Source organism: Pongo pygmaeus, chromosome 5 (assembly GCF_028885625.2).
Source record: "Pongo pygmaeus isolate AG05252 chromosome 5, NHGRI_mPonPyg2-v2.0_pri, whole genome shotgun sequence".
Classification (NCBI taxonomy): Eukaryota; Metazoa; Chordata; class Mammalia; order Primates; family Hominidae; genus Pongo; species Pongo pygmaeus.
The window spans coordinates 66,427,515-66,499,603 of record NC_072378.2 but is presented as its reverse complement, the minus strand read 5'-3'; the positions used below and the strand labels follow the sequence as shown (position 1 = coordinate 66,499,603).

General features: G+C 33.4%; 1 non-coding gene across 1 annotated transcript; it reads left to right on the top strand.

Moving 5' to 3' along the window:
- Positions 1–36,787: 36,787 nt before the first annotated feature.
- On the top strand, positions 36,788–36,860 carry LOC129039782 (small nucleolar RNA SNORD65). The gene has a single exon (XR_008503480.1). It is a non-coding gene; the product is annotated as a small nucleolar RNA SNORD65 (small nucleolar RNA).
- The last annotated feature ends 35,229 nt before the right edge of the window (positions 36,861–72,089 follow it).

The following is a 72,089-nucleotide window of genomic DNA, read 5'->3' as shown; positions in this document are numbered from 1 at the left end:
GTCTCTTCCCTTTGTTATTTCTTTTGCTGTGCAGAAGCATTTTAGTTTGACATTTGTCTATTATTGCTTTTGTTGACTGTGGTTTTCAGGTCTTATTCAGAAAATCCATGCCCAGATCAATGTCATGAAGCATTTTCCATGTTTTCTTCTAGTAATTTCAACGTGTAACACTTAAGTATTTACTCCACTTTAAGTTGATTTTTGTAAGTGATGAAAGAATGGTGTCTTGTTTCATTCTTCTGCATATGAATATTCAGTTTTCCTATCACCATTTAATGACGGGACTGTCTTTCTCCACAATGTGAATTATGGAAACCTTTGTCAAAAGTTAGTTGGCTGTACATGTGTAGATTTATTTCTGGGTTCTCTATTGTGTTCAATTTGTCTATGTGTCTGTTTCCATGCCAGTACCATGTTGTTTTGTTCAATATTGTTTTGTAGTATATCTTAAGTCGGTAATGTGATTCCTCCAGCTTTGTCCTTTTTGCTTAAGTTTGATTCCACTACTTGGGGCTTTTTGTAGCTCCATACAAATTTTAGGCTTGTTTCCATTTCTCTGAAAAATATCTTTGCTATTTTTACAGGAATTGCACCTAATCTTTATATTGCTTTGGATAGTGTTGACATTTTAGCAATATTAGTTCTTCCCATGTATGAACACAAGCTACCTGTCCGCTTATTAACATCCTCTTCAATTTTCTGTAATCAGTATTGTATACTTTTCCTTGCAGAGATATTGTACATCTTTTCTTAAATTTATTTCTAGTTTTTTTGTGTAAATTTAAATGGAATTGATTTCCTTGCTGTTTTTTTTTTCAGATAGTTCACTGTTGATATCTAGAAATGCTGCTGATTATTGTATGTTGAATCTTAAAAGCACCAATCTTAAAAGAAAAAAAAAACAGAAAACTAATGTGGGCTTAATTAAAATTAGTGAAGTCAAAAGGAAGAATTAAGAAAGGGAAAGATGCAAGTGATAGAATAATATAAGTTTTTTTCAATACACACACCAAAGTCTGTAAAACTACAGAGCAGCCATAATTTTTCCCCTCTTTTTTAATGCACACTTCTTTGCAATTTGACTTTGCGGTGTCTTCAATCAAGAGGTGAGGGTCTATTTCTCTTCCTTAAATCTTGCATTGACCAAGTGAACTGTCTTAACTAATGGAGCATTAAGCAAAGATCAGACAAGCAGAAGTTCAAAAACTGCCTAACATTGAATTTTGCCCTCTTCCTGCTTTTTGGAACACTGCTACTTGCTATCATGTGAGGAAGCCTAGCATAAGCGATTGGAAACATGGCCCTGTCCTCTTCATCATACCTGCAACAAGCAGTACCTAACAAGGCCTAGCACCAACTTCCAGGCATAAGAATGAGGCTATCCTTAGCCGGTCACCTTTACCCAAAGAATGAGATGACTAGAGCTTCATTAGTAAGCCCAGGAAAGATCAGCAAAATTCTTAAGTTAAACCAGTTCAAATTCACTTTTCAGAAAATAAAATTGCTAAATATGATAAATCTTTAGGGTATTTATTGGTGAATGTCTCAAATAGTTAACATAAAAATAAAGTCTATTTGAAAATATGTACACAATAGTTTGAAGTATATCAAATAATAAGCATAAACGTAAACTCTGACAGGATCTCAGTGTGGTAATATTATAGATAGGGTTTTTGCATTGGTATGTGCTTGTATTTTCCCTTCTTCCCTTCCTTCTTTCCTTCCTTCCTTCCTTCCTTCCTTTCTTTCTCTCTTCCTCTCTTCCTCTTTCTCTCTTTTTCTTTCTTTTTTTTTTTTTTTTTTTTTTTGTTGTTGTTCTTGAGAAAGGGTCTTGCTCTATCACCCAGACTGGAGTGCAGTGGCACCATCACAGCACACTGCAGCCTCAACTTCCTGGGCTCAAGGGATCCTCCCACTTCAGTTTCCTGAGTAGCTGGGACTACAGGCACGCGCCGTCAAGCTCAGCTAATTTTGTATTTTTTGTAGACAGAGGATTTCACCATTTTGTGCAGGCTGGTCTCGAACTCCTGGGCTATACAGCAATTTACCCTCCTCTGCGGCCCAAAGTGCTGGGATTTTAGGCGTGAGCCACTGTGCCTGGTCACTATTTTCCTATTTTAATTATGTTTATTAATTACTATTAAATTTGAAATCATTTTATTTTATTAAAACAGAAGAAAAATTGATGTTTTGCTTCTGTAAAATATTTAATAATACTAGCTGAGTAGTTTTCAATATATAAACAAAAGAAAGCTAACATTTAAATAAGGAATATGTGTGTAAAACTTGTACAGCATTGTTGAATAAATTTTCTGTTATGATCATTTCAGCTTTCTGAATGCTTCTCAAATGCTCAAATGAAAATGTTATTTATCTTCTTGTTGAGCGTTTTACTTAATACTCTTTTATCAAAACTATCCTTATAAAGTTGAATTTTCCTGTTGCTTATTACCCAGTAAATTTTCATTAAGAAATTAAATGCAGGTATATTTATTTCTATATTTACTTTTATATCAACTCATATACTAGTGTCTATTATTTAAGTTAGTTACTGACAGATCTAAACTTTGGCTATTTTGTGATATATATGTTAAGTAGTAATTTCATTTATAATTTTAGCTCAAGGTTAGTTAAGTTCAGTGCCCTATAAAAGCAAATTAAAACACTTATACATCAATTGATGTAACATTTTTCTATATTTTTTCCATGACACCACAGGTTGTTCACATATTTCAAAATGGATTATAATATATTTGTATGTAATTCAAAACATTAAAATGTCAGTGTTACTGGATGTAAAAGAATTTCTAAATTTATATTTTATTTTTGATCTTTAAAACATTTTATATGAAACATCACATTTAAATATAAATTCCACATATTTCAAAATGCACTTATTTTTGTTTTATAAACAGTTTCCTTAAATTGTCCATTGGACTTTCTAGTTTTAAAAATATGGCTTAGTCACATAGGCCAAAGGGTATAATTGTCTAAATTATTCTACAAACCACTTATGGTTTTCGTTAACATAGTTCAATGATATATAACTCATTTAGTTACAAGTATTTTATGAGTGTTAGAACTTGCAGACCTTTAATAGATTTTCCAAACTGTTTTATTACTTGTCAGCAGCAAAGCATATTTTTATTGTCTTCTATGCTGCCTTTAATATATTTATATATCTACCAAGTAAAGAGATGAGAATGTGAGTATTTACATTTCATAGTTTATCATGGAAGGATAAGTTAAATTATGTTTTATCCAGTGATATTCTGTTGACTCTGTGATTGCATCTTCAGTTCAAAACAGTATACATATGTTCACTGAACCAATAAATAACTTATTTCAATGCTTGTGTCATGTGTTTCTTCTCTGGAAAACAAAATGGTTCACAAAATTAGTGGTTACTACAGGTAAAGCAAACCTGATAGAACATAAAGAACATGAAAAAGTTTCAGAAAAAGGCAAGGAAAACTACCCCATACTAGTAAATTATAGATGAGATTGTTTTCCCTTCAAAAATTTGCATATAATTTCAGGGGAGAAAACTCCTATAAACAAACGTTTGGTTTTGATTTGTTTTCTTGTTTTACAAAAAGACCTTAGGATAAAATGAGACTAAGTCCAAAATTAACATAGATTAAATACAGTAGCCACCCCTTACTCAGAGAAAATATGTTCCAAGTCTCCCCTGTGGATTCCTGAAACTAGGGATAGTGCCGAATTCTATATACCGTTTTTCTCTTACACATACATACCTTTAATAAACTTTGATTCATAAATCAGGTATTTTTTCACTTTGGGGCTGTTATTAATTAAAATAAGGGTTACTTGAACACAAGCACTGCAATACACAGTCGATCTGATAACCAAGATGGCTCCTAAGTGACTAATGGGCAGGTAGCTTTCGCAGCATGGATAGCTGGACAAAGGAATGTTTCATATCCTGGGTGGGACAGAACAGGAGGGCACAAGATTTCATCATGCTATTCAAAACAACATGCATTTAAAACTTTTGCCTTGTTTATTTTTGGATTTTCCATTTAATATTTTCAGACTATAGTTTACCATGGGTTACTGAAACCACAGAAAGGAAAACCAGGGATAAGATGGGGCTACTGTAAAATTTCATACAATTTTGATTACAATTTGCATTATAATATTATATTATAATTATTGGGCCTTGGGTATATATAAAGGAAGTGAACAGAGTACTCTGGAAATACAAATTACAATGAGTTACTTGGCAAGCAGATTTTATAATTCACAGTTATATACGATTTATCTTACTGTATTTTTCAACAAAATTGAACATAAATACACGGAAATTGAGTTTTTAAAATACATAGACATTAGAGAGGAGGGGAGTTCACTCTTGACTGCAAAATGTGTCATTCTACATGGAAGAGTTTGAATTATGAAAGTACTTTATTTCGTATTATCAATGTTCAATTTCTCTATTATGTCTACCCTTCGATCCGTAAATCTGTTTATCAATTTAACATTTATCTAATGTGTTAAAAACTGTATAATCATTGGACTTTAAGGGTATAATCACTTCTCCAGTTTCTCTATCTATATATGTATATCTCATCTGGAAAATAATTGAATTTCTTACAACTGACTTAACTAGATTTAAATAGAATGTTTCACACTAAATCCTTTCTTCTTTCTTCTCTGAATTGTCACTTCTGTTTTAAGAATAGGTCTTAGTATGTTAAATATTTCTAATTAAGGCTGTAATGTAATTGATTGTAGTGAAACATACAGACTGAAAAATTTAAGTATTTTTGTGGCAGGCTTATAACATCCATAGTTGAAAAGGAAGAAAAATAAACTGGAACTAATCTACAGAGACAGTTTGGAATATGATTGTAAAGTTTTTTTTTTCTCTTTTTTTAGGCCTACAAGAATTTAGTCTCTCAACAAAGAGGAAACCAATTTAACTTATCTAAAAGTGAGAAGTAACCTCATCTTTTCCATTAGCTAACCCTATTGATTCAACTCTCTTGCCTTACTCAAATCAAATGTATTGCCCCATGACTCTAAAACAGTCAAAGGAACAACCTAAAAGCCCAATGAGTTCTTATGCTACTATGTAACAGGAAGATTTCAAGACTATTGTATAGAGAGTATATGCTTATACTCTTAATATGTGGTTTAGTACTTGACATCGCCCTCCAACTGTCTTTTTACTTTTCATTTTTCTTCTTCATTCAGTATTTCCAGAATTGGGTACCCAGTTCCCTAGGGAAATATGATAAAGTGAGAAATCATTTACCCCTTTGATATTATGCTAAGGAATCCAGAAAGAAATATGATACCCTGCCAAGGCACTCATATAATATAGTTGTATGTCAAAAACATCCTACAGAAAAAGTATAGGAAGAGTCCCTAAGTCCCTTCTGAGCTATTTGCTCATCTTTCTTGATGAAAAGTTTCTCTCCTGCATTTTCAAATGTTAATTTCCTTAACGTACGGAGTAGGCTATCAATAAGGCTCACCAAAAGACCATTTTATTCTCTTTGTTGATATGACAGCATGCATGCATGCACAAACACACACACAACTGGTATAACTATTCTGACTATATTTCATAGTTTAAAAAGTCTAATCACCCAGGCGCGGTGGCTCACGTCTGTAATCCCAGCACTTTGGGAGACTGAGGCTGGCAGATCACAAGCTCAGGAGTTGGAGAACAGCCTGACCAACATGGTGAAGCCCCGTCTCTACTAAAAATACAAAAATTAGCCGGGCAGCGGTGGCGCGCACCTGTAATCTCAGCTACACAGGAGGTTGAGGCAGGAGAATCACTTGAACCTGAGAGGCAGAGGTTGCAGTGAGCGAGATCATGCCAATGCACTTCAGCCTGGGCAACAGAGTGAGTCTCTGTCTCAATAAAATAAAATAAAGTAAAATAAAATGTCTAATCAATTTGAGCTAGATTTGGTTAGTTGATGAAAGTGGAAAACCTGTTTTCATCTCTCTGAATTAATGTTATAAAAAAACAAAACATAGAACTGAAGACAGACCAAATGGCATGACAGCATGAGATTTTCTGACACTCTCACTAGTGAAACTAATCAAAAGTATTTTAAAAATCAAGCATTAACATCTCTGGAATTGTTTCTAAAAGCAAACGGCAAATGAATAAATGCGTCTTAAAGAAAATCTATGGAAAATCAGAACTGACTCCATTTGCAACAGAGCCTGAAGATGTTCAAAACTAAGGACACAGTGGAGAAACATGGGGGTTGGGATGAAAAATACTTTGGAAGGAGATTTTTGGATTTAATGAAGATAAGGCCTAAACAGAAGCAGAGAAAAGAATGAGAGAAATTAAGAAAAAAAAAAAAAAAACCTAAGAACCCTGGGTGAGAGCAAAGATCAAGCATGGATTTGTTGGGCCATTAGATAACACTATGTCTAATAACTTGAGGAACAGTTAGAACGTTTACCAAAGTAGCTACAGCATTTTACATTCTCTTCAACAGTGTATGAGGATACTGACTTCTATATATTAATGCAAAAACTAGTTATTATTGACTTTTTTATTTTAGTTGGTGGGAAGAGGTATCTCATTGTGGTTGTGATTCAAATTCATCTGATGACTAATGATACACATGTTTTTATTTGCTTGTGTGCTATTAGTATATCTTTCTTAGAGAAATACCTATTCAGATTATTTGCCGAATTTTAATTGGATTGTCTTTTAGTTACATATGAATGTTGTTTACATATTCTATATATCAACATTTTATCAGATACATTAATATAATTTTGGCAATATGGCACACACATCTTCAAAAATATATAGTACAATAGGCACATTCAAATCTCTTTCACTATGAACACCTTGGAGTTATGAATATTATACGAGTAAAATCCTTGTGATTTCTCAGGACATTAAAAAACTTTGATATAAAGCATTTTTCTAAGAAATTTTCTCCTGATATATTTATGGGAGAATTCCAATTTTTCACTTCAGTATAATAGTAGCTAACAGATCTATAACTTAGTTAGATTAATATACATTTGCTAACATTTGGGAGAAGATTCAGTTTAACATTCCTGTCCTGGGTGGCTTCCCAGACACATTTAATCAATTAATTTAAACATCTTCTTGATAAAACTGGAAATTAGTACACAAGTAGAGGAAATAATAAAATGATGTCTTTATGTACCCATCACACACCTTCAAAAATTATTCACTAATGGAAAATCTTGTATCATCTAAAAACCCTGCCCTTACGCCCCTTAATCACTTTATTTTAAAGCAAATTTCAGACATTACTAATTTCACTTCTAAGTATTTCAACATTTGCTTCTGAAAGTTAGGGTTTCTTTTTTCCCTAAGTTTATCCACAATACTATCATTTTACCACAAAAATTAACAGTAATTTCTTAATATAATAAAATATCCAAGAATGGTTCATATTTTCTCATGATATACAAATGTGTTTGTTGTTTACTGTTTATATTTAATAAGGTTTCACATAAGGGTTATACATTGCAACTCATTTATAAACTTTTAAAGTCTGTTAACAATTTTCATCTTACTCTTTCTCTCTCTTAGTTTATACTCCACCCTTCCAGAGTATAAAACAGATTTTCCATTTTCATTGGCCTGATCTAGCTTAAATAGCTCATAAGGGACTTAGGGACTCTTCCCATACTTTTCTGTGGGTTTTTTTTGTTTTTACAAATGGATATATTATATGAGTGCCTTGGCAAAGTATCATATTCCTTTCTGGATTCCTTAGCATAATATGAAAGAGGTAAATGATTCCCTATTTTACCATATTTCCCTAGGCTTCCAGTATATCCACATCCTAATTCCCAGAACTTGTTAATTCCTCTACCTACTTAAATCACAGCCACATGTGATTGTTTACTTAAAGACTAAATTAATTTTAATATCAGACATCAACAAAACATAAACACAAATCTCAGTAAAGGAAAGAGAAAGGGAGATTATTGTTAAGTGTAGATATACTTATAGTGGTGAAACTTCACTTATGGATTTCAAATTCAGCTTATTTTCAGCTTTGTATATGCTATTTTTATACATCTTTCATCAATTTTAATATTCTACTCTATAAAGCAGCTATTCTAAACCCAAAGTGGCAGATTGCATGAAAATTTCTCACAAATTTTGGGGTAGGGAAGAGAATGGCTTTGACTATTTTTACGGTTAATGAGGATTGCTGAAATTTCAGTTCTTCCATAACAGTTGGTATCAATTGTACAGAATACAATAATATCTGAATCAGTGAAAGTGTACGGAAATACAATGAATGTTTTTATATTCTGATCACTGGTTTATTAGCCCTTTATATTGCAGTTCATATTTTTATTTGTTAGCATTTTGAATTACATAATAAATAATTTTTTTGCATTTTCATGGCTTACTGCTATACTTGTGTGGTGCATGTTCCCTCATTTGAGATTGGTTATACTGCAGCAGACACAAGTGCAGAAGAATTGTATGATTCTCAGAGTAGAATCAGTTAGCTTCTTTTTGGCAAAGAAAGGTCAGAGAATAGTTGCCAAATTAATAAGCATTCTACAATAAATTAGGAAAGAAAATATGGTTTTCTTCAGAGAAAAACAAAATTAATGTTTTATATTCCAAACAGTATTTATTTTGTATCTACAATTCTTTCATTATTCACCTCTCTTTATTAATCCTACAGTATGCAGGGGAGTAGATGGCTTTGAAAAACTTCTATTAACTCATTGCTTTGTAGTTTTGAATTCATACTACAATTCAATAAAGCAGAACTTATGTCTTTCATTAATATTTCTTCTCAGTGCCAGACACTGTTAGTAAAACAGAGCTTCAGATGATTGATAATATATTAGATAGATGGATAGACAGACAGATAGATAAATTCTTTAGAAATACTACTGAGAAATGGAACGAACTATTGAATGTTTTTTCTTCCAATACCTCATTTTAATCAATGCGATTAATTAATATTTTTATAAGAAATTTTTGTGCCTTAATTTCTCTGCAGTATTTTTATTGCCCTGTACCTAATCTCAGGGACATGTTGTATGGGTGTTGTATTGTAACACTCTTGGATAACTTTTAAATGTCAATGTATTAATTTTATATTATTGTATATCAAATTATCACAACCATAACTATTAAAACAAAATAATTTTATTATATTGCAGTTTCAGTGCTTTAAGAGTCCAGGCATAGATTAGACAGTTGTAATCAGTTTCACCAAACTAATATCTAGGTGTTGGAAGGTCTGTGATCTAACTTGAAATTCAGGTTTCTCTTCTAAGTTCACTGGTTGTTATCAGAATTTAGTTTCTTGTAGCTGTGTGAATGATGCTCTAAGCTCCTCAGGAAATCTGCTATTCTATGCCATGTAATCCTCTCCACAACATGGCATTTTGATTCTTTAAGACAAGAAAGGAAGTTTCCCTCCTCCTTTGAATTTTTTCTGACTTTTTCTTTTTGACTTCTAGACTACATTTTAAAGGGCTCAGATTATTAATCACAGCCCACCGAGAATAATTTCCCTTTTGATTAATGTAAAATCAACTGATTAGGAAACTTAATCACACCTCCATGATCACTTAACCTTTGCCATATAATGTAATCTAATCATGGAATGATATTCCATCATAATCACTTGTCCCACTAATACTAAAGGTGAGAGGATTATATAGGCATACACACAGGGGATAGACATCTTGTGTGCTCTCCTAAAATGAGACAAACCAGAAACAGACATTTTATTTCTTTCAAAGATACTTTATGTTATTATTCCTGTGTCCTCAGAGCATTTTCCTTGTCATTATGTCAGCCAAGTAAGATTGAGGGACAAGTTAAGAGAATTAATAATGTTACAGTTTCAGAAAGCTTTCTGTCTAAAGAACCCAAAGCACTGCCAAATCACCTTATATCAAAATACATGATGTAATTCAAAAAGTCATGTTCTCAATGTGATAGCAAGGAACTTTTAGAACATTTCAAAAGCTGACTGATAAAATGTGAAATTAAAACATTGACTTGTTGATGAACACATTCACTCTTGCTATATATTTCCAACTGATACCGCACAGCAAGTGTTCCATAGTCCAAGAAGTAGAATGTTAAATCAAATATCATGAAATTATGTATAAAATATGTCTTTATAAATGTTGTTAGTTATATTATTTAAATTCTTTACCTATATTCAATATTTGCCACTTGACTATTGTGTGTGTGATTATTGTGTGACTATTAAGTGTGTTTATGCAATATATCTCTATTTAAAAAACATATGGTGAGACAGGGTTGGCATCAGCACCAGCAGAGTGGGCTTGGATGGGCACAGCTTGGAGGGAAGCATTTAAGCCAGGGTCTTGTGAGGACAGCCTCATCTACAAGAAACAAATCAGGGACAAGGATGCAAGATATCTCACAGACTTCCCATAACCCCCAGGGTCCCCAAGAAAACAGCAGCTGAAACCCATGGTCCACAGAAAGAAACAGCTTCAAGAGCTTTATTTTGAATAGAACAAATACCCAACCTACCAGAAGGGAAAGCACTGGGCTGGCAGGCTCAGTTGGGCCAAAAGGCTCCACCTGAAGGAGCATCAAATACGGGTGTGGCATGAGTAAAACCAGGCCAGATACTCTAGGCAGCAGCTACAGCATCAGCTCCAGTGATAGGGCAGTGAGGTGAGGGAGGCGAGGGTGCCTGGCACATACCGGGGGAGCCCCGCCCCTGTGGGTTACATGTTAGAAGAGAGAGGCAAGTTTTTCAATACTTTTGTCATTCCTTTGGCCCAGCCACTTGGGAATCTTTAAAGCAGCAGGACCCGCTGTTCCAAGCCATAGCCAAGCCTGAGGGCCCTAGGCCTGGTGCCCAGTAGGGCTCTACGGCTGACACAACACTAGCCTGGCCTTAGGACCCCTGTACCTCCCATTGTTGGCCAGACCCTGCATTATGCTTTGACTCCACAGGGCTCCTCTAATGCCCAAAGAAAGAGATGGTTTGTGAACCAGAAAGACTCTGGTTCCAAGACCTTACTGAATTTATAAGGGAATCTGTCCTTGAACAGTCCTGCAGATTCCAGGGGACTCAGAGGGGACAGGGGCACTGTCCACCTGCTCGCTGCATGAGTGAGGGTGTCCACAGTGGTGGCTGGTTGGTTTTCACTGCTGGTTACTCTTTCGCACCACGGCCACACCGCCATTTCTGTATCCGACCTGCTAGTGTTGGGCCTTTACATATTTTTACCGTGCTACCATTACAAGTTGGGCTCCACTTCCTATTATTTTGAGTGGCCTCTAAGCATTTCCGTCAGTTACTATGACTAAGATTGGAATTGCTCCTCATGGAATATGTTTAGCTTTAGTGAATGCCACCCATGAGCAGCTACCTTGCTCATTTTCCTTTCCTTTCCCTTCACCCCCTTCCTCCCTCCCTTCCTCCCTCCCATCTTCCCCTCCCTTCCCCTTCCCCTCTCCCTTCCCTTCCCTTCCCTCCCCTCCCCTTCCCCTCCCTTCCCTTAGCCCTCCCCTCCCTTCCCTTCCCTTCCCTTCCTTTATTTCTTCTTCCCTCCCTCCCTTTCTTCCTTCCTTCCTTCTTTTCTTCTCCCCTTCTTTCTTGTTTCATGTATATATGATGTAAATCATGACATTTTTATATAAATATACCCAGCGAATTGATTACTACAGTGAAGCAAATTAACATATACATCATCTCACACTTTTGTGTATATGTATGAGTGTATGGTAAAAGCAACTAAAGTCTACTTTTCCAGCAAATTTCCAGTATATGACACAGTAGTATTAACTCTAATTCTCCTGCTTTACATTAGATCTCCAGACATAGTCATCATACTTAATTGCGACTTGGTGCCCTTTGGCAACATCTCCCCATTCTCAACAACTGTTCTGCTCTCTGTGTCTATGTACTCAAGTTTTTCTTTTTATTTTAGATGCTACACATGAGATCATATGCAATATTTTTATTTCTGTGTGTGGCTTTTTACACTTAGCATAATATTTTCATATGTCATTCCCATTTATAGCCATAAATACCCATAAGATTTCTAAAGGGAATTGAAGTCTTGTTTGTCCAGTGCTTCTACTGGTCGGCAACCTTGCTGACATTTAAAATTGTGAGACTTTTAAACATTTGATGATCTGCTGATATCATAATTTTAACATTCATTTTCCTGAGGATCATAAAGTTGAGCAATTCTCATGTGTTATCAGACATTAAGGAATCCTCATAAACTGTTTGTTTATGTTTGTTTTTCTGAAGATTGTTTTTGCCTGTTTTTCTAGTTGATTTGATTATTTACAATGATTAAGAATTTCTCAACACTAAACTCTCTTGGCAATTAATATGCTGCATATCTCCCATTCCTTGAATTGTGTTTTTAATCTTAGAATGTCTTTCACTGAATAGATTTTTTAAAAATTTTAATGTTCATTTTACCACTTCTCTCATTATATAGTGTTAAAAAAATTACTGTCTTTAGTTTGCTGACACTTGAGTAAACATATGTGTGTGTATATATATAATAGAAAATGCATATATATGTATAAATATATAATAGAAAACAAAGATATTCCAAATACAAATACAATTTAAGAATTAGATTTAATATACATAAAATTGCACTGTCAAACTGTTACAAACATATTTAAATATTATCTGCTGGTCACAAAAGAATTGCTGACTATAACAATTATAATGAGAACATTAGTGCATTGGTCTAGTTTTTCATTTTCTTTTTTTCTTTTATCCCCTAGTGTTGTTGCTTTCTTGCTTAAGAAATCCCTTATGATCCCAAGTTTGTGAAGATATTCTGTTATATTTCATATAAGACTTGCTTTTAAAAGCCTTACCTTAACTTTTCATATTTAAGCATTTAATACATATGATTATTCAATAAGGTGTGTGTTAGGGGTTCAATTAGGCATTCTCTTTCTCATAAATATTCAATTGTCCTTTGTCAATTGAAAAGATCTTCCTTTCTCCAGTGCTTGTTAACGCCATCTCTGTCACATATGAAGGATTTATCTATATTATATACTATGTTATTGAAGTTTATATTTTTGTGTTGGTGGTCTATATCTATTCTGGAATCAATAACATGCTGAATTAATTACTATAAGATCAAAATAAGTCTAGATATTTGGCAAGGTGGATCTTCCTACCTGATTTTTTTTTCTTGCTTTGTTCTTTATTGAGAGTCTCCCAATTTTTATGGGGAGACTACAAAATTTTAAAACAGCTTTCAAGTTCCCCCAACATCAGTTGAGATTTTAAATGGAATTGCATTAAATTAAATGACTTTTCAGAAATTGTTGTTTTTACAATACTGAGTTCTCCAATCTGAGAATATAATTTATTTATTCACTTGAGCTTTCACAAAATTTTATTTGTATCTGTTTGTCTTATACATAAAATTCAGGTCATATATTTATATTTATTTTGTATACAGGAACCTAGCTCAGCTCTTTTTAATTTTAGTAACTTTTTTGGACATTGTTTAGGGCTTTATAATTTGAATATTCATTCAAGTAATATTAAAAATAATGTTTATGTCTTAATACATTTTTACAAGATTTCTATGATTTTTATCAATTTTCAAAATAATCACTAGAAGTAAAATAATAAGCATTATCAAAACCAAAACATATGTTAAAATACAAAGAAAAGAGATTATACAGATCAAGTAAACACAAAATAAATATAACAAAATTAATAAAAGATATGATCAACCATATATAAAAGCATCAAATGAGCTTACCTCATCTATTAAATAAAAAAGGATCTTCAAATTGACTCAAGAAGTAAAACCAGTTTTTATGCTGGTTACAGAAAAATAGTGAGAAAAAGGCTAATATAACCAAATTGGAAAAGGTATCCTAGACAGCTTTAAAAAGGGAAAAAGAGCAGAGATTGACATCTTGATCTAAGACAAGGCAGAGTTGTACCTCAAAAGTTCTTTAAGAAAAGAAAAGATAATGTGATATTAAAAGTCACAATTCATAATGCATATTTAACAGTTATGAATAGCTAAACTTTGAAAAACATAGGTACCATCTTTATAAACTGAAACTTTAAAAGATAGAATAAGAAATAACTATAACTTTTCTGTATCAAGAACTTACTGCTACATAATAAGATCTCCAAACTCAGTGGCTTAAAACAAAATATATTTATTTTGGTAATAATTTGTATTATCATGGGAATTTAAACTGGGTTCAACTGGGTCCTTTTATTGGGCTTGGCTACTTCATGCATTTGAGGTTAATTAATTGCAGGCTGGCTTAGAGGTCCTTCTCTTAGGGCTTGGCTGACCAACAGATATCATGCCTCAACTCTTCAAATGGTTTCTTATCCTCTATCAAGCTAATATGGGTTCATTTTCCCAGCAGAGCGAGGAGTCTGCAAAAGAGCAAAAATGAACAAGTATACTTGAGGCTTAGACTTGAAGAATGGTACGTTTTGGCTAGTTACTGATTTTATTTGCTAAATCAACTAATAAGACAAACCCAGGGGTTTTACATCTGAGAAGAAAAATCATACAATCATCAACAAAGTCTGATAAGGTATCTGATTATATCAAACACAGACACCTAATGCTGTTGAAACCTTTTTACTTATACATATTTAGAAATCAAGTGAAGTGCTACAGATAAACACAGAGTTCGATGATACTATGCAACCTCAGGACTTGAGATACCAGCAGAGGCTTTTCTTGGAATGTACATTTAAATAAATATCTGTATAAAGAGCAGGGATTAGAGATGGAGTGGTTAGTGGCACTGCATATAGTGAGAGTGGCAAATGTAGATAGACCTAGTCTGGAAAATAAACAAGAGCCTAATATGTCAAATGGGCTAAAAGAAGGCCAGTAATTTGAGTAGATGGAGGAAGGATTTGGAGAACTAGGCAGCAGGCTAAGAGCAGATTAAACAAAATTTGTTGCTCTGAAAAAAAGACATTGGCACATTTCTTAAGACAACTCAATAATGTGTCCTAAAAGCCTTAAATATATATATATATATACACACACACGTCAAATATATATATATGTGTGTCAAATATATATATGTATTTTGTCAGATATGTATATATTTTGTCAAATATGTATATATACTTGACCTAAAATTCATGTCTTTTGAGTTATCCTAAGAAAGATACAGAAGATAAACATAGACTTAAGTAAATGATATCCAACATGGTATTATTTTTATGTAATGCAAAAGAAAGATTGTACAATACAAGTACAATCAATAGTTAACTAAATCATATTATATCTATATATAAAGTATATGGAGTAAAAAAAATTCTGAAAAAAACATTATTTATAAACAATTATGTTTATTACATATTGTTGAGATGGGGAATGAACTCTTCCAAATTCCAAACAAATTCTAATGCTATCATATATTTAATATTCACTGATATTCCGAATTATATTTTTGCACTTTAGATCCAAACATATGTCATATATGGCTATAGGAGTCATATGTGACAAAGGCACAATTTTACATTTCTAATATATTATGACTTATAATCTTTAAGAAATTCAAACATTCTGTTTCAGTTGTTTGTACACTTAAGATGTTGGAGTGGCTGTCTTTTTTTAATAATAATACCAGAGCATATAAACATTTTAAATATTAATGTTTAAAGTAAAAATATGATAATTTTAGGAGGCCCAGATATCACATTTTATAATTACATAGAACAATTGAAGTTTATGGAAGTTGGTACAAATTATTCATTAGAAAGCGAAGAAACAGTTAGCAATTATTTACACATTTTTAAAAAAATAAATTTAACTTTTAACAATAATCATGTCAATCGAAGTTATATTAGACAATTATAAATGTGACCATATTTTTAAAAATTTCAGTTTGTGGAGAGATAAGTTGAATTTTTAAAACACATAATATAATTACTCATCTTTGTAATGTTTGTCAATAAAAGATTCAATGATAAACATTTTGGATAAAATTTTATTTTTCTTATTTTGAATCACAATAATAAGTAATCAATATAGAAATTCTCATCAATGATAATGACAAGTAAGCTATAAATTTATTCATTTCAAACTAGAATAACAAATACATATAATTATTTTTTGGATAATTCAGATGAATAGTAGACTGTTAACATTGTATAAAATAAATAATAAAGTTGAATGATTCTTAAAAAATAATTGTTTTGAAAAGCTACACAAAGCACTTTTCATTTTAATATTTAAAACATTATCTCTTGGAAGTGAGATATCAATATTAAATACACTTTCTATGTATACCTGACATTAATAATGATGTTTCAAAACTATTCTAGTCATTTTTTTCCAGTTGAAATTATCTACTTCTGTTAAGTCTAATTAGATTGATTCATAGAGCAACTCAGCTATAAGTAATATTTTTAACAAGGCATCTAAATTTTTAAATTAATATGCACCCATTTACATTTGACATAACAATTGTTAACAAGTCACTTTTATTACTGATAGCTCAAAATTTAGGGAAAGAAATCTTACAATGTTATACTACTTATAGGAAAATACTGTGTTCTTTAGAAAACTGAAGACCAGATATTTGATCATAAAGAACACTATCAATCAACATTTGTGCTATAATACATCAATAAATATGTTTGTTTTCTCTTCCTCAGTTTTGGAAAATAATATATCATGGCAGTTAAGGATGCAAATATGACTTCAAGATTTACTAGCTTCCTTACCAAAGGACAAATAGCACAATTTTCTTACACCTTATTTTTCTCAAATGATGAAAAATTGTTTTATATATATGTGTATATATATATGTAATTGTCTTATTATATATATACACACATATATATATACATCCCTTCAGTGATAGAAAGCTAATAGGTACCCAATAAAGAATAAAATATTACTCTGATTTTCATAATAAATATTTCATTAATTTCTGAGATCTAGGGAAATCTATGTATCTTAGTGACATTCATGAAATTTATATGTGTAATGTGAGGCATTACAGTTAATTAAGATAAACATGCTTGCAAAGTAAAAATTAACATAATTTTATGATAAAACAACCCAATAACTTGAGATCATTTACTATACCCATATAATCTTACAGATGGGTAACCTCCTTCCAGAAATATTTAATAATTTGTAAAAATTGATAATTGACCAAAACTAAAACACAGGTATACTAATTAATACTCTAGTATTTCTTTTGTAGCTAAGAATTAGATAATATGAATATTACCCTAATTAGTTAAATGGCTCATGACAGTAAGAAAATGCATTCAACATGGTACTTTTAAATAAGAATGAATGACTCAATCAATCTAATAATCAATCGATCAACAAATAACTGTTAGTTGAACATGTGCTTCATGTATAGTTTTCTATTTTATTTTAGCAAAGGCCAAAAAAATTTGTGTAGAGGAATCCCAAAACAGAAAAAAGGATTAAAGGATAGAAAATAAATGGGAGAAATGAAATTATTATACCACTTTAAATTTGCTTGCATTCTGTTTTCTGAGAAAAAGATTTTCATTAATGTAAAAGTCAACTGAGTTGTAAAGTGTATGAAGAATTTAATTGAGGAAAACAGTGAAATATATAACTGGCAGTTCATACAAATAAATGTAAGCAAAAGTATAATGAGTAAGTTAATAATTTGTGTTGAAAACTACATTAAAATAGACTAGAAAAATGCATAGAATTTATTTAAATTAAATGTACTATTCAAATTTAAATTTGGAGTTATTACCAAAAGAACACTTGGTACTCCAATAAGAAAAGCCTTCTCGCATTCTACCTGCTATTATCCTCATGATACTATTGTATGCCTTTTAAAAATTATCTTCATTATTCTAAGATTTACCAAATTTTTACTTATTATCTCCTGATTCTACAGGCATGGTTCATTTCATAGAAGTTATTTTCTAATTTTATAAAGAAAAATGAGGGATAACTTATAGGACTTAGGTAGAGTCTCTAGATTTAAATATAGGATGGGAAATAATAGGAGAATCTAAGTACAGAGTATATTATGAAGATTATGTTAGTACATTTTCATACCACTCTAAAGAACTTCTCTGAGACTGGGTAATTCATAAAGAAAAGAGGCTTAATTGATTCACGGTTCCACATGGCTGCGGAGGCCTCAGGACACTTACATTTATGGCGGAAGGAGAAGCAGGCATCTTCTTCACAAGGGCAGGAAAGAGAAAGTATCTAAAAGAGGAACTGTCAAACACTTATCAAACCATCAGATCTCCTGAGAACTCACTCACTTTCGTGAGAACAGCATGGGGACAACTGCCTCCACAATCCAATCACCTCCCACCTGGTCTCTCTCTCAACAGGTGGGGATTATGGGGATTACAATTCAAGATGGTATTTGGGTGGGACACAGAGCCAAACCACATCAAATATCTTATATAGACAATTTCAATTATTAGCCATAGGTTAAAACAATAAATATGAATATTTTGAAGTTATAGTTTAGCTATGTGTAATATAATTAGTATTATTAGTCTACCTTAAAGTCATATTTTGATAGGCAGAATCTTCATTCAATGAGTAAGTATGAAAAATAACATGGAAATAACCTTAAGGCTCATATGAAAAAACTGAAAGCGCTGGTAAACTTATCTTTATCAGAACCTATCAGATTAGTTTTATGTTAGCAAAATAATCTTTTATTTGCTAATATTATTCCCTTTCATCAAGTTTATTTTTGTAATTGAAACGTAACACTTATACACGTTTATGGGGTACATGTGATACTTTTATACAAGCATACAATGTGTAATTAACAAATCAGGGTGGTTGGGATATCCATCACCTCAAACATTGGTTTTAGGAACATTCCAAATATTATATTTTAGCTGTTTTGAAATATACGATAAATTATTGTTCACTATAGTTGCCCTATTTTGCAATTGAACACTAGAACTTATTTTTTTTAATCTAACTGTATTTTTTAACCCTCTTTTTATTCTCCCCTTCTTTTCCAATACATTTTCTGCTTTCTGGTAACCACTATTCTATTCACATTAGATCGATTTTTGTAGCTCTCACCTATGAGTAAGAAAATGCAATACTGTCTTTCTTTTCCTGGTTTATTTCACTTGACTTCATGTCTTCCAGTTCCATCCATGATGCTACAAATGACAGGATTTCATACATTCTTATGGCTGAATATTATTCCATTATGTGTACATACCAAGTTTCTTCATCCATTCTTTTGTTGATAGACACTGAGATGGATTCCACAATTTGGCTATTGTGAATATTGCTGCAATAGGCATGTGAATACAGAGAGCACTTTGATATCTGATTTTCTTTCTTCTGGGTATATAAATAGCAGTGGGATTGCTGGATCATATGACAGTTTTATCTTTACTTTTTTGAGGTTCCTCCTTACTGTTTTCCATAGTGGCTGTACTAATTTACATTCCCCAAAACAGTGTATGAACATTTCCTTTTTCTGCATCTTCACTAGCATCTGTTATTTTCTGTCTTTCTGATAATAATCAACTTAACTGGGGTGAGATAATATCTCATTGAGGTTTTAATTTGCATTTGCCTGATTATTAGTGGGTGTTGAACAATTTTGCATATACCTGTTGGCCATTGTATATCTTGTTTTGAGAATATCTATTCAGACCTTTTGCCTATTTTTAATTGGATTATTTGCTTTTTTGCTGTTGAGTTGTTTGAGTTCCTTATATATTCTGGTTACTAATTCCGTGTTGGATGGATAGTCTGCAAATATTATTTCCCTTTCTTTAGGCTGACTCTTCACTTTTTTGATTGTTTCCTTTACTGTGAAGCTTTTTGGCTTAATATAATCTCATTTGTCATATTTTTCTTTTGTTGCCTGTGCTTTTGAGGTCTTACTCAAGAAATCTTTGCCTAGACCAATGTCCTAAAATGATTCCCCAATATTTTCTTCTAGTAGTTTCATAGTTTCAGATTTGTATGTTTAAGTCTTTAATTAATGTCATTTTAATTTTTGTATATGGTAAAAGATAGGGGCCTAGTTTTCTTCTCCTGAATATTAATATCTAGTTTTTCCAGCACCATTTACTGACGAGGCAGTCCTTTCCTCAATGTATGTTCTTGGTGCCTTTGTCAAAAATGAGTTCGCTGTTAATATGTGGATTTATTTCTGTATTTTCTATTGTTGCATATGTCTGTTCTTATGCCAGTACCATGCTATCTTGGTTACTATAGCTTTGTAGTATATTTTGAAGTCAGGTAATAGAAATTAAATACTATGTGCTCAAAAAGTTGGTGGGGCAAAGAAGAAGTTGAGATGGAATTTTAAAAAAATTCTTGAAACAAATAAAAATGGAAACACAACATACAAATATCTATGGTATACAACAAAAGCAATACTAAGAGAGATGTTTATAGCAATAAGCACCGGCATAAAAAGGAGAAGTACTTCAAGTAACCTAATTATATACTTCAAAGAAGTAGAAAAGCAAGAACAAAACAAACTCAAAATTAGTAAAAGGAAAAAACATTTAAAGATCAGAACAAAAATAAATTAAATCTAGACTAAAAAATACGAACAATGAACATAACAAAAAGTTGTTTTTTGAAAAGATAAACAAAATCAACAAACTTTTAGCAAAGAGCAAAAGAGAATGTGGTTGCGCATGCCTGTAATCCCAGATACTTGGGAGGCTGAGGCAGGTGAATCACTTGAACCTGGGAGGTGGATATTGTAGAGAGCCTACATCATGCCACTTGCACTCAAGTCTGGGCCGTAGAGTGAGACTCTGTCAAAAAAAAAAAAAAAAAAAAAAGCAAAAGAGAAAACATCTAAATAAAATCACAAACAAAAAATGGAGTCATTACAACTCATATTAAGTTTATTAATTGTGGTGATTATGGCATTAACACACCATCAAGTGGAGCAATGCAGCACTTGCAGGACCAAGAGCATAAATTTTCTAAAAGTTTCCAAAAATCAAATTACATTATGCTCTATGAGAAAACAAACAAGTTTTGGCATTTATTCATCACTATTGTGCAACAATATGTTTTCTTAACTTTTAACTAAATAAAAATGACAGTTGATTCTAAAAGAAAGTGAAAGCAGAATGTTTCTATAACTTATGCATGGACCTCTAAATGATATAGGCACTTAAATGTTGTACTTTGAAATTATTTTATACAGTCTTCTTTTTCATATTTTTACTAAACAAATTACAACAAAAGAAATATGTGGGGACAAAATTGATAAGTATAAAAAATAGTATTAAAACAAAATTCTCAATGTTGCCTTCTTTTCTTACCTTTCTTAGCAACCTGTGTGCCCAGATCATGCCTCATCTCTCCTCTCGGCAACTCTTACATAGACATGAGTAGACTACAATTTGCATAGCTAGATGATTCCCATGCTACTCAGGGAGATTGCAAGGGCTTAATTTGAAAAAGGTGGCATTTTGCCGTATTGAAGATTGGATACATGGTGAACAATTTGAGATTTCTCTAAGTACCTTGGAATCCCTAGTTTAGCTGCTACCAAGAGGGAGTTATTAAACCTTAATTTTAAGACTGAGGAACATGGAAATTTAACGTCAGTCAAGAAAAAATTGACAGATTTCATTTCTGAGGGCCCTGGGGACAAAAACTGTGGCCTTCCCATAAGAACTATGACATGGTGACAAGTTATAAAGAATTGCTTCTCCAAGGAGTTTCTGATGCAAATGAACACATATCTTCTAAAGGTTATATAATGTTCTACCTGACACAAAAACAGACTAGACCTTTCTCCTTTAAGATAACACCTAACCGCAGCCCCTATTGCCACTTTTCTTAAATTTACACTAAAATATCTATGGGAAAGCACACACACAATAATAATAATAATGATGAAAGAACCTTAAAAACGAAACGAGCACTAAAAGTGAACTTACTGCTAAAATCAATGGTTGGGTTTCCAGCAACTACCCAAATGAGAGAAAAAAATTAAAAATGTTCAGTTTCTAAAAAACAGTTAAAGCTACCATTCTAAAGAAGAAAAAAATAGAAACCCTCAGGTTCTTCTTTAATGTCTACATATTGAGTCATAATTTTATTGTCTATTCTTCTACATAAAGTTTGCCACTCACAAAATAATGAGTGAGACGTATGTGTCAGGATTTAGGAATTGTTGATTCGATGCTGTTTTTAAAATTGAGTGAGAAGATAGAACTGACACCCCAAAATTCATATATAGATAATTGTAGCTTATTTTTTAAAAGTTTTTACTCTTCTGATTCATAATATCAAATAATCAAGCAATAAGAATAAATATTTTTCTCAAATTAAATGAATGTTTTATGTACCAGGGAAGTAGGCTGTTCTCAAGCTGTGCATCTGAAAGCGAAATCACTCATCTTATACAAAAAATGTGAGCAGAATTTAAATGAAACACCCACAAGGTAAGACATACTAAGACCTTTCATTCAGCCTCTTCAATGTCTTTATTCTGTCCATTTTCTTTATCAGCATTGCCACTAATGTAAAAACAAAAGAATATCTTTAACTAAATCACTAAAATAGTCTTCTAATTGCTCCTTTTTCTATAATCTTTCTCTGTCCAGTTTATTTGTCACACTGGAATGAAGTGATCTCTCTAAAATGCATGTACAATTATGACATTCTCTTTATTAAAACTTTTGGATTGTGACTCATTACTTTTTAGGATAGTTGAAACTCCCTAAGAGAATTTGCGACTCCTGTATTACGTGGATCATTTTTTAAATCATCTCAGTCACACATTTTCTGCTAAAACAGTGTGGTAGACAAAACAATGTCTCTTCACTCTTGCAGAAATGTTCACATTCTGATTCCCCAAACCTGTGTGTCTGTTACTTCAGATGGAAAAATGGACTTCCTAGGTGTTATTAAATTAAGGGCCCTGAGGCGGGGAGATTAACCTGAATTATCTGGCTATAGTCAATATAATTGCAAAGATCCTTATAAGATGGATGCAGAAAATTCAGAGTTGGAGAAGGGCATATAATGATGACAGAAACAAAGGTAAAGGGAAGAGACAGAAACCATTTTGAGATTTTTGACTTTCAAAACTGAGAGATAATACATTTGCGCTGTTTTAAGCCACTAGAATTGTGGTTTGCTATGGCAGCAATAGGAAACTAATGTACTTCACAAATGCGAAAAAGCGAAAAAAAAAAGGAGCTAAATCAATTCTATGAAGCAATAGAAGATGTGAGGGACAGGGGATTACATAGGAGAAACCATGGGACAGAATTGGTAAAGGCAATATTTTTAAGACTTAAATTCTTACCAAATTAATATATATTTAATATAGTCCTCATAACAATTTCAAATGTTATTTATATTAATTGACAAAGTAATCCTACAATGTATATGAAAATACAAATGGTCTAGAGTAACCAAGAAAATCTTGAAAAGCAGAAAATTTATACTGGCAGACTCTAAGACTTACTATAAAATTACAATAATTGAGATGGAACTACTGGAATAGTAGTGTTAGCCTAAAATAGTGTATAGAAACAGATTCACAAATACATAGGCATTTGATTTTCAAGCAAGTCACTAATTCAGTTCAGTGGACAAAGTAAGATATTTTCACAAAATTGGGGTGGAGTAACTGAATATTATTGGAAAAAACATAAATATTAACTATTTCATGGCATAGTCAAAAATATTTTTTTCCATGTAAGCTAAAACATGATGCTTTTAGGACAAAAGAGAAAGAGAAAGAAACTGTGCAGCTTTGAGGAAGGCTAAGATATTTTATATAGCATGCAACACCATTAATTTAAAAATATGTGCATAAAACTAGCATGTACAATATGAAGAACATCTTTATCACTCATGATATTTCACTCGTAATGCTCTCTCTTATATAAAGACCAAAGGGCTAACCACCATTCTCATTTATTTGTACCAAAGATAGTGTTTTATGTTGTTGAATTTCTTATAAATAAAACTACACAGTATGCATTTTTTTGTATTTGGCTTTTTTCACTCAATGTGTTTTCAAAATTCATCCATATATTATTCAGTGTAATAGTAGTTCCTTAATTTTTATCACTGATTAGTATTCCATTGTATGAATATACCACAATTTGTTAATTCATTCTTGTTTGTGGATATTTGGGTCATTTTCATTTTTAGCTCATTATAAATAAGACTACTATAAATGCTATTGAGCAAGAATTTTTATATATGAACACTAGTTTTCCTTCTTCTTGGATAAACACCTAGAATAATAATTACTGAGTCACAGAGTAGATGCATCTTGAACTATACAAAAATCTGTTCAACAGTTTGCCAAAGTGATTTTTTTATTTTATACTTTCATCAGCAATATATGAGCTTTTTCATGCTTCCTAAACTTGATGTTGTCTGTTTTATTTATTTATTTTTTATTTTAGCCATTGTAGTGGTTGTGAGATATGGTTTTAACTTGCATTTTCCTTAAGGCTAATTATGTAGACTACATTTTTGTGTGTGTATTGGCCATTCTTCTTCATGTTGTTGTGAAATATCTGTTTAACTCTGTTGCCCATTTTTTTCTGGCATTTTAATTCTTGAATAATAAGTTCTATATATATTCATTAGATATTTATAATAAGAATATATTATCTATAATCCGTGGCTTGCTTATTTATTATCTATATGGAGAAAAAATATTTAACTTTGATAAAATCCAACTTGTAATTTTGTATCCTTTATTATCATTGATTTGGTGTTGCATCTACAGAAACTGCCCACCTCAAAATTACATAGGCATTTATACTATCTTTAGAAATCTTATAATGTACTGTTTTAAATTTAGATCTATTATTTACTTCAATGTTTTTTGTTTCATTTGATATAGGGGTTAAATGGTACACTTTGGCATTGGGTACACATAAATTTCATCACAATTTGTTAAAAAGATTTCTTCTATTGAATTAAATTTGTATTCTGACTGAAAAGCAATTGACTTTATACATGTGGCCTTATTTCTCTTCAATTTATTCTGTTCTATACCTTCAACTACCTCACAGGGACACCCTTCTCATCCTACCTGAGCTCCGTCTCTCCTTACAGGGGAAATTCTCCTTACATTAATCAGGCTTTAATATTTCACAATGGTCTATAACTTTTTCTCCCTGTGGATGCTTTCTGATTCCACTTTGGTTCTGAAAACCCTCTGTAGGTCATCATGACTAATCTCTACCTATCAATACAGTGAACACTCACATGTTCTGCTAAACATAAAGGATTTTGCACTTATACTTTTTAAATGGCCATACTCCCCAGAGCAGCTTACAGATTCAACACTATTCTTACCAAACTACCAATGATATTTTTCATGGAAATAGAATAAATTCTTCTGAAATTTATATTTCTAGGAATAGAATCACATCTTCTGCGAAGAGATAATTTGACTTACTCTCTTTTTATTTGAATGTGGTTTATTTCATTCTCTCACCTGATTGTTCTGCCTAGGACTTTCAGAACTGTATTGAATAGGAGTTGTGAGAATGACAGTGGGCCTCTTTGTCTTGTCCCAGTTCTCTAGAGAAATGCTTCCAGCTTTTGCCCATATAGTATGATGTTGGCTGTGGGTTTGACATAGATGGTTCTTATTGTTTTGATGTATGTTCCGTTGATTCCTAGTTTGTTGAGGGTTTTTAACATGAAGGGGTGTTGATTTTACTGGAAGCATCTTCTGCATCTATTGAGATGATCATGTGTTTTTGTTTTTACTTTAGCTTAAGTAGTCAAACAAATCTATTGATTCACCTATGTTGAAACAACCTTGCATCTCAAGAATAAAGCCTACTTGATTGTTGTTGATTGGCTTATTGTTGTGCTGCTGGATTTGGTTTGCTAGCATTTTGTTCAGGATTTTTGCCTCTGTGTTCATCAGGGATTTTGGATGGAAGTTTTCCTTTTTCATTGTGTCTTTACCAGGTTTTCGTATCAAAATGAAGCTGGGCTCATAGAATGAATGAGGGAGGAATCCCTCCATCTGAATCTTTTGAAATATTTTCACTAAGATTGATACCAGCTCTTCTTTATATGTCTGGTAGAATTTGGCTGTGAATACATCTGGTCCAGGGCTTTTTCTGTTTGGTAGGATTTTTTCTCATTGTTTCAAAATCTGAACTTGTTATTGGTCTAAGATTTCAACTTCCTGGTTCGGTCTTTGGAGATGTATGTTTCCAGGTACTCATCCATTTCTTCTAGGTTTTCTAGTTTGTGTGCACAGAGATGTTCATAGCCTCTGATTGTTTTCTGTATTTCTATGTTTTCAGTGTTAATGCCCCCTTTATCATTTGTGATTATGTTTATTTGGATCTTCTCTCTTTTTTGCCATTGTTAGTCTAGCTAGGAGTCTGTCTGTTTTATTTATTTTTCCAAAAGAAAACTTTTAGTTTCTTTAATTTTTTGTGTCTTTTTTTACATCTCAATTTTGTTCAATTCAGCTCTGGCTTTGGCTATTTCTTTTCTTCTTCTAGCTTTGAAGTTGGTTTTTGTTTTTCTGTTTCCTCTAGATGTGATGTTAGGTTGTTAATTTGTGATCTTTCTAACTTTTTTATTAATCTTAATGCAGATATTTAGTGCTAAAAACTTTCATCTTACCAGTGCTTTAGTTGTGTCTCAAAGATTCTGGTAGGTTGTATCTTTGTTTTCATAGTTTCAAAGAATTTCTTGATTGCCGCCTTAATCTTAATGTTTACCCCCAAATCAATCAAGATCGGGTTGTTTAATTTCCGTGTAATTGTATGGTTTTGAAAGATATTTCTGAAACTGATTTCCATCTTTATTTTGTGCTTGCTCTAAGATTCAGATTGTGGTTGATGTTATTTCAGTCATTTTAAATTTGTTGAAAATTGCTTTATGCTTTATGATTAACAGAGTATATGCCATGTGTTGATGAGAATAGTACATATGCTGTTGTTTTTGGGTGGAGTGTCCTGCAGCTATCTGTTAGTACATTTGTGTGTTAAGTTTAGGTCCCAAATGTCTTTGTTAGTTTTCTGCATCAACAATCTTTTGAATACTATCAGTGAGGTGTTGAGGACTCCCACTATTATCATGTGGTTATCCAAATCTCTTTATAGGTCTGTAAGAACTTGATTTATGAATCTGGTTGCTCCATTGTTGTATGCATACACATTTAAGAAACTCAAATTTTCTTGTTGAATTGAACACTTTATCATGTAATGTCCTTCTTTGTCCTTTTTAATTATTGTTGGTTTAATATGTTTTGTCTAAAATTAGAATAGCAACCTCTGCTTTTCCTTATTTTTTGTTTGTTTGATAGATTTTGCTCCATGCTTTTACTTTAAGTCTGTGACTGACCTTGCATGTGAGATGGGTCTCTTGAAGACAGGACAAAGTTGGGTCTTGCTTCTAAAACTAATGTGTCACTCTGTGGCTTTTAAATGGAGTGTTTATCCCATTCACATTTAAGGTTCATATTGATAAATTGTGAATTTGATCCTGTAATTGTATTAGTTGGTTATTATGTAGAGTTGACTGTGTACTTACTGTATAGTACCCATGGTCTATGTACTTAACTGTTTATGTGGTGGTTCATAATATTATTTCATTTCCAAGTTTGGCACTCCCTTAAGGACCTATTGTATGGGTCTGGTGGTAGAAACTTCCCTTAGTATTTGCTTGTCTAAAAGAATTTTATTTCTTTTGCACTTATGAAGCTCAGTTTGTCAGATTATGAAATTCTTGGTTGGAATTCATTTTCTTTAAGAATACTGAATAACTGCCCCTAATCCCTTCTGGCTTCTAGAATTTCTTCTGAAAATTCCACTGTTAGCCTGGTGGGGTTCCCTTTGTAAGGTGACCTGCTCCTTATCTCTAGCTATTTCTAATATTTTTTCTTTTGCATTGACCTTGGAGAATCTGATGTCTATGTGTCATAGGGATGGTCCTCTTGTACTATTTCTTACAGGGCTTCTCTAAATTTCTTGAATTTGAATCTAGCCCTCTCTAGCAATGTTGGGAAAATCTTCATGGACAATATTTGCAAACATGTTTTCCAAGTTCCTTACTCTATCTCCCTCTCTTTCAGACATGCCAATGACTCACTAATCTTGATCTCCTTATGTAATCCCAAATTTCTCAGAGACTTTAGTCATTTATTTTTGTTCTTTTTGCTTTATTTTTGTATGACTGAGTTGATTTGAAGAACCAGCCTTTGAGCTCTGAGATTCTGTTTTTAGCTTAATTTATTCTGCTGTTAATACTTCTGGTGGCACTATACAACTCTTAAAAATGAATTTTTCAGTTCTAAAAGATCAGGTGTTTTTAATGTTTATTTCATCTTTCAGCTCTTGAATCATTTTACTGTATTCCTTAGATTTCTTGGGTTAGTTTTGCACTTTCTCCTGAATCTTAATGATCTTCATTGCCATGAAAAGTCTGAGTTCTATGTCTGTCATTTTAGCTATTTCAGTCTGGTTAAGAACTATTCCTGGGAAGCTAATGTGGTCGTTTGGAAGAAAGAAGAAACTCTGGCTTTCTGAGTTGTCGCAGTTCCTGTGCTGGTCCTTCCTCATCTGTGTGGGCTCATGTTCCCTTAATGTTTGAAGTTGCTGTCCTTTGGATGGAATTTGTTATTTTATATTCTTTGATGCCATCAAGGATTTGACTGATATAAGTCAAAACCTCGAGGGCATCAAAGTATATAAAAGATACAAGTTGGGTTGGTTGATTGGCTTTTGGTATGGTTTTACTGTGTCCCCACCTCAATCTCATCTTGAATTGTGATTCCCATATTTCCCACATGTCATGGGAGGAACCCAGTTGAACGTGATTGAATTACAGGGATGGGCCTTTCCTGCACTGTTCTCTTGATAGTAAATGAGTCTCACGAGATCTGATGGTTTTAAAAATGGGAGTTTCCCTGTACAAGCTCTTTGCCTGCTGTCATCCATGTAAGATGTGGCTTGCTTCTCCTGCCTTCCACCATGATTGTGAGGCCTCCCGGGCCATGTGGAACTGTAAGATCAGTACACCTCTTTCTTTGGTACATTTCCCAGTCTCATGTATATCTTTATCAGCAGCATGAAAACGGACTAATGCAGCTTCATTTCTGGATAATTTTACTGTCAAAGGCTTAGCTCAGCACTCCTGGGATGTGTACCCTAACCTGGGGTGCTGCGATTAGGTCCATGGCTTTGTTTTATTGCTCCTTGTGCTTAAACACCTGCTACACTGTGAAGCCAGAGGTGCTCCTAGTTCACTGGTGATAACACTCAAATTGGGTGACCTGGGGGGATGATGCTGGCAATAGTGCTCTACTGAGGCAGTGGCAGTAGAGTCTTCACTTGCAGGAAGCATCAGGTTGTCAGTGTCCTGGAGTCTGTACACATATATGTGTGCCAGTAGCAGTAGCATGTCAGGGTCCATATGAGTGCCAGCCATGGTGGAGTTCACATGTGCATATGATGGAGAGGTTGCAGCAGTGAGGTCTGCATATATGTGCAAATGCCAGTGGTAGAAGGGCAGTGAGATTCATACATTCATGTGTGCCAGGAAAGCAGTGGGGGCAGGCTGCAGTTGATTACATGTAGGCAAAGTGATGGGGCAAGGCTGTGGACATGTACATGCCAGTACAGGCCTGTCTGCAAAAGCAGTCTGATGGTTTTGTGGGGTCTACCGGTGTAAAAGCTATGTTGGTGGCTGCTGGGAAGTGCCCCAGTTGGGCATCTGAGGCTGTACTAAAATTGGATGCAGCCAGACAGGAATCCTAAGAGAGGCCATAAAATGATGGGGGTACTCAGATCAGCCTGGCCGCATCCCACAGGCAAGATAGCCCTGTACTGTTCAGATCCAACAGCGAACAAAGGCTAAAGCCTTCTAGAGGAGTGTGGCAGGCCTTGGGAGATGGGTTTCCTTGGCCATTCTTTATTGCAGCTGTTCCTGTACCTAACCCTCTGGAATCTACATAGCCTGGAGTCCTATCCCTGCCAACACTCCAAGCAATTTTCTCTGCCAGCTCAAATGTCCATTGGGGTTGTGGGGACTCCTGCTGCTAGGATTCTGGAGATCCATGGTGAGAGTGGGCCATTCCATGCCTATTTAACTCATTCCTTCTCCAGGAGCCACTCAGGACCAGAAACAAATCCTGGTCCTCCACAACAAGGTGCAGGCTTCTTACCATCCACCCCACTCAGTCCAGATTCTGCATCCTCCCTCTGTATACTCTAAATGTCTTCCTTCTGAAGATCTGCTACAAGTATACCCATCTTCTTGATGGTCTGGTCTCTCAGAGGGAGGAGCTATTCCTGGCTGCATCTAGACAGATATCTTGGCTCTACTCTTATGCGATTTTGAATATAATTGCTTTTGCAATTTGATTTTCCAGTTTTTCATAGCTAGTATATAGAAATACAGTTGAATTTTGTTTATTCACTTAGTTTGCTGTTATTTTCTAAATTTCTTATTAATCTAGTATTTTTGTAGATTCCATTTTTTTTTACATAAGCAGTCTACTTATCTACGAACTAAATGTTTAAAATTTCATTTACAATGCAAAAGTATCTTTGTCAAGAATAGTAAAATTATAGTATTTTTGTTTTATCATATAAAAAATCATAATAAAGTACCATTATCATGAAAACATATTTAACAACAGACAAAACATAAATAAGTTTTTAAATAAGTTAAATAAATAATATATCTTAATATAACTAAGATATATCTGATTTTATAATTGTGCTGTATTTACAGTTCAAATTCTTTTGTAACAATTATAGTTTCTCAATTGGTGCAAAAAATTTCAGTGAAGTAGGATATTAATTGCTTCATTCTAAAAAGATTTATTGAGCATCATGTCTTGCCACAAATAATTAACCTCAAATTTGGAAGAGATTGTGACACCTAATTGATAGTGTGATGATTATTCTTTTCTGTTAATAGGAGAACATATTTTTAAAGTGATGTATGTGCATTCATGCATATGCTTGATTATGCAAACTACAGATATGAATATAATAAGCTTTGATATAAATACTTATGTAAAGAAAAAATGCATTTATTTTGGCAGGGTCTAAACATTAATAATGTTAATAATTAATGTCTATCTATACATAGATAGGTAGATTTGTAAATAGACAAATATCTAGATATATATTGATAGAATGGCAGATGGACATTAATTATTATGTATCCTTTTATAGTATTATAAATCTTAATGAGTATTATTTTTAAAGAAATTGATGCAATTTATTCAATAAGAACATTCAAACAAATATGTAAATTATAAAACAAGAAGTAAGTTACTTTAAGGTAGCAGAAACACACTAAGAACAATACTTTTTAATTCCAAGGAAAACAAAAACTGGACACTATTAGCCAAATTTAAAAGTTTCACATTCTATCTCACCTGCTCTTATTACCTTGGTGAATTTTCTTTAATTAGTGGTGAAAATAAAATGTAGAGAGATTACATGAAAAGATGACCACTAGAAGAAGCTATAGAAGGAAAAATAATCTCTCTACATTTAACCCCAAATTTTTTAGTTATTAGAAAAAATAATGTAGGACCATAAATTAAATATTGTTGATGCCATGAATGATACTATTAAGAATTTTCAGAAAATTTTCCTCATACAACAAAATTTTATGTTCACAAATATGTTGGTGAAAAAAATCAATTTAAGACAGTAGATTTTCAATTAATGACTGAGTTTACTCAGGAACGCCAAGTTGGATTAATATAAGAAAATTAATTTATATAACACATTAGTAAATTAAAGGAGATAAACATATTATTAATTTACTTAATTTGATAAAGCACGTCTACAAACAGACACAAAAAAAACCTTGGGGCAAATATAAGAAAAAGTGGTCAAAGTTTGAAAGCTTTATTTTTAATATCGGGAATAAGCCCAGGGTAATTAATATACCCTTTTTTGTCATGTGAAAAAAATCAGTGCCCTAATGACAGAAAATAAATAAAACAGTTAGATTTTAATAAGAAGTTAAAAACTGTTATTAATTATAGATTATGTAATTATATGTTAAGGAATGCCCAGAAAAGCCACTGATAAATTATTAGAGTGAAAGAAATTTAAGAATTTTGAGAGATACAAAATGTTATATAAAGTCTATTTTCTTACCAGCAAAAAGAATACAATATAACTTTTAAAACAGCATTTATGCTGCAAAAAGGAACAACTTATGAATAAATCCAGTATGAACAATTTAAAATAAATTATAGAAATATTTCTAAACATTGTATTAATGAGATAATACTTTTATTGGTGAGGGTTCTCTAGAGAGACAGCACTAATATTATATATATATACACATATATATATATGAAGGGGAGTTTATTAAGAAGTATTACCTCAGATGATCACAAGGTCCCACAATAGGCCATCTGCAAGCTGAGGAGTAAGGAGGCTAGTCCAAGTCCCAAAGCTTAAGAAATTAGAGTCTGATGTCCAAGGGCAGGAAGCATCCATCACAGGAGCAAAATGTAGGCTGGGAGGCTAAGCCAGTCTAACCTTTTCACATTTTTCTGCCTGTTTTATATTCTGGCCACACTAGTAGCTTATTAGCCGGTATCCACCTAGATTAAGGGTGGGTCTGCCCACTGACTCAAATGTTAATCTCCTTTGGCAACACCCACACAGACACACCCACAAACAATACTTTGCATCCTTCAATCCAATCAAGTTGACACTCAGTATTAACCATCAGAATAGTTTATTAATTATTTGATATAATAGTATGTTTTGCAAAGTAATGTTATATTATAAAATTGTATACTTATAAAACAATATTATAAAGCATGAAATAATTTTATATTAGCTAATATATTTATACATTAAATACTATTTTGAAATGGGTGTGTATAAATATATATACACACTACAGATGTAGTCACATATTGTTATATAATTTCCCATAAATTTTTTATAGATTTCATAATATGCTAATTAATATTGCAACAATTGTTGTTAGAACTTGAAATGATAATTGTAAAATGAACACAGAATAGTACATAGCCAAGATCAAACAACACACTACTGCAAAAGAAGAAAAGGTACATTTTCTATCAAATATCAAGACATAATTTATTTTAAAATCTAGTTAATGGAAATAGAAACATGGGACAAAACAGAAAGCCTATGGAAAATGTAAGTGATTTGTACTGTATTATTATAATATTATATAGCAATGAAATAAACCTTATTTGTGTGAATTAATCTCAAACAAATCAAAATAAATTGTCTTTCAAGAGGAAAATTTCATAGTTTATATAGTGAAAACCAAATATATATATATATATATATATATATAAAATTTAATATATTCCATCTAATAAATACCTCAAGGCCTGGTGAAAAGAATGCTTATGTGAGCAATAAAAAATCCTCACCATTCTTCATTGGTCTGTGGAGTAAAAGCCATAATGCTTAAACACACATGTGCACTCTCCTAACATTGGTCCTCTTTCATTACCCTTTAATATGCGATCAGAGACAATGTCATATACTAATCTCAAAAATTAAAAAGATGCATAAGGAAGTTCCCTGTCACCATCCCATTTTATTCATGGACATGGACTTTCCACAAGCCATAAAGACCATGGAGGAAGATTGTAAACCAATAAAAAGTGAATCAAATATTAGCTGCAATTGCAGCCTCTACTTTACCTGTGTTATCTTTATTACAAGATATTAGCACAGTGTCTGGAACTTGCCATATTTGCTAATGGGGGGAATGGAATCTTTCATTTCCCTTATCATTAATAAAAATAAAAGCTGTTAGCATTTAACAGATTTTCAGCAGTAAAGATTTACTTCCTTGCTCCCAAGCCCTGTTCATGGTTCTGTCAATGTTTCAATAGTTTGGAACATTTGAAAACATATTCTCCAAGATAACAAACAATCTGCTACCAAGAATGTAGCCATACCTTCAATAGGACACTACGTATGTTGGAGAACGCATGTAGCAACCTTGGGAATACTGCATTACTTAACTTATCCGATAAATTAGAAAACTGTCAGCTTTAAGTGGAACCTGGATGCAAAAGGGGACTACAGATGGTTCAGGCTGCAGTACCTCCTTTCCTGTTGCTCAAACCACTTGGTCTGGCACACTTTGTGTCTCTTACGGTATTTGTAGTAGATAAGGACTCTGAAGAGAGTCTCTGGAAAGCCCCAGATGGGAAAATTATGGCACAGACACCATGATTCCTAAAACAGAGCATTATTTGCTTTTCACAAACAGATTTGATATGCTATTAGCCAAAACTGAGACTCTCACTATAGAACATTAAGTGTTAACTGACTGGAAATGTACATCAAAAGGTGAATATTACTAGATAGCTAATCTGGGAGTTACAAAAATGATCCATGGTAGGATGGAAATACTATAGTAAATCAATTTAAGTGTCCATTAATAAATAATATTACATTGTATATATACACATTAAATATATATGTATCACATTTTAATGTGTATAAATTGAATAATACACAATAAAATAATATTTTAATTTCACACACACACACACACACAATGGAATATTATTCTACCGTGTAAAGAAATGGGATCCTGTCATTTGCAACAACATCTGTGGAACTGGAAGACATTATCTTAAGTAAAATAAGCCAGGCACTGAAAGATAAATGTCACATGTCCTCACTCATGTGGGGTAGCTAAAAAAATTGATCTCAGAGAGATAAATAATGGAATGGTGGTTATCAGAGGCTGGGAAAGGCAGTAGGGATGAGAAGATTAAGATAGATTGGTTAATGGGTGAAAAACTAGAGTTAATAGAAGGAATAAGATCTAGTGCTTGGTAGCACAATAGGGCAACTACAGTTAATCATAACTTCTTCTATATTTCATATAGATAGAAGGGTAGACTTGGCATGTTTCCAACACAGAATAAAGACCAATGTGTGAGGTGATGGATATCCCATTTACTCAGTTTTGTTTATTACACATGGTATGCTTTTATCAAAATATCACACCCTAAATATGTAAAGATATTATGTATATATACGCATTAAGAATAAAGAAGTAAAAATGATTCCACTTAAATAGGTCCAGAAAGCATAGTACATTAGATTAGCATGTCATCTAGGCCTAAAATTACCTGTCTTTGTTTCACTGATGTTTTTCCTTCAGCATATATCTATGACTTCACTGGCTATTCTTTATGTCAGCAGAGATAGAAGGGGAAAAATCCACAAAGGGTTATATCAATATTTTGGTGTGGAAAGGAAAAGAATCACTACAAGTCTATAGCTTCAATCAGTGGTGATAACGAAAGACAGTGAGGAGAGCAGACATGTTTTAGTGGACATATGCTTGAAGATTATATACTTATTGGAAAGAAAAATGGTTGGAAATAAGAATTTTTGGCTAGTGACAAAATAAGAATTTTGGCTAGTGACTCCATCATCAAGGCCTTGGGATGGGGAACAATGACGGTCAGAGACAAGATGGCTAGAGGAAATGCCATGCGGGTGGACTTTAGGATGAGGAACATGGTATTTAGATTTTGTCTTATGTCTATGTCCTCTGGAGTACACTTTCCACATAGGAGATGCTTAATCATCTGGTGTGCAAAATGACTTTTCCAGTGAAAGTCAGTCTTCAAACATTTCAGTGTTTGCACAGTGGATCTATGCAAGAAGTAATCTATGTGTTATCTCAACCCCATTGAGGTGTTAACTCAACCTCAAGTCCCTCTTATCCAAGGTAACCTAACTACTGCTGATGCTCAGTATATGACACACTAGCAGCAGAGACCAATGCTGAACCTTCAATATCATATCCCTTGAATAGATCAACCAGGCACTTTGTGGAAAAGAATTATATATGACTACTTTCAACTTGAGATCTTAATCATTTGTCCTGAATGAGATTAGTATGTGTTCTAGGTATGCATTTCCCTTTTCTGGAAAACATTTGCCCTATGAACACCACATATAGAATCACCACAGAATATCTGAATTAATAAAATTAAATCCTGCAAAACATCACCTCAGATCAAAAACCTAACATTGTGGTAAATAAGGTACAAGAATGCATCCTGAACCAAAGGATCTACTTGCCCTATTATGTATCATTCAGAAGATACTATCATAATAAATCACTGGAATAGATTTGTAAAGGTTCAGTTAAAATTCTAATTTGGGAACAATATCTAGGAAAGTTAGAGCACTGTTTTTCAAAATGTGGTACCTACGTTGAACTAATAATCTTATTTGATGCTGAGAGATAATAGTGACTAGGATCAGGAACCATAAAAACAGAATTGGTCATTCTCACCGAAAGCCTACTTACAGACTTGGAAATATGTGCTTTCTTTGAAATGCGGTCTACGAAATTCTGAAAGTCCAGGTAACTACAAGTAGAATGGTCACGTCTCCAGTGGATAAGAGCAGGGTCTCAAAGAACCTAGATCTAAATCCAGGACGGATAACTAATCATTTTTGGCTCCTCATGTTATACTCAACAGGAATATAAAGGAGTTACAATGATGGCAGAAGTAAATATCCCTAGTTATCATAAAGGGCCAGGATTGCTATTACACAATGGAGCAGTGATAAGTATGTCCGAGATTCAAATGAGTCACTGGAACACCTCCTGGGGCTTACTTGCTTAGTACAACAACCATAGCCTGTCAAGGTCATGATATCCAGGAATTTCAAACATTCTAGTTCATAATCAAAATTTAACACAGATTATATTCAATTACTCCTTGAGTACACAGGCATTTATCAAAAATATATTGGAGATCAAATGATGAACTCACCTAAAATAGCTGTAATAACCAGCAGATTGTGTAATGGTAAACCTACGGTTTTCTGAAGATTAAAATAATAAAATTAAATATGTATGTATATGTGTATATATATATATAGCAGAATTCCCATGCAATTATAAAATAATTAATATATTTATGGCTCTGTGTTTATGTGTATATACACACACATAACACAACTTGGGTTTTTTACATTGTATTATTTTAGTTACATATTACATAGCCATGCAAAATCACGTAACTAGAACTAGTGAAGTCTGCAAACTCATCTTAGTTAATGAATATGAATACGACTTGTGATTATACATCCCCTATGAAGCCAAAATACATTGGAATCAGACTTTCAGTGTTCTGTCATATTACCATACCTGTATAAAGTGCCTATTTGTTTTATCAACCCAAATTTCCAAATAATTATAAACTAATCTCTCAACATGCCCTTAAGGGGAGCAACGACTTATATTTATTGGAATTTTAAACAAGCATAGGCCACTTATTTAATGTTTCAAGCAATGTCTATAACAAATACATTGTATTATTACATAATATATCAATAATTAGATATCTCTTTTAACATAATGTAAAAATTGCTATAGAGTGTTAAAAACCATGCTTTTCTTATTCAACTTGCTGTTTGAAGTAGAAGACAAACACGGGCACATGCATTGTAAAGGTCCATTATATTTTTACCGTATTTTCAAAGAGAAATAGTGTTCCATCACGTTTTCAAAGAAAAAAAAAATTCAGGTGTGAATTTAAAGAAGAATCAAACTGCAGTAACATATATTTATTTATTTATTTTTGAAAATAATCTGGGATACTGAAACCTCATATATATTAGAAAAAATTTGAAACTTAAGAAATGAGGATTTTTTGACCACACCAGGGATAATAATTCAAAATATTCAGAGTTCAGAAGACTGTAAAAAACATCATTTTTCTTATAATATTTTTTCCTCACACAGAATCCTGAAAGAAAACATGATGATCTCCATTCTTACACATGAGAAAAATGAGACTGAGGAAGCGTGAGATAGGACATTTCTTTTTAAATTATTGTTATTATTTATTTTTAGAGATTTAGGGAGTACAAGTAACAAAACTGCACTTGTACCCCCTAAATCTCTCTCTCTCTCTCTCTCTGTTTGTTTGTTTTTCTGAGATGAAGTCCCGCTCTGTCTCCCAGGCTGGAGTGCAGTGGCGCAATGTTGGCTCACTGCAACCTCCGCCTCCCAGGTTCAAGCAATTCTTTTGCCTCAGACTCCCGAGTGGCTGGGATTACAGACACATGTCACCGTGCCCAGTTAATTTTTTTGTATTTTTAGTAGAGACGAAATTTTGCCATGTTGGCTGGGCTAGTCTCGAACTCCTGACCTCAGGTGATCCGCCTGCCTCGGCCTTCCAAAGTGCTAGGACTGCAGGTGTGAGCCACTGCGCCAGGCCCTGTCCCCTCTAAATCTCTAAGAATAAAATCCAATGGATATTTGGCACAGTGGTGAGGTCTGGGCATTTAATGTACCCATCACCCAATTAGTGAACATTGTATCCAATAGATAATTTTTCAACCTTTACCCCCATCCCACCCTCCCTCTTTTTGGAAAATCCAATGTTTATTATTCCACTCTGTATGTTCACGTGCACTTGTTGTTTACCTTCTACCTATAAGTGAGAGCATGTACTATTTGACTTTCTGAGTTGTTTCACTTAAGGTAATGACCTCCAGTTCCATCTATGCCATTGCAAAAGACATTATTTTACTGTTGTTGTTATCTTTTTTAATGCCTGAGTGTTATTCCATGCTATGTATACCACATTTTCTTTATCCAATCACCTGTTGATAGACACTTAGTTAATTCCATGACTTTGCTATCATGAATAGGGCTGAGATAAACATATAAGCGCAGGTGCCTTTTTGATATAATGATTTCTCTTGTTTTATTTTTATCATTATTTTTTAATGTGGCTAGTAGAAATTATTTCTCATCCTTTATTTTAGGTTCAGGAGTACACATGCTGGTTTGTTGCATGGATAAATTGTGTGTCACCTGGAGTTTGGCGTACAGATAATTTTGTCACCCAGGTAATTAGCATAACACCCAATAGGTAGTTTTGCAATCATCAGGTAGATACCCAGTAACTAGATTGTTTGATCAAATGGTAGCTCTACTTTTGATTCCTTGAGAAATCTGCATACTGTATTCCATAGAATTATACACATTTTCATTCCCACCAGCAAAGTATAAGCATTCCCTTTTCTCTGCATCCTTGCCAGCAATGGTTGTTTTTTGACTTTTTAAAAATAGCTATTCTGACTGGTATAAGGTGGTATCTCTTCATGGTTTTACTTTACATTTCTCTGGTAATTATTAATGTTGAGCATTTTTATAAGGTGTTGGTAATTTGTATATCTTGTTGTTATTTTTAATAAACCTGTTCATTTTATTTACCCACTTTTTAATGGGGTTGTTTTTTCCTGTTGAGTTGAGTTTCTTGAAGAATCTGGATATTAGTCCTTTGCCAGATACATAGTTCACAAATACTTCTTTTTTTTTTTTCCATTCTGTAGGTTGTCTGTCTAATCTGTCAATAGCTTCTTTTGCTGTATGGAAACTTTATAGTTTAATTAAGTCCCATTTGTAGATTTTTGGATTTGATGTGTTTTGTTTTGAGGATTTAGTTGTAAATTTTTGGCCTAGGCCAATGTCCAAAAGGGTTTTCTCTAAGTTTTCTTTTAGACTTTTATAGTTTTAGGACTTACATTTAAGTCTGTTATTCATCTTGAGTTAATTTTTGTATATGTTGAAATACAGGGATCCAGTTTTATTCTTCTGCATATGGCTATCCAGTTTTTTCAGCACCATTTATTGAATAGCATCTCCTCTCCCCACCATGTATTTTTGTCAACATTGTCCAATATCTATTGGTTATAGACATGCGGCTTTATTTCTTGGGTCTGTATTGTGTTCCATTGATCTATATGTCTATTTTTATACCATTATCATGCTGTTTAGGTTATTAAAGGCTTGTCTCTTCAGGTTCTTTTTTAGTTCCATATGAATTTTAAGATGTTTTATAATTCTTTGAAAAATGATGTTAATATTTTGATAGGAATTTCGTTGAATCTGAAGGTAGCTTTGGGCAGTACGTCAAACTTAAGGATATTGATTCTTCCAATCCCTTAGTGAGGAATATTTCTACATTTCTTTGTGTCCTCTATGATTTCTCTCAGCAGTGTTTTGTAGATCTCCTTGTAGAACTATTTTAACTCCTTGGTTAAAGGTGTTTTAGGTATTTTATTGGTTGTAGCTATTATAAATTGAATTGAATTCTTAATTTTGCCCTCAGCTTGAATGTTATTGGTGTATCAATATTGCTATTGATTTTCGTACATTGATTTTGTATCCTGAAACTCTACTGAAGTCACTTATCAAATCTACGAGTCTTTTGGAGGAAGTCTTTGTATTTTCTATGTATATGATTATATCATCAGTGAATAGAGATAACTTGATTTCCTCCTTTCCAATTTGGATGCCTTTTATTTATTTATCTTGCCTGATTGCTCTAGATAGAACTTACACTGCTACATTAAATAAGAGTGGTAACACTGGTCATCATTGTCTGTTCCAGTGCTCAGCACTAATGCTTTCAAATTTTCCTTATTTAGTATGATGTTGACCGTGGGTTTTTTGTACATGACTTTTATCAATTTGAGGTATATTCTTTCAATGCCTAGTTTATTGATAGTTTTTGTTATGAAAAGATGATACATTTTATCAAATGCTTTTTTGCATCTATTGAGATGATCATATAGTTTTTCCTTCATTCTATTTATGTGACTTAACATGTTTATTGATTTATATATGCCCAAATAACCTTGTATCACTGTAATAAAATGCACTTGGTTGTGATGTATTATTACATTTTTGATGTGCTGTTAAATTGAGTTTGCTAGTATTTTGTTGAGGTTTTTGCATGTATGTTTACCGTGGATGTTGACCTGTAGTTTTCTTTTTTCTTTTTTGGTTTGTTTTTGCATGGCTTTGGTATCAATGTGATATGGGCTTCATAGAATGAGTGAGGAAGGATTCCCTCCTCTTTGATTTTTGGGAACATTTTCAGCAGGACTGATACCAGTTCTTCTTTGTACATCTGGTAGAATTCAGCTGTGAATTCATCTGGTACTGAGCTTTTTTTGTTGTTGATGGGAGAAGTTTTATTACTGATTCAATCTTATTAATCATTATTGGTCTGTTCAGAATTTATATTTTTTCCAGTTCAATATTGGGAGGTTGTACACATCCAGGAATTTGTCAATTTCCTCTATGTGTTACACTGGTGTTTATAAAGATGCTCATAGTAGTCTCTGACAGTATTTTTGTATCTGTTGTATCCATTTTAATGTCACCTTTATCATTTTTGATGGTGGTTATTTGATTCACCTCTCTCTTTTTCTTGGTTAATCTAGCTAGTGATGTATCAGTTTTGTTGATTTTTTCAAAGAACAAACTTTTCATTTTGTTTGATTTTTGTTCTCACTTTCATTTAGTTCTATGCTAATTATTATGTTATTTCTTCTGCTGCTAACTTTATATTTGGTTCACTGTGGTTTTCTAGTTCCTTGAGGTATAATGTTAGGCTGTTAATTTGGGACCTTTCTATGTTTTTGATGTGGGCATTTAACATTATAACCTTCCCTCTTTAGAATTGCTTTTGCTGTATCCTAAAGGTTTTCATATGGTGTGTCTTTACTTTCTTTAATTTAAATTTTTTTAAATTTATTTCTTAATTGTATCATTTACCCAAAAATCATTAAGGACTAAGTTGTTTAATTACCATTTTTGTGTATAGTTCTGAGAGTTTTTCTTGGTATTGATCTCTAGTTTAATTCCACTGGGATTTGAGAAGATACTTGATATGATTCTGGTATTTTAAAATTAATTTAGACTTGCTTTGTGGCCTAGTATTTGATGTATTTTGGAAAATACCTCATGTGCAGATGAGAAGAATGCATCTTATGTGGTTGTTGTATAGAACGTTCTGTAAATATCTGTTATGTTCACTTCATCTAGAGTTCAATCTGAGTCCAGAGATTCTTTGTTGACTTTCTGCTTCTGTGACCCATCCAGTGCTGTCAGTGGAGGGTTGAAGTTTACCACTATTATTATATAACTGTCTATTTCTTTTCTTAGGTCTAGTAATATTTATTTTTTTAATCTGAGTGCTCTGGTGTAGAGGGCATATCTATATATACATATCTATATCTGTATACATATGCATATATATACATATATATAAAATATTTTACTGTTGCGGTTTTAAAATGTTTTCTCTGATATAAGTATAGCTACTCCCATTTGCTTCTGGTTTCTGTGTGCATGGAATATCTTTTTTCCATCTCTTTACTTTTAGTCTCCAAATGTCTTTACTAGTTCCGTGGGTTTCTTATAAGCAACATATGCTTAAATCTTGTGTTTTATCTATTATACCAGTGTGTTTCTGCTAAGTGGAAATTTAGTCCATTTATGTTCAAGATTAATATTGCTATCTGAGGTTTTCTTACTGTCATAATATTAACTGTTATCTAGATGCTGTGTAGTTCCAATTGTGTAACTGCTTTATAAGATCTGTGAGTTTTATACTTTCACATGTTTTTATGATGGCAAGTATTGCCCTTTCTTTTCAACGTTTAGAACTCCTTTGAAAATTTTTTTCTTGTATGAATGGTCTAATGGCGTGGAATTCCCTTAGCCTTTGCTTGTATGGGAAAGACTTTAGCTCCCCTTCATTTATGGCGCTAAGTTTAGCAGGACACAAAATGGTTGGCTGACAAATTTTTCTTTAGAAAGACTGAAAATAGGACCCCAATCTCTTCTGGACTGTAAGATTTTTGCTGTAAAGTTTACTGTTAGTCTAATGGGATTTCCTTGATAAGTTATTAGATGCTTCTCTTTTGCTTTTTTTTTTTTTTTTTTTTTTTGAGTCGCAGTTTCGCTCTGTCACCCAGGCTGGAGTGCAGCGGCTGGATCTCAGCTCACTGGAAGCTCCGCCTCCCGGGTTCACACCATTCTCCTCCCTCAGCCTCAGGAGTAGCTGGGACTACAGGCGCCCGTCACCACGCCCGGCTAATTTTTGTATTTTTAGTAGAGATGGGGTTTCACCGTGTTAGCCAGGCTGATCTCCATCTCCTGACCTCGCGATCCGCCTGCCTCAGCCTCCCAAAGCGCTGGGATTACAGGAGTGAGCCACCGCGCCCGGCCTCTTTTGCTTCTTACAGGATATTTTTCTTCACATTAACTTTGGAGAGTCTGATGACTATACGCCTTAGTGAAGTTCATCTTACAAATTATTTTTCTCTGGGCTTTTTGCACCTGAATGTCTAAATCTCTAGCAAAACCAAGAGAAATTGTTCTGAATTATTTCCTCAAATACACTAACTATTTACTTTTTTTTAATCCCTCAGAAACAACTGTTTCTCATAAATTTGGTTGTTTTGCATAAATCTCATGTTTCTCAAAGACTTTGCTCATTTATTTTTTTTCTTTATTTTTATCTGACTGGGTTAATTTGAAAGACCTATCTTCAAGTTCTGAAATTCTTTCTTTGGCTTTGCCCCGCCTATAAATAAAGCTTTCAGCAGTATTTTGTTATTCTTTCAATAATTTTTTTATTTCCAGAAATTTTTTTAAATATCTCTTTAGTAAATTTTTCATTCATATTTTCAATTGTTTTTCTAATGTCTTTGTGCTGCTTTTCAACTTTCTCTTTGATCTCACTGAATTTCCCTACAATTCACATTTTAAATTCTTAATCTTTCATTTTATAATTTTCGTTTTGTTTAGGAGCCATTGATAAAGAGCTAGTGTGATCCTCTGAGGACATCAAAACACTCTATTTTTCATGTTGTCAGAGTTATTATGCTGATTCCTTTTCATCTGGAGAAGATACTACTACTTATTTTTGAATTTGCTACTGTTTGAAAGGGATTGCCTCTACTTTGAGGGTGTGACTCTAGTGTACGTTTGGTAGGGTCCTTTGGCTTTGGTTCTGAGTGCTTCCAGGGAACCAAGGCTCTATGAATTCTTTGGTTATAGATAGTTTTAGTATGGTGGTTTTCTCAAATGCTGGTTGTTTGTAGGTTGTAGCAGTGGTATACTGGGTATGTGAGCACAGTCACTGCCTCCTGCGGAGATGGTAAGGTGGATTTCTTAGGAAGCTTATCTCATTTCCCAGCCCTGTGCACTTCTGAAAACAGGTATTGTATTGGGTTGTGAAGGTCAGCTTCCCAGCCAGTAAGTGGTGCTTGCAGGAGAGAGACAGCTGAGAAGGTAGCAGTGAGATTTATGTGTGATCTGTAAAATTGGAAGTACTTGAATATCCCAGGTGATGGGAAGGACCATAGAACCAAGGGTTTTCTTTCCCATGCTGTGCCTCTGAAGTGGGTCGAGGGAACACAGCCGAGTTGGGCCAAGTTGAACCATCCTGTATCTAGGCTTTCCAGTGGCAGGTATGAGCGCTGACCTTCATAGGAGATAGCAAGCAGCTCTCAGGGCACTGGGGTATCTTTTCAGGAAGAGGCAGAGGTGCTTCTCTCACACCAAAGGGCCTTCATGGAGGGGAGAGGGGCAGGTCAGGAATCACAGCCCAGCAGAGGGCCATGGGACCCACCCACCTTCCACACCCCCAAACTGGAGAGTCTCCTTTGGCATCTGCCACTGGCAGCATGCCAGAACAGCTAGCCCACTCCAAAGCAGTCTGCATTCTGATTGTCATGCCATTCCAGGATGAAGAACTCCCTGTCCAGCTCTCAGGTTATAGACTTCCTGGTCCAGTCCTGCAAAGGAGGGGCACCCAGCTCCCATGCGGCAGCATGAATCCATGTCACTCATTTTTTTTTTTTTTTCTTGAGATGGAGTCTCGCTCTGTCACCCAGCCTGGAGTGCAATGGCGTGATCTCGGCTCACCGCAACCTCTTTCTCCCGGGTTCAATCGATTCTCCTGCCTAGGCCTCCCAAGTAGCTGAGACTACAGGCAACTGCTACAACGCCAACCTAATTTTTTTTTGTATTTTAAGTAGAGACAGGGTTTCACCGTCTTAGCCAGGATGGTCTCCATCTCCTGACCTCGTGATCTGCCCGCCTCGGCCTCCCAAAGTGTTGGGATTGCAGGCGTGAGCCACCGCGCCCAGCCCATGCCACATTCTTCTCTTGGTTTTGACCATGGGGGCTCTTTTTCCACTCAAGATGAGATCACAAATCTCATCCCTATGCCCCGGAGGGCATGCTCAAGTTCTAGGAGTGTTACTGGGGGTCCTTGCTCCCAGAGCTCCCAAGATGGTGGTGGGCCACTTCCAACATGGCGGGGAGGCTCTTGTTCTCTGACCTGGGGTTCTTGGCCTCATGGATTCCAAGGAATGGAATCTTGGGCCATGCAGTGAGTGTTATAGCTCTATTAGAAGCAGTGGATCATGGAAGAGAACCGTGGAACCCAGCAACTAGTGTTCAGCTTGATTAGGATGAACCCAGGCACTTAGCTGTGCAAGAACAATGGCAAGTCTTTAAGCCCTATCCAGAGCAGCAGTGGGCGCCTCTGGATCAGGAGCACAGCAGACACCCTGCCTTATCCAGAGGGGTGGAAGTCAGCGGTGGGTCTGCGACGGCGGCATACAGCAATGGTGGATGGTGAGCGAAAGCTCAGCTCGAGCCCTAACAGAGACCAGAAGAGTGTGCAGTTGCAAGATTTAATAGAGTGAAAACAGAGCTCGCATACAAAGGGAGGGGACCCAAAGACGGTAGCCATTGCCAGCTAGAATTCCTAGCTTTGTATCCCGATCATTGTCCCTTCCCCTGTGCTCTCAGGTGATAGATGATTGGCTATTTCTTTACATCCTGTTTTTACCAAATTAGCATTTTAGTGAGCTCTCTTTACTACCTAATTGGTCAGGTGCCAGCTAAGTTCCAAGCCCCGTGTTTAAATGTGGATGCAATCACCTTCCCAGCTAGGCTTAGGGATTCTTAGTCGGCGGAGGAAATCCAGCTAGTCCTGTCTCTCAGGAGGATAGGACCAGGCCAGAGAAATTGTCCTTGAGACCCTTGGACTCAAGTGTTGGCTGTGATGAGGATGGCAGGCTGGTCCCAGGACATCAATCAAACACTCAGGCAGGACAATGGCCACTGTGTTGCAGTGCTGCCAGCAGGAAGGGCAGGCCCGTCTACATGGGAACTATCATGCAGGCAGCTTTGGGGTATTTCAGACGGTGTGGGGCGCATGGTCTGAACATGCCTTGCTCCAGCAGCAGCATGCAGTAGTGGCAGTGGTACTTAGGGCATGTGAGAGCACCCAGCCTCTCCTATCCCTGACCCAGCAGCTGGCAGCAGTAGCAGCAGCAGCGGCCTCAAGGCAGGAGGCAGAGCCTTCAGTGTGGGGTTCCGGTATGGCTTTGTGCTGCAGCTACCCAGCACTTGGAAGCCTGTGGTACTCCCTGAGAGTTTGAGCAGAGCCTCTGCACAATCTCTAGGTAGCTCCCTATGCCAGTCTAGAGGCCTGCGGAGATCTGGGAGGTCTCTTGCATTCAGGATTATAAAGGTTACTGGCAGATATGTGGAGCTCCAGGAGTCTCTCCTTGGCTCTATGAAAGGAGCACTTGCCCCTTCTCTGGGTCCAGGGGCAGCTTTTGGCTCCCAGCAACCCCGAGCTGGCAGTCCTGTTTTCCCCTTCCTTCACCCTCAGTGTGTCCCATCACCACTCTGTTGAATTCCAGCGTTCCTTCCAATGATCTCTTTAATGTGTGAATATCTACTCCGTTTTGGTTATTCTCCATGGGAGAGACATGCCTCAGATGCATTTACTCAGTCATCTTGAATCCAGAGCACAGAATTTGGACCTAGAAACATAACATGAAGTTATGTTTGTGAGTATCTGATCATAGGATTTGGAAAATCATGAAGACAGTTTCAGTTGCATACAGGTAATTCTGTATATAAATTTAAATAATCTTGATATAAGTACTTTTCATGAATTAAATGATACAAATCATAGCTACTGAATTAAATCTAAAAGAAATCATCAACTACAACTATTTTGAGAACTATCCTTCCCAAAGGGATGCAAATTTATATATTCATAGGAGTTGTCTGACCTGGGATTAAGGCAGTAGAATAAGAAAAAAAATGTCTGGATATTCTGGTCATTTCTATTTTTTTTCCTTTGAGTCTATTATCTTGATTAACAGGCATTTTCCACTTTTTAAGTGTCCAATGTTTAAAATTACTTCCTTTGGTTTAACTACTTTGGAGGAATAAGGAGAATTAAAATAGGCTGTAAATTATTAAAATAGCACAGATGCCATTCTTGAACAGAGGTTATTTAATAATCCTAAAGTTAAAAAGGTAGTAAGTGGCAGAGCTGAAAGTCAAAGTTCTGCCTGAATGCAAATTGCTTGATTTTTTTTTAACTACCCAAACTATCACTGTACTTTAGGATTCTAAACCTCTCAGAAAAATAGAATAATAGTTTTTAACGAAACTCTAATCCTTGCAATGTAGCACTTGAGAGAAAGTAATTAAACGATTTGAAATCCACAAATTTTCCATCAGGAATCCCAAAACAAACCAAAGTCCTAAATAAAATGAACATAGTAGACAACTCAGGCAACATCACTTAAATGCTGTAGGATATTTCTTCCAAACTTTGCACTCTAGAGTGAGTCAATGAGCCAATAAAGACAAATTTGCTTAGATACATACGTGTGTTTAAATCTAAAACAAAAAACAGGCTTCCTGTCTTCTTTTTCCGTCATTCTCACTCAAATATTATTTTTTAAAATGTCATTATTATGTTAACCAGCAATTGTTAATTCAAGAAACAAATATGATGGAAAGGGCTGGAGGGAGGAAGCTTCTAATATATTATTTGTGTTTCCTCAGGGAAATTATATAACTTCTCTGACCTTCAGTCTTCTCATTTACACATTCAGAAAGTTGTTGAAATTTGAAGAAATTGGGTATAGAATACCCTTAGTATAATATCCAAAAGAGTATTTTTTTCTAAAATCTAGTCTGTTATTATTTTCATCATATTAGCAAACCAGCAGTTCTCCACTAAGGCTTGTGACAAAGTTGGTGTAAATCTCCTACCATGTTCCTTCTACAAAGGGTCAACTCAGTAAGGACCCAACTATAGGTGCTTTTCTAGATAAATAACACAAATCAAATAATGTGGCTCATCTAATCACAGCAGTATGCCACACATCGATATTCTAGGCAAGAAGATAGAGAAAAAGTAAAATGATTTTGGCTTTTGTTTTTGTCATGGGAAACTCCTTCCAGCAGATATTCTGTCATATCTGATTAGTAAGAACTCAGTCAAGGGAACTGAGTTTAACAGTAGTAATTTTGCTCAGTCATTATTCACCCTCTCAGATTGGGGTTGGACCTACCTCATTTCAGGTCAAGGAATCTTGAACTAACTTAAATCAGTATTTCATTATCTGGGATTAATGGTAAATATAATATTAGAAGTAATCTGTCATTCAGGATTAAATAATGAGTTCCATTAGTCTTTTGGACCATTCACATTTAAAGAGGTTATTAATATAGTGAACTAAAAACTATTATCTTTGCTATTTTCTATTTGTTCTTTGTTCCTTTTATTGATTTTTTTATGCCTTCTCTGGATTTAAGAATATTTTATTATTAAGTTGTATCTCTTTTACTTATTTTATATAACAATTCTTTTGACTTTAAAAATGGTTTCCCTAGAGCTTAGTGTATGAATTTTAGATGAGTCTACTTTGAAATATATTAAATCACTTTATTTGCAGTGTAATGACCTTATTGCATAAAATTCCAAGTATTTTCTCCTATTTTCATGCCATTGTTTTCATACTTTTCACTTATGCAGATGATATAAGCACACAAAACATTGCTACGTTTTTGCTTTAAACAGTCCATTATCATTAGAGCAATTCAAAATAAGAAAAAAGTGTTTTACCTACATCTATTTCCAAACCTATTGACATATAATATTCCTTCTTTCTGAATAACTTCCTGTAATATTTTTTATAGACTATGTATGGCAACATATGAATCTGTTTTTGTCTAAGGAAAACTTAATTTCTACTTCTTTTGAAGAACACTTTGCTGGTTATAGTAATGTGGGTTGACTGCTTTTCTTTCAGCACTTTAATGATATCATTACATTTACTTCCTGCATGCATGGTTTTTGATAAGACTGCTGGAAATATGATCTTTGTTATAGGATGGTATTGTGTCTTCGTTCTCTGCCTGTTTTCAAGATTTTCTCCTGTGGTTGATTTTCAGCAGTAGAAATATGATGTGTAATGTACTTAGGTAAGTTTGTGTGTGTCTGTGTGCATGTGTGTTTCTTTTTGGGGGGGTTGAGGGAGGTATATATCATGTTTATTGTTCTAGTTTCATAGATCTCTGGTTTATTGTCTTTCAGCAGTTCAATTACTTTCTTTTACCCATCTGGGATTTATATTACACTCACAATTGGTGGTTTGATATTGTTTCATAGCCCTTAGATGCCTTGTTCTTTTTAAAATTTTCTTTTTTACTCTTTATGTTTCATTTTGGGTAATTTCTATTAATCTACCTTCAAATTCACTTATTCTTTCCATGGTTGTATCTATTCTACTGATAATCCTACCAAAGACATTTTTCATCTCTTTACTGGTTTTTTTTTCTAATATTTCCATTTGATTTCTTCTTACACGCTCTATATCTCTGCTGAATTTGCCTATCAGATATTGGATGCTGTATGTTTTTTGTTAGAAACTTTAATATACTAACTATATTTGTTTTACATTATCTGTTACATAATATCAACTTTTGTGTTATACCTGAATCTATTCTGATTTTTTTTAATCTGTTGGGATTGTGGTGATTTTGCTTGTCTTTCCCATGCCTCAATATTTTGTTTAAATCCAGATGTACTACGTAGAAGAGTAGAGACTGCAGTAAATAGGTTTTATGCCTGGAGATGAAGGTATTTTTTTTCTTTGTTTATTTTGATGTGGGGGTTAGTGTAAATCTGGTTAAGAGTTGCTCTAAATTTAAAATTTACTGTTGATATTTACCCAAAATGCAGCAACATTTTCAAATTCCTGTAAAGCTACTTCTTGCCTAAGGTGGAGTAAAACTTACCAGGTCAATTTCTGTTAGATTTTGAGTTACATGTTTTCCCTTTGTACCTCAGATTTAGTCCTTGCATACTCTTGTTCCTCTCTTACTTCTCTCTCAGCAATTTTTGTTGTTATTTATTTGAAGCCTCTTAGTTTGGTAGTGGAAGATGTTAGAGAAGTAGGAGGTAGATATATTTGATTGTTTTTTCTGGCTTAGTTTTAGACCAGTATCATACCTGGGTCTTGGTGGTATGGCCTTCTCTGCCCCTTTCCTGGTTGTAGCTATGGGCTGAGTCTGTAATACTGCTTCTCTTCTAAGAATAGATCTTTAGCCCCTTCCTGATTCCTTCTACTAGTTACAATAGGAGTTTAACAATGTCTTAAGGTCAATAGTGCTACTTCATGGACCATTGGAAATTAAAGTTTTTGTTTCATAGTGAAGATGATAGAGAAAAATTTGGGCAGTGTTTCTTGCCCCTATTGCATAACTGCTGTTTCCCTACTCATTTCTGCACCATTATGGACATTTAAGGGTCTTTAAGATACTTCCTGTGAGTGTCTGGTGGGGTTTCTGCAGGAAAAGCCTTAACAATGGTTCACATTATTCTTCTGGCCCACACTCAGCCTTTACCAATTTTTGAGCTATTCTAGCTAAACTAATCCTATCAGTATCTAGTTGAATCTTTCCAAGTAAGTACATGCTCATTTCTCCTTTTGCCTCAAATGTACTGTCTCTCCTTAGATTTTGGGGCCATTACTTGCTTTATGAATACAGTGTTTCAATGCATTTCAAAAACGACATGCATTTGAAGTTAGTAAAGTTTTTGTTGTTGTTGGTAGGAAAGACACTGTGTATAGCTCTCCATATAATGGGATAGAAGCCGGAGACTCCATTAGTCTTTTAGAATATTAATGATTTATTTGTTATATTAAACTATGCAGAATTATTAATCTCTAACTAAATCAACATAGAGGACCTAGTAGGTCAAAATATTGCTTATTGTTATTTGACAAGGAAAGACTAAAAGAACCTGAGATACTTTTACAATTGGAAGTAAAATAATACTCTTATTAAAAAGTTATCACTCTGGATTATTATAATGTGGCTTATATCTTACCAATTTTCAAGTTTAGATATCTTTCAATATTAAAAATTATTGAAATAGGAAGACTGTAATTAAAAGAAAATATAGAAATTCAAATGTTATGAACAAGGAGAAGATTTAGATGTGCAGCATATCTGGCTGAATTTGTTATTGCATTTAAGCACTGAACTGAATTCTGAGTTTTCTAGCAGGCAAGGCAGAAATTGAGGCCTATTATTAGTTGATGTGGTTTGGCTGTGTCCCCACCCAAATTTCATCTCGAACTGTAGCTCCCATAATTCCTACATGTTGTGGGAGGGACCTAGTGGGAGATAATTGAATCATGGGGTCATCATACTGTTTTTTTTGACAGTGAATAAGTCTCATGAGATCTAATGATTTTATAAAGGGAAGTTTTCCTACACAAGCTTTCTCATGTTTCTTTGTCTGCTGCCATGTAAGACGTGCCTTTGTTCTTCGTTTGCCTTCCACCATGATTGTGAGGCCTGCCCAGCCATGTGGAACTGTGAGTCCATTAAACCTCTTTTTCTTTAAAAATTACCCAGTTTCGGGTATGTCTTTATCAGGAGTGTGAAAATTGACTAATACATAAGTCAAGTAAGATTCTGCTTTGAATACCACTTTGGTGTTGTAATAGACACTTTCTCATCTGTAGGATTTCAGGTATACATTAGCAGTGTAACAGTTTTGGGAATGAACCCCTCCTATAAATTCATGAAAGCCTAAACTCAGAAGAAAATCCTTGCTATTTTCACAGAAACCATTCCTTAATTCTATCTAAATAAAATGAATCCAATAAAAGTGGCTATAAGCTTAGATAAAATGTACCTTTAGGAAAGTGTCCTACTCATGAAAGTAAGATCTTTGAAAATTCTACAGAATCTCTTATTTATTAAACTGGTACCCACAATTACTGATAATTGTTACTGTCTGGTGTTACAAAAGGAACTGGAAGTAAATGATGACTTTGGTCAAAAATGGACTATATAATATTAAGCAATTTTAAGGATATTTGCCAGTAAATTTATTTAAAAACTAGGGAAATTTATTTATTTTAGAAATATTTAGTAACTAGTGATTTGGAAAAATAGATGGAAATGAATTATTTGGCACAGCAATATCATGCCTTAGTACTGGGGTTTGGAATCTTGGTTAAGTGTAATTGTTTTCTGAATATAATATTATATTTTTAGCAGAAAAACTTATTTCTTATTTATTTCACCATATGTCCACTTTTAAGAGAATAAGTTTCATAGCCATCTATAGAAATTCCTAGTTAATTTAAAGACAACTTATAATTTGGTGATAGATGTTTTCTATGTAGTTTAGTAATAATCTTGGAAACTTCATAACATGTCTTAAACAAAAAGCAAACTATTAAAGCAACATTAATATAAAAAGTAATTTTTGTAATAATAATATAACCCCATTTTCTGAAGCACCTTAGTTTTTAAATATGCTTTATTTCCAACATTTGTTTTATGTCCACAGAGAAGACTGCAGTTTCATATTTGAGTTTTAAAAATAAAACAATGTTTTTTCTCCTGTATTTTGTTAAAAATTAAATATTTCATTTGATTTCCAATTTAAATATTAAATATATTGTTCATTACAAGTCGTTAAAGTTAACATTATTTTGTAAAAATTAAGTTCATAAGAAAACCTACTTTATAGAACAATGACTAGTAACAGCAAAATTCACTCAGGTTGCATAACTGAAGTCTACGAATTCTTCACAAGAGTAAAGCAGTATAGAAGTAGAAAGGGAAGGGGGTGTTGAGAAAAAAACAGAAACCTTTCCTATTTGTGCATAACTTAAATACGATTTTTCCATTTGGAGTGATATTTGAATAAGCCTGTATAAAAGTAAAGATTTTGAAATATGTTTCTAATTAATGAAATCCTTATGATAGATAAGACATACTTAACACTATGGCCCAAAATATACCCTTTGATAGGCTAATTAATATTGAAAAGTTCCTTTTTTTATTATTATTATACTTTAAGTTTTAGGGTACATGTGCACAATGTGCAGGTAAGTTACATATGTATACATGTGCCATGCTGGTGTGCTGCACCCATTAACTCGCCATTTAGCATTAGGTATATCTCCTAATGCTATCCCTCCCCCCTCCCCCCACCCCACAACAGTCGCCAGAGTGTGATGTTCCCCTTCCTGTGTCCATGTGTTCTCATTGTTCAATTCCCACCTATGAGTGAGAATATGCGGTGTTTGGTTTTTTGTCCTTGCGATAGTTTACTGAGAACGATGATTTCCAATTTCATCCATGTCCCTACAAAGGACATGAACTCATCATTTTTTATGGCTGCATAGTATTCCATGGTGTATATGTGCCACATTTTCTTAATCCAGTCTATCATTGTTGGACATTTGGGTTGCTTCCAAGTCTTTGCTATTGTGAATAGTGCCGCAATAAATATACGTGTGAGTGTGTCTTTATAGCAGGATGATTTATAGTCCTTTGGGTATATACCCAGTAATGGGATGGCTGGGTCAAATGGTATTTCTAGTTCTAGATCCCTGAGGAATCGCCACACTGACTTCCACAATGGTTGAACTAGTTTACAGTCCCACCAACAGTGTAAAAGTGTTCCTATTTCTCCACATCCTCTCCCCTCCAAAACACCTCCTTTATATTTTCTGTTGACATTGAGAAACCTATTACCTATATTTTTTTCTTTTAATCTAATGAAAATTTCCCAGTGAACCCACACAATCTGTTTTTATTGGTAAGGGTTTAAATAGAACAGATAAATTATTGTAAGAGTTACAGTGTAAATCTAGGGGTGATGGATTTTAACTCAAAATATATTTCCTTACCTTGACTTTTTACCTGCAACTGGATTCCCCTTTCTTCTTTTGAAAATGTTTCTATTTGCTATCTCTTTCAATTCAAATAGCTTCATCTCCTAGGTCTAAAGGTAAATCAGTCAAAGCAAATCAAACTATAGAAAGTATAGAACTGTAAAAGTGCACAAGAGATTTGGTAAAATATGCCATTTGAAACATTGTCAGCCAGATTTTGTCAATTGAGAAGTAAATGGGAAGGAGGCACATTTGGAAATACACAAACATTTTAGTTTGTGTTTAGTTTTAGTTTGATACCATTATATGTACATACACACATCATTTTATATATATACACACCATATATATACCACTGTATATATACCATTATATATGTATATATACCATTATATATGTATATATACCATTATATATGTATATACCATTGTATATACACCATTATATATATACCATTATATATATTATATATACCACATATATATATACCATTATGTACATATATATACTATATATAATGGTATATATAATAAATATATATAATGGTGTATATATATAAATTATATATATAAATATTTATATATATATATATAAAATGTATTTTTGTTGGTTTGTTTTTTGAGACTGAGTCTCACTCTGTCTCCCAGCTGGAGTGCAATGATGTGGTCTCAGCTCACTGCAACCTCTGCCTCCCAGGTTCAAGTGATTCTCCCATCTCAGCTTCCAAGAGTAGCTGCCACCACACCCGGCTAATTTTTGTATTTTTAGTAGCGACAGGTTTTCACTATGTTGGCTAGGCTGCTCTTGAATTCCTGACCTCGTGATTTAACCGCCTTGGCCTCCCAAAGTGCTGGGATTACAGGAATGAACCACCACGCCTGGCCATGGTATAATTTGGATCTGTTTCTAGGCTCTCTGTCTTTCATGCCAACCCACCCTTCCCTCTGCACTCTGGTCCTTTATCTTTTCTTGTGCCAGTCTTACACTCTCTAAATTCATGTGACTGTTTTTTTTGTTGTTGTTGTTGTTGTTTTGTTTTGTTTTGAGACAGAGTTTTGCTTTGTTGCCCAGGCTGGAGTGCAGTGGCAGGATCTCAGCTCACTTCAACCTCGCCTCCTGGTTTCAAGCAATTCTCATGCCTCAGCCTCCTGAGCGGCTGGGATTACAGATGCCTGCCAACACACCTGGCTGATTTTTTGTATTTCAGTAGAGACGGGGTTTCACCATGTTGGCCAGGCTGGTCTTGAGCTCCTGAGCTCAGGCAATCCGCCCTTCTCGACCTCCCAAAGTGCTAGGATTACAGGTGGGATCCAACGCACCCAGCCATTTAATGTAACTTTGGAATCAGTCTTTAAGTCTAGCAATGTAAGTCCTTCAGCTTTGTTCTTCAAAACTTGCTTGACTATAATATTTTCTTTACCTTTAATTTTTTAAAATTTTCTTTCTGTTTTTTTGGCAACTAGATTGAGAATCGTTTACAATTATCTTTAATTTAATAAACTATTCATCTTTGAGAGTAGGATATATTGAATAGGACATGGTGATAGTTTTAATATAAATATCAGATAATCAATATTATGGGAAATGTTACAGAAATAATAGACTTAAAAATTACTTATTTAACAGGGCTATCAGTACACATCTGTATCTTTCATTTACACAATTCCTTTCTTCTTTTAAGACTTTTAAGGTCTAAGTGAAAAATATAAATGTTACGTTAAATTTTTTGGAAACAAAATCAGAGATAAAAAATATAGGGCTTAATGCATTATAAAATTTTGGATGCATAAATATGAATACTATCCATATTCTTATCCAATTAGCTAGCATCTTGATTCAACTCTTCCAACATAATACATGTGGAATCTGGATGTCTCTTTAAATAATTTGCAGTACTAAAAGCTGCCAAGATTTTGAATTCAGACTTATTACATAATTCACCACAGAAGTTTAATAAGATAATTCCTTTCTAGAGCTAAAACTTTTAGTAAAAAGTTAAAATAAACATTTTTGTCATTTATTAAGCTAAATAAATCTTATCTTCAGCTCTATGTTCATAACGTTCTTTCTTTGGGAGATCAACATGACACCAATAAGGGAACAAAAATAATACTTATCAAAACTTATCTAGTTACTCCAGTCAAAACGTATGGAGTCATCACTTATTTACCTTATTCATGTCCTTATCCAGTGTATTTGCACCTTGATTCAGCTGAACTAACATAATACATATGGAATCTGGCTGTTTCTCGTCACCTTCACCTTTACCATTTACATCCAGCCACCTGAACTCTGGCAAACACACTGTAACTAATTCCTCTTTTGGAAAAGCCTATTTTCCACAAACTAAAGATCTTTGAAAATCATAGGGCAGATCATATCAAACCTTGCTCATAACTCTTTTTGAACTCACAATACACTTGACATTAAACCCCAGTGCTCACAGAGCCTCTAAGATGTCACCTACAGCAGAACCTGATGTCTCAAACCTGATGTCCTTCTACTTTTGCTTATGTCACTATGTGCTATCTGCTTTAACTGCCTTACTCTTTAAATATGTGAGTATACTCCTATCTCAGGTCTTTTGTATTTGCTTTTTCCTCTCTTGGAATGTTCTCCTCTAAGATATTTGTACAACTTGCTACATGACTTATATTTCTGCTAGTTGTCATTGATGTAGAGGACATTCTGAGTACTCAATCTAAAATTTCACCAATTTCTTTTTGAGTTTCTCCCATTTTTTGACATATCCGTTTACTTTTTTCAAAATTATTATTATACTTTATGTTCTAGGATACATGTGCAGAACATGCAGGTTTGTTACGCAGGTATACACGTGCCATGGTGGTTTGTTGCACCCATCAACCTGTCATCTACATTAGGTATTTCTCCTAATGCTATCCCTCCCCTAGGCCCCCACCACCCAACAGGCCCCAGTGTGTGATGTTCCCCTCCCTGTGTCCACACATTCTCATTGTTTAACTCCGACTTATGAGTGAGAACATGCGGTGTTTGGTTTTCTGTTCCGTGTTAGTTTGCTAAGAATGATGGTTTCCAACTTTATCCATATCCTGGCAAAGGACATGAGCTCATCCTTTTTATGGCTGCATAGTATTCCATGGTGTATGGAAAGTCAGGAAACAACAGTTTCTGGAGAGGATATGGAAAAATAGAAATGCTTTTACACTGTTGGTGGGAGTATAAAATAGTTCAACCATTGTGGAAGGCAGTGTGGCTATTCCACAGGGATCTCTAACCAGAAATACCATTTGACCCAGCAATCCCATTACTGGATATATACCCAAAGATTACAAATCATTCTACTATAAAGACACATGCACACATATGTTTATTGCAGCACTATTAACAATAGCAAAGATTTAGAACCAACGCAAATGCCCATCAGTGATAGACTCCATTTATTTTTTTAAATTGTGATGGTCTTTCTTATCTATTTGAATGTGAGTATTGGAATGGCAGGATATCTCTGTTCTGTACATTGTCCCCTACTATTTAGGATAAAGTCTGGTATATAGCAAGTGCCTAAGAAATTACTTGTTAAATATATGAATGCATAATGTGTCCTCACATTCTAGAGGCTTATAGCTCTGAAAATTCAAATGCATATACCTACTGCTCTGCTTTTTCCTAAACTCAAGTTCTCTAATAACTTAATAAAAATCATACATGCCTTGAACTTTAATCTTCATTAAATTACTTCCTCCATTTAAACTAATAAATGCTTCCGGCTAAACATTATATAAAATGTTAGCATATTCCATTCATTCAATATAAATTTATTAACTTCAAATATTGTATAAGTTCTTGAAGATTCGGATTTTTATAACACATTATTGACTTTCCAGGAGCTGCCATTCAAGTGAGGGCACAGACATATAAAGTCTTAAGTTTATCAAATAGAGAGATAGAAGATAACACATCGTTCTGGATGAACCCATTAGGAGAGGCACCTCCTGGAGAAACGTGGCAGTATGGCTACTCAGAAAAGATGATACCTGCATTGATTATTTAAAAAATCTTCTTACTGTTTTTTGCCACTCTAATGTTATTTTTTTAATTTCTAAAATTTTAGATAACTAGAGTACACATAAGTTTTGAAATTCTGTTTCCTAAGCCATTGCTAAAAATATTAGATTTTATCAGGTGAAGCTTGGCAGAAGAACACTAAACTTCCCCGAAATCAATACTAAATTACCAATTGTTAATCACTATGTTTAGGTTCCTGACACAACAATAACATCTAAACCACATGCAGTTGTGTCAATGGAAAAACAATACTGTGTCATTTGAAAGAGAAGTAACTGTATTACTGGAGTCAAGGTAAATTAGATTTGCTCTTTCTTGTAATTGATAAAGCCTATCATGCTACAAAAAGAAATTTGTTTGACAACTATGTGTCTTGTGAATGTTTCAAAAAAGCAAAAACATTTTCTAAGTAAGTTTTATTCAATAAGTATTAATAAGGATTGAGTTATCTTCAAAACTGAGTTATTTAAATGTATCTAAAATATCAAAAATGTGTTCATAAGCCATAAGAATGATGAAGGGGCTGGATAAAGGAGTTTTCAGCTTTAGTCACTATTTTCAGCTGAATAAAAATGACAGAATAATAATATAAATGAAAGAAAACAAAGTCAGAAGAAATATTGAAGTACGTATTTCAATGTAAAGAACTATAAGCTTCAGCTTTGGCATAAATAGTGATCACTCTCATTGAAGATAATACAAAGAATTGTGCAATGTTGCATAACTGAAGTCTACGAATTCTTCACAAGGGTAAAGTAGTATTGAAATAGAAAGGGAAGGGGATGTTGAGAAAAAACAGAAACCTTTGCTATTTGTGTATAGCTTAAATACAATTTTTCCATTTGGAGTGATATTTGAATAAGCCTGTATAAAAATAAAGATTTTGAAATATGTTTCTAATTAATGAAATCCTTATGATAGATGAGACATACTTAACACTATGGCCCAAAATATATCCTTTGATAGGCTAAATTAATGTTGAAAAGTTCCAAAACACCTCCTTTATATTTACTGTTGACATTGAGAAACCTATTACTTATATTTTTTTCTTTTCATCTAATGAAAATTTCCCAGTGAACCCACACAATCTGTTTTTATTGGTAAGGGTTTAAACAGAACAGATAAATTATTGTAAGAGTTACAGTGTAAATCTAGGGGGGATGGATTTTAACTCAAAATATATTTCCTTACCTTGACTTTTTACCTGCAACTGGATTCCCCTTTCTTCTTTTGAAAATGTTTCTATTTGCTATCTTTCCATTCGAATAGCTTCATCTCCTAGGTCTAAAGGTAAAACAGTCAAAGCAAATCAAACTAAAACTAAACACAAACTAAAATGTTTCTGTATTTCCAAATGTGCCTCCTTCCCATTTACTTCTCAATTGATAAAATCTGGCTGACAATGTTTCAAATGGCATATTTTACCAAATCTCTTGTGCATTTTTACAGTTCTATACTTTCCGTTTCACTGAAGGCAAACTCTCCTGGAGCACTTCACCTTAATGGCACTTTTGTATTATCCTTTTAAACTCCTTTTCCCAGCCCTTCCATCATTCTTTCTAGTAACTAATCTGCATTATCTCCGTGGAAGACCTCATCTTCCCTCACTGTTCCATTTACTACTCAGATCGTATTGGTGCCCAAACTGGTTTCTCTAATTCATGTTTTTCTTTGAAGCTAAGTTAATGTACCTAATCATCTGAGGGTATATTTTAAATTCATTTAGTATTGTTACCTAATATAGAAACTTCAGTGATATCTATTCTTGAATTTCCTCTTTCTCTTACCCTTAAATGCAGTTACTGGTTTCATATACTGTGTACATCTTAAAACTGAAACTTCTCTTTATTACATCTAACTTTACCATAACATAGCTCATTATAGACTCTTACCTAATTCTCCATTACAACCCCTTTATAAGTGAGGAGAAAGCACGTCCTGAAGAAAAAGTTGTATTGACTCAGACACTGTTTTGTAGTTGACTAAGTCGATATCCTTTAAAAATAAGACATTTGACATGAAATCCAGGCTTCCATTTTCTCTTGCCTATTTGGGTGATCTGGCAACCATTATCTGAGTTATATATTATGGTAAAAGTAAAGTGTTGTAAAAAAGCAATCTGAAAAAAAATAACTTAAATGTACTAGAATATTACTTATTTAAGTAACCATATTTGAAGAAATGAGACAAAATATAACAAAAAGTATAGGAGAATAAACATTTTTTCAAGTTTATATTGGAAAATTGAGTATTAAAATACTGGTGATGGAACATGTCTCCTCAAATCAAAGAACATTACAAATATTTAAATCCTCCTCCAAATATACACAATAACACATTCATAATTATAATTCATAATTTTCCATAATTAATTTCCCTAAACTTTTTCCTAAAATTAATTTTTCCTAATGGATGTACATCATCTTTTAATCTTTTATTATATTTGTTGCCTATTGATAGACACTTTGATTGCTTGCACATTTGTAATGATAAAATTTATACGAGAAACATTTTTCACCTTAGAAATAATGGAGTCTTTTTATTGTTTCTCAGAGATTTTTAAAGCAATTATCTTCAACTCAGTTGTTTAAATATGGTATCTGTAACTAATGATAATTTTGTTTCTTATTTTCATTATTTGTAATTTCTCTTTCATTGACTTTTGCCCTCACAAACATTAAATAATTGTGGATGTTCATAATTTGGGGCTTTAGATTGTATACCTTTCTTCTTTTATTATCGTTAATCATTCATGTTAAGGTATTAAGAGCATGACACTATATTTATATATACATATATAATATATATTCATTAAATATATATATAAATTACCTTCAGTTTCCAAATAAACATTTGACAAAACTCAACATCAATTTAAAACCATATATATAACCATATATGTATATGTACATAATCATATATGTATATATATGGTTAAATATATATATACATATATGGTTATGTATATGTATATATGGTTATGTATGATTATACACATATATATGATATATACGTACATATATACATTATACATATATGCATATATGGTTATATATGATTATATATGTATATATGGTTATATATATGGTTTTAAATTGTATATATGTGGTTATAACATATATACATGTATGGTTTTATGTATATATAAAACTTTGTCAAATTTTTTTGGAAACTCAAGATAATGTGTATATATTATTTAAATTTATGTTTTTCTTTATTAAAAATGAGCAAAATTCCAGTCTTATTACTGACTGAAAATAGTTGTCTGAAAATTAGTCTGATGGGTAACATTGAATTTTATTTGCTAATTCTATTGAAAATATTTGCCTCAATTTTCATAAATGAGATTGCCAATACGTGAAAAGCATTTAATACAGTCATGACACACAGTATTTTACAAGTGCTTTAGCTATTTTATAAATGTATGAGTTGTATTTATTCATGATTTAAAAACTATGAATTTCTTATGTCTCATTCTATAAAGAATAAAAAAACTAGAGTAGTTCATCGTGTATTCAATTCTCGATACGAACACATCTTCCTGGACTAGGAGTGAGGTAACAATTTTAATTTTATATTTTCTCCTAGATAACTTCATAATGTAAATAATATGTGTGTGCCATAATGTCCTGCTCATCCAACCTAGGCTTAATATAATTAACTCTTTGCTGATAATGATTAGGAAATTATTCATGGCACATATATAATTCTCCATATTTTCTAACCATCTCACACAATGTCAATATTTGTAATACTCCCTATTTCTAACCAGACTATCTGTATTTTAAACTCATTGTCTATTAATATATTTTAATTGATTCAATATTTATTATTTTCTTCTTAACACAGAATTTATTTTATTTCTTGGCTGGCTAGAATCTATAAAATGCATGACAAAAGTTTTCTCTGAATGTATAAGGAAACATAACTTCAACATGGTTTCCACGAAACATCAAAGAAGTTGGAAATGTTTTCTTTATTTTTTTTCTTTTTCTTTTTTTTTTGGGATACAAGGTCTCACTCTCAGCCAGGCTGGAGTACAGTAGCAAGATCTCGGCTCACTGCAACCTCTGCCTCTTGGGTTCAAGCAATTTTCCCACCTCAGTCTTCCGAGTAGCTGGCAATTTTAAAATAGGGTTTCAGACTTCCATGAGTCCACTAGTTGTTTGCCAGGTCATTAGTTGATTAAAAATAAATAAATAAATAATGTGCAGATGTGGTTCTTTACTAAGAATAATGTTAGTTTTAAAGTTGTAGTCAAAATATATTAGAAATCAATGGCTTATAAAAACTCATAGTACAAATTTCAAAAACCTCTAGTAATAATTTTGAAACTTTTTTTTAAGGCATGTCATGATATTACTCTTATTCTTGTGTGTGATTTAGTATGTGTTAAGGTTATAAAGACAAATAAAAGTTTAAAATAGGAGGCTTAATTCTTCCTGGTGAAAATAAGGGAATTGACTTCTTGTCACCTCCCTTTTTTCTCAGAGCATATACTTAAAAAAACTTGTAGCTTTAAGTATTTTTCCTATCTTTGAAATGAATGTCACATTTCCTTAAATGAATGTAAATCCTTTTCAAAATGTTATAAAATTTCGGCCAGCTTTATGTTGACTCAGAAATGCCTTTCTCTAAAGCTTCAGTACCATCTCTTTGAAAGGTAAACATCAAGTGAGATAACACCCCTACGTCTAATTTTCTATACGGAGATAGGAGCCCAACTTTGGTGAACTTCTTGCTCCAACTTGCAAAACTACCTTTTTATTATAAAGATAAGAAAAGTTTGTTTATACTCTTGATAAAGCCAGTTAGCTGACAAAGATGGTCACTATAATTACTAGATGAACCTGGCTCAAGTCTGCGTGAAAATGGTGCTGTCATGTTCTCTTAATGAAGACTAGTTATTGCTTATCTTGGAAACATTTATGAAATGGGTTGTATCTGGTTGGCTATATGTAAGGGTGCTATCTGTTTCTGTGTTTGCTATCTGAGCAGATTGCCTTGGATGCCCATTATATTCTAGTATAAATATTAGTCAGTAATAAAAGTGTTTTATTTCTCTGCTACTCTTGGGGAGATGGTTCTGAGTTCAGGAATGATACTGTTTTGAATTACATTCCTGCAACAAACGTAATTTATCATATTTTATGTAGATCAGCCTCACACTAACTACAAAATATGGAATGTAAATATCTTCTTCCCAACACCTGAGAGAAAATAAAAACACATGATATAACTTTATTATGATATTTGTCAGGATTGGCATACTTGTTTACTCATGAAAATAATCAACTGTGCACATATTAATGAATTAAATAATGAAAAGCACGTGACAATTGCATTTAAATATGCAAAATTATCTAATGACTGTGAATATGTGTAAAAGGCAGTAAGATAAATAAAACACAGATCTTGCCATAAAATGACTCATAATCTTCTGAGATATTTATTCTCTTCTGAGGCACAGATTCATTAACACAGTATAAGAGTGAAAAAAGCACTATTACTCCACCTACTTTATAAAATATTTAAAAGTAATAACCCTTTTAGCTCATAATAATTCCTGGGAAATAGTTACTTTATTAATAAAAAATATGATATTTATCATTAATAAGTTTTAAACAATGATACTAAAGGTTAATATGTTATATATGAAAGTTTTTTGTTCTCTTTTTTTTTCTTTTTTTGAGACAGGGTCTCACTCTGTCACCCAGGCTGGAGTGCAGTGGCACTATCTTGACTCACTGCAACCTCCACCTCCCGGGTTCAAGCTATTCTCCCACTTCAGCCTCCCAAGTAGCTGGTACTACAGGTGCATGCCACCACACCCAGCCAATTTGTGTTTTTGTTTGTTTGTTTGTTCTGTTTTTGTTTTGGTAAAGGTGAGGTTTCAACCCTGTTAGCCAGGCTGGTCTCGAACTCCTGACCTCAAGTGATCTGCCTGCCTCAGCCTCCCAAAGTGCTGGTATTACAGGCATGAGCCACCATGCCTGGCCACTATTTCATATTTTAAATACATGATTTACTACTTTTTAGATAATTTCAAAAAAGAAGTGAAATCTCTCATTTACATCATGAGACTAGTCACTAAGAACTATAATTTTGGAATATTGAACACCTCACATTCAGTAAATTTTACACTGCTGGTTTGAATAGGAGTTAAAAATCATATCAAATTTTGATTATTAAAAAACAAAACATCTTTTGTTCTGAAAAAGGATACTTTTGATGTGTAAAAATATTTTATTATTAAAATATTTTATTTAATATGAAAATTGAAAAAATAAGATAAATGAATGTGTGGATTCTTAACTATTTGAACTGTAAAGAATTGGAGTTCTTGTATTCACAAAAAACATATCTTCCAAGTGCTTAGTAACATATAATGGCTACTGATATGATAGATGTTAAATAAGAAATCTTTACCAAAGAAACTAAGAATGTTATTGCTCAGAACACATAATTAACATGATATAAGTTGATGAAAAATATGTATATTAGGAGACTTTGAAAACAGAAATAAACATATAAGTCTTATACAATGGTATTTACTTAGCATATATCCTTCAAAAAAATATAAAGTAGCAATAGAAACAAGTATGGTTTCTTTTTATCACTACGAAGATTTTGGAGAATTATATTGTAAAATCAAACTCATATATTGATTAAACTGAAATTTCAAGATTAGGATATGGTCATTTTCTTATAGCTCAAGAAGTATTTGAATAATAGAAATACAAAATTATTTTAAGAATGTATAGCTGTTATTTTTAAAATATGTACTTATTGACTAGTAATTTGCATCTTGTTGGCTGTTTTTCTTCGCAATCAAGTTTCTAGAATAACAATTTTATCACTTTGCAGTGTGATAAAATAGTAACAATATTTGAGAGACAATTTTTTCTTACATTGCAATTAATTCGACTATACTTATTTTTGTTTAGCTCAAATTGCTAATTTGTGAAACAACTACTCTAAGGTTTACATTATATTAACCTGAAGAAAGAAATTTGAATGAAACTTATACACAAGCACACACACACACAAACACACACACACCTATTTCTTTTGAAATAAATAGTGTTTTGTAGATGAAATTAGCTGTGTAATAATACATATGTTTCAATGTGGGTCTCTCCACTGACACAAATTAGAGAATTTAGCAAGAATTTATTTGCACATACTGTAGTTTATTTTGGAAGTAATTTCCAAAGTGAAGAAAGGAGAATCAAATAATAAACAGAATATACTTATGATGTCATTGCTTTTTTGAAGTATCATTAAAAGACAGGAAATAACATGCTTAAATTAAAATGTGAGATAACAGATTGAATCAATTTACAATAAATGATAAATGAATAGTATCAGAATCTTTCCTAGAAACAATCTTTTAAACAAGAGAGAATAGGTACAAGAAAATGGACAAAGAGTAAAAAAAAGTTCAACCTAAAAATAAAGGAATATATACGACGGAGTGAGTAAAAGGTAGCCTGCTTTATAAATGTGTCTGTGGATGCCAACGATCAAATCTAATTTAGTTCTACTGTTAAACATTTTTATCACTATACAAATATGTAGATTGCTTATTACCTATTGTGTTAGATTTTTCAAACTCATCTGTGATTTTAGCAATGCCTTAGTGTTTTCTTTGTTTTATTTACTTTCAATATTTATTTATTTTTAATTGATACATAACATTTGTACATATTTATGAGGTACATGTAATATTTTGTTACATACATAGGATGTGTAATGATCCAGTCAAGGTATTTCAGACATCGCCTTTTGTATTATCATGTTGATGTATTGCGGTAATTTTTTCTAGGTATTTCAAAATTTGGAATACATTGTTTTACTTCACAAGTATAGTACATTAGGGGTTATATTATTGATTTAAGACACTTTCATGTTACAGTTATCTTATGTGAAAATGGATTCTGAGTTCCAAGAAATGATGAGTTTTATAAAATAGAAGTGTATCTATGTTATTTTAAAAATTTTCCCCAGCCTTATTTAGGTATGATTGACAAATAAAAACTATATATATTTAAGGTGTACAACATGATGACTTGATATACGTATACTCTGTGAAATGTCTTTAATTTATACTTGTATCCCCCAACCTGTTGAGCCCTGCCTTTGACTTTCTGCTTCTATGTTTCTCAATACAGCAAATATCAGATGCAAACTATGCATGCTACAAAGGTCTTATATTCAGAATCTATAAGAAACTTAAACAAACTTACAAGCAAAAACAAAGCAACTCTGTTAATAAATAGGCAAAGCACACAAACAGACACTTTTCAAACAAAGACATATATATATGGCCAACACACGTGTAAAAAATGCACAACATCAATAATCGTTACAGAAATGCAAATAAAAGCCACAATAAGATACCATCTCACACTAGTCAGAATGGCTATTATAAAAAAGTCAAAAAATAGCAGATGAGGGTGAGGTTTAGGAGAAAAGAGAACGATTAAACACTGCTGGTAAGAATGTAAATTAGTTCATCCATTGTGGGAAGCAGTTCAGAGACTTCTGAAAGAATTTAAAACAGAATTACTATTCTACCCCACAATCATATTATTTGGGTATACACCCAAAGGAATACAAATTATTCTACGATAAGGGCACATGCACATCTATGTTCATTGCAGCACTGCTCACAATAGCAAAGACATGGGATCAACCTAGATGTCCACCAATAGTAGACTAGATAAACAAAATGTGGTACATATACACCAGGAAATGCTACTCAGCCATAAAAAAGAATGAGATATGTCCTTCGCAGCAACATGGATGGAACTAGAGGCCATTATTCTAAGTGAACCAACGCAGTAACAGAAAACCAAGTACCGCATGTGATTACTTATAAATGCAAACTAAACATCAAGTACATGTGGACACAAAAAGGGAATGACACTGGGGCCTACTAGAGGATAGAGGGTGGAAGGAGAGTGAGGATTGAAAAGCTACCTATCAGGTACTATTCTTATTATCTGGGAGATGAAATAATCTGTACACCAAATGCCACAACACGCAATTTACCTGTATAACAAACCTGCACATGTAACCCCAAAACTAAAATAAAAGAAAAGAAAATACAGCTAATGCCTCTAAAATCTCCTTCTTTAAACAAGCACGCATAACTTTGAAATGTAAATGATTTTCGCCCTAACCGCAAAACCTTGACCAATGGGAAAAGGGAGACTATTATACTTCTTCCTGTTAATACTTCTTTCTGTTGATACTTTTCCCGGTTAATACTTAAAGAAATATTAATATAATACATCTTCCTGTTAATCCTTGATGCTCAAATAGTTTTGGAAAACATTCTATATGCTTTTAAAAGGTCCAAAGGAAGTTTAGAAGGTTCCAAATGGAGTCCCAGTTTCCCTCAAGAATGTACTCTTAATATTGAACTTTTATCCCTACTCATGATCCCTGGTTCCTCTTTCTTTCATTTTGGAACTACAAGAACACCTAAATTCCTGTTTTTGGCTCTATTTTTATGGTAGTAGTTGGGGAAAATGAAACTTAAGTATTACCAGTAATCAAATATAGTATAAGATATACTATTTAATCCACACTTCTTAATTCAAGTATTTCCTCAAATAAATATTCAATGTTTAATATTATTTCTAGATATTTACATCGTATATTTTGAGTGTAAATTTTGAAATCTTTCTGATTGTTTTTGTATGATTTTATAGAGCAACATATTGGCTTCTTTCTTTAAATTTCCCACTTGAATAATTACAACAGTTTAGAAAGGTTTTTTTAAAAGGAATTCTTATTATTTTAAAAATGAAATTAGATATTAATACAAAAATGCAGGTCACTTATTAAGAATGATTATGGTGTTTGACAATGTATAACAAGTGTTTTCAGACTAATCTTTGCCTTAGTAACCCTTATTATTGTTTGTTCTTAACATTGGATTAAGATAGATGAAATGTTAATATGTGCAGTGACAATGGAGAGAGATCATTTGAATAAATTATTTGAATAAATTATTTCCAACTAGTCATATATATAAAACATTTGATATATATCATATATATATAATTTTTTTTGAGACAAGTTCTCACTCTGGTCCCTAGGCTGAGTACAGTGGTGCATGATGGCTTACTGCTTCCTTAAACACACAGGCTCAATAGATTTTCCTACCTCAGCTTCTGAGTAGCTGGGACTACAGGTGTGTGCTACCACACCCCTTCTTCATGTTAATTGTTTTTTTGTATTTTTAGTAGAGATAGGGTTTCACCATGTTTCCCAGGCTGGTCTCCAACTTGTGGGCTCAAGTGATCCGCCAACCTCAGCTTCCCAAAGTGCTGGAATTACAGGAATATGACACTGCACCCATCCCTCTCAACTAATGATATATTTTAAAAATTTGACTTCTTCTATAGATTTTCAATGGTTATAAATCCTGATGATAAAACTAGTAACCACTGCTTTTTAAGAATGTATGCTGTATGGTGTATTCACATTGCCTCATTGAAAGTTATTTACTAACTGCTTTTCCAAATAGAATCTGCTGTCACTCTGTCCTGTTACTGTAACAATTCTTGCCCACATCACTTATCCTAGCTTATATCATATTACACATCAATGAGTTTATTTAATTATTTTTTATTTCCTTGGAGCTATAGTCACAATTCCTAGATCTATGTATGGGAAGTAGTAACTACTGAATTAATATTTGTTATTTAAAAGACTGAATTTACAACAAAATACTGTTAATATATCATATTTTGAGCAGTTAAGCTAATTGCTTAAATCCACTCTACTCACAAAAGCTGAGAAATGACTTGATACCAGGACTAAGAAGATCTAATATTAATTCTAGGATTTTTGACTACAGCCTTCTGTCTCCCAAGTTGTAGCCATATGCCAAGAAGTGTCTTACTCTATAGAGACTTTTTAATGTACTTGTGCAGGTGGTGGGGGGAAGGCACCTGAAGAATATCACATTTGCTGCCCAGATCTCTGTCCCACTTAGACCTAGCTCACAATTAAAAGAAGATCCTCAAAGTACAACAGAAACTTTCTAAAATGCAATGTATTTTATGTTAAGGTTACCTACTGTGATCTTTCCTAAAATGTGAAGCTGAATGAATATTTTATTAGACATTTTAAAAAGAAGCTTACAGTAACAGGGGTCTGGCATATGCTGTGTCAAAGAAACAGTAATATAGATGACATTGAGACATTGACATTGTAAAATATTCATGATAATATAAGTATGCATTAAGAAGTTGAAATTATAAAAACTTCTTGTACGGGAAATGCATCCTCTTTTGTCACTTAAGAAGCCTGTATAATGTGATGGTCACAACTTCCTTATTCTTGAACAAGTCCTTTTGTTATATGCATACATATTCACATTACGTTTTCCATTCCTAGGAATCCTTCTGCATATGTATTTTCCCGAACTCAAACAATTATTCTGGAGTAAAGCTTTTCAAGATCCTTTGCAGACAGACTTAATAATTTCTTCTTTCAGTTCAGCAGAGTTTCTTCCATGACTGTATCAACCCCATTGGTATTTATTTCCATCCATGTTATTTTATGCTCCCCAATGTGCCAGTGTCATCTCATAGCTTCCGTTTCTGTTATTCATACCTGACCTATGCAAGTATATTCTTCTATTCTAGACCAAAAAATTAAATTATCCTTTGGAGAAATTTCGTTCTTTTCTGAATTGAGAAAAAGTGAAAAGATGACAAATAGGTTAGCTTAATAGGTCAACAGCTCAAAAATAAAATACAAAATAATACAATATCCTTTAGACAGAAGGAGGAGAGAGAGAGAGAGTGTGTATGTGTGTGTGTGTGTGTGTGTGTGTGTAAAGTGGTGTGTGGCTAGAAATGTTTATGCTTTCACATACAGGTATTTAAAAAAGCCCTTTGAAGATGGGGAAAATAAGGCTGTCAGGGGAAAAAAATCAGAAAAGTCACGAGAATTTTCACAGTGCCCAGGCTTAACATATTTTGAAATAATTGTACAGGGAATCAGTTCCTTCATTAGTATGCCAAATATAATTCAGAAAGGATACCACAAAGCTTAATTAATTTTGCAAACATTTAAAAAATTATCAAAAAAATTCATATATGGACCAATATTCCATATAGAATCTAAACAATTATATTTTTTCTCATATTTTACCAATGTTTTCCTCATATTTTATCAATGTTTGAATAAAGTGTCCACTGAGGATTTTTTTTTGTATTTATAGCATTCAAGGTTATATTTCAACTTAAGTCATTGTGGAAATGTAGGGCGTAGTTATATCATTCACCTAATATTTTTGAACCTTATTCCATTGAAACGATCTACTTGAAGTCATTGTTTTCATTTTAGAAATATAACATTTCTAACATACCCTACCTCACAAATACTAACATTTACTGTGGGTCACTTGAGTAAAGATATTTGAGGTCAGCTTGCAAAACATGGCTAAACCCTGTCTCTACAAAAAAATACAAAATTAGCCAGGCATCATGGCACATGCCTATAATCCCAGCTACTTCGGAGACTGAGGAGACTGAGGCTGGGAAATCGATTGAGCCTGGGATGTCGAGGCTACAGTGAGCCATGTTTAGCCTGGGATGTCGAGGCTACAGTGAGCCATGTTTGCACCACTGCACTCCAGCTTGGGTAATAGAAGGAGACCTTGTCTCTATCAAAAACAAAAAAAAGAAAAAAGATTTATTTGGGGATACAATGAGTTTAAATGAGTAGCATGTAGGCAGAAACCTAAAATAGAAGAGTAGAGAATTTGATTTAGTTTGACTTGAGTTCTTTGTATTTTTATGTCCTTTGCAGGGACGTGGATGAAGCTGTAAACCATCATTCTCAGCAAACTAATGCAAGAACAGAAAACCAAACACCGCATGCTCTCACTCCTAAGTGGGAGATGAACAATGAGAACACATGGACACAGAGAGGGGAACATCACACACCGGAGCCTGTCAGGGGGTTGGGTGATGGACAGCATTAGGAGAAATACCTAATGTAGATGACGGATTGATGGATGCAGCAAACCACCATGGCACATATATACCTATGTAACAAACCTGCACATTATGTACATGTACCACAGAACTTAAAGTACAATAAAAAAATTTAAAAAGATAATATCCAAGCACCTCCTACTATGTGAAATGTTTAATCACAAACCAGTCAGTCTTTGTATTGCCCTCAAGTCATGATTATGATGTACCTTCAGTACGTGAAGTACATATTGCTTCGCACAGATAAACTGAGCAAAGGCATACTTATATGGCAATTGACAAACTAATCTCAAAGTGGACCCCATTAATAAATGCTGAACATTTCTCATCTTGTTTCATGTGTATGATGAAATAAAGGACAAGGGAATCAGGAAATGTGAGTTCTCATTCCGGTTACATCATTGGCATCATCAAGTCCCCTTCTCTGGACCACAGTTTTCTCATCTGAAAAATAAAAGAACTTGGACTAGCTGCTTTTTAATGTCCTTTTCTTCATGCTTATATAACTCTTCCTGTTAAGGTCTTATTTTAAAAATAAGAAATGTAATGTTTACATTTATGACAAATTCCTTAATGGATATTTTGGCAATTTTATTAGTTGCGGTTACTTCTGCAATTACTACAGCAAATAAAGTCGAATAAGATAGCCTCTTAATATTAATAATGTGTCCAACTATGTTAAATAAAGGAAAATCATTGGGCTAATCTTAATCTACCATTTGTGATGAAAAAAAAAATAGTACAGTTTTGGTTTTCCCAGTACTGGAGCTTGTCTTTCTCTTTTGAAGAGAGATGTTTCTTAACTCTCAGCAGCATACATGCTTGTATAACTTAACAGATGACAAGGGCAGTTCCCTCACAATTCTGTGCATTCTTAGCAATGCAAAATTTTAGTTTGGTGATAATTCTAGGTATCAGAGGTGTTATTTTGTCTTTAGGACACCTTAATAAAAAGAAATAAAAAATTGTCATACTTTATAATAGTTACCATATGTGCTATAAATTTATGACAATATATTTCTCCCATTATGTGTCTAAATTTCCAGAATAAATTTTATAACAGTAAGCCTAAGTAAAAAGTCACATGTTTATGCTAAGCTTTTCATATCCACAATATATTTCTTTTATA